The following is a 67,830-nucleotide window of genomic DNA, read 5'->3' as shown; positions in this document are numbered from 1 at the left end:
CAAATATGTGCTAGATGGTCCCAATAAATTCTTCGTTGGCTTATCAACAGCGGCAAACGCTGGCTTGCTGGCTTGTGTACGTACAGGAGGATGGAGTTGGCAGCGTCAAAGTCTGCCATGGGGCCACAAAGAGCATACGAAGTGATTGGCTGAATCCTGAATATCATCGCGGGAAATTGCGGCAATGACATGAAGAGCATGGAAATATTCTTTGTTGTGCACCATGCGACCGTCAAGGCCGCCTCTGTGTATTGGTACGTCAGGGTTTGTAGCAACTTCTCCATCATGGGCATTGATTCAGCCCGTAGCGAGGACTCAGCGTGCCCCAGGGAGTGCGGCAAGACAAACACAGCATGGATTGATGCTGAAATATTGCTGCGGCTGGTGGTTCGTAATGCCAGCATCTTACCACCAGGCGAACACGGGCAAGGTAGATTGACTGCCTGCTTGAACAGCGATCGGGCAACGGCAGCATTCACTAAAGGGGACGCAAAGGATCCGGCCTCTATGCCAATCTTCCTTCTTGAAGAAGATGCCACCTATCGCACTTCATGCTTTCTACAAACTACAAAGGTGCTCCCTTTAGCGATATGGGACACATGTTTTTTTATTGAGGTTTTGTTAGATGAGAGAGCAATCGACGTGGAAAAACAGCCACGTCAATCTCTGCTTGAAGAAGGTGTATACAGCAAAGACTTCTAGTGATCTCGTCAAATCGTGCTGGGGTTCGACTGAGCAAGTCGCACGTCCGGCATGGGGAGAGTAAGGGCACGGGCGCTCTGTCAGTACCGCAGATATGGCGCTTGATGCTATGCTCGGGGCTGGTGGGTGGCATGTAGCGGAGGTTATGATCCTTTGTGAAGTTGATGGGAGTCAACAGACAAGGAGAAAAAGAGACAATGCAAGAAGATCACCATTCGTCCGTGGCCGGGTCATTTGCTCTTCTTCTTCTGCTGCATCGTAATGGCAGCTGGCCCGTGCCTATCTGGGCCAAACATGCCTGAGAGGTATGCAATACGGGTAAAGGCAAGAAACAACTGTCCCGTCAGACGCGCCATTAGCTGTCATGCCAGCAAGATGCAGTAGTGCTGCCACTCGAGCTGCAGTAGAGGAATCTGCTGCTAACTTCCTTCTGCCTTGTCTTGGTCACGGCGTCTCTTCGTGAAGGGGGGAAAGGTGTGAATGGAGTAGGCCATAGAATGGAGTCAAAGAGGACAGGAGGGGAGAGTGGGAGTCGAGAAAAAACAGGTCGAGGCAAGGAAGAGGGGGGAGAGAGAGACGCTTACCGTAGCCCCCAGATTCCCCCAGGCCATGGCATTCCATCCGGAGACGTCCATGAACCTGTTTGTTCCCATTCCATACCACGTGAAGCCGACGTGGCCCGCATCAGCAAGCAAGAGGGCAACGAGATAGCTTCGAACGACTCTGGCCTCGGACGTCGTCCGGAACAGGGCCAAGCCGACAAAGCACATTGCGAGGTACATGTTCCCCAGTTGATGGGCCATGACAATGCTGTTCTCCGAGGCAGCCACGGGCTTGTCCTGAGGGATCTGCTGTGCGACGAACCATGCCGGGTCGTAGACAGCGCCGGCGAAGCCCGCTACACTGTGATTTGCTCAAGGTCACGGGTCAGCCGTGCAGATGTCGAGTGTGTTTTTGTCGAGCGACATGGAAAGTGGCAGCAGACGCATGCTGGTGTCTGCAGAGTGTGTCTCGCTTGAACCTCTTGCAGCGTCTTGCAGCGTCTTGCAGACTCGTGTGGTCTGCTTCGTAGGAGACGGATGGAGCTTGGGCAGGCCGGGATTGGGCTTGCTGCCACCCTCCCAGCTTGTCTACAACCCCATTTTTTTTTTCCTGCAGGAGAATAGACGAAGCTGAAAGGGGAAGAGAAAAGGCACGGAAATGAGGGAAAAGAGACGGGGAGCCCTTCTCAGCCACGGTGATTGGGCAGGTAGACGGCCATCATACAGCAACTGCGCTGGATTGGACGGGATCGGATCGGGGTCTGTGGGCTTACAGCGACAAGGGCTCGAGGACCGTAAAGACGAGGCGGGGGAATGGCGGTAGAGAGGCGGCCATCATGTGCCTGCACGCCGGGAGGGACGGGAGAGGAGAAGAAGAAGAAGAAGAAGAAGAAGTAGAAGAAGCTGGAGGGTAGGAGAACAAAGGCGATAAGAGAGGGGGATGAGGAGAGGAAGCAGCGGCGAGTGGTGTGAGGGTGAAGTCGACGCGCTGGAAACGGCAACTGTTGATCGAGCCACTGACGAGCCTTTGGACCAGGTGACCTTTTTTTGGCGAAGATGTGGCCGGTGATGGCGCTGGACAAGACGGGAGAGAAGATAAGACAGTTAAGGTACCTGGTGACGAGCTCTTTGACTAGGTTCAGTCGTCTTGGGTGTATCTTCGCTGCCACTGGTGAGGCGAGAGAACGGCGAGATTTGACCTGATGCTTTTCTGGTTTCGTGGTTCGCGGCAGTTCGGAATAATGTGGAAGAAAGAGCCTGGAGGAGACGCAACCAATGCTATTATTGGTCGTATTACTGAGTACCTAGTAGGTACCTACTGTGCTGTATGTACATGTAGGATCCCTGCAGCTGGACATGACATGGTACCTCTCAGTACTCTCCGAACCTGGGAGACAATTACGACAATTACGACAATTACGACTCGGGAGAGGTACAGTAGTAGTAGGTAGGTTATACTGACATGATCAGCCAGCGTTGGGCACAGCATTCAGCTGACCAGCACAGATCAATTCCAGTCCAATCCAGCGGTTGTCCTGGCGCCCCAGGTTGCCGACTTTTGCCCCTGGCAACCCAAACAGCACTTCAGAAAGATAATAATACCAAGGCAATCAATCAACATGGAATCAATGGTTCAGCTCCAGTGGGAGTCGGCGCAATTCGGGGCCGTTTCGGGCGTCCAGTCCACTGTGGTTGACACCAAGGCGTCCACAACTTGATACTAACAGGCAGCCCGCATGCAAACGGTGGCAGTTTGGCTGTCGCTGCGTCGAAAGTCTGCGGTATTATCTGCCTCGCCGTTCGACCTTGATGATGATGCTCACTGCCATTGGAAGCAAGAGTGCCATGGGGAATTCAGAACAGACTTTCCACTCGCGTCGAGGCTTCAGCTGTGCATCATCTTGGGCGGTACGGAGTCGGCGTGAGGGGGGGAGCAAGAGCCAGGTCATCTTCACACTTCCACGGTTCCATGGCAGCGGTACTTGTAACTGAAGAGGGCACAAGTACTCGTACGCGATGCTCGCACGAAGTCGCACCTGGCGACGCCAATCACGCCGGTACCTGTACCAGGTTGCAGGCCCTACGCGAATAACGGGCTCTCCCCGCCATCGTCCAGCTTCTCCCTTTCGGGCTTCCCTCTTCTCTCCCTCTCTCTTCCATGTTCCCTTTGCAGGGCTGCCTCTACTACTACCCCGAATCACCCCGACTCAACCACCAGCCTGTGTGTATCTACCTGATTATCTCGCAATGCACATACCTACCTACCTAGGTACCTCTGTGCTTTTGAATAGTAGGTACCTTGCCTACAACCCTAGATCGCAGCAATAAGGCGCCCAACTGCTACGAAATAATCCCTTTACAAGAACACGAGGCAGCAGCAAAAGTCACTCGACGTTGCTTTTTCCACGAGCTGTCATCTTCCCTCTTTTCCCTTCCTCTTTTCCCTTTCTTTTTCAACTTCCCCGTCTCTTTGCTTTCCTTCTTCTCCTCCGTCATCCTCCCTTGTCTGCTTGTACCCGTAGCGCTGTCTCGGCTTCGTTCCCCCGTGCCCACTAATTAAGCCGCGTCTTGCCAACTTCCCATGCCTCGTTTATCCTCATACAACTGCGGCTGCCAGAGAGACGTGAGGTCACATATCTGCTGGAGCACCGGTTCACGTGGCTGATACCATCAACTGAGGTCCCTCTCGGCGCTCTGCTGATTCGCACATACCTCCTAGTACCTTGGGTACTCTCGACTGCACCGCTTCTCAGCCAGCTCTCGCCATTTCCGTCCCTCCCTTCTGCCTGTGGCCTGCCTGACCTACTACTACTACTACCTTTATCGGTGTAAACTCAAATTCTAGAATCCCCTCCTCCTCCTCAACCTCTCCTCCTGCTCCTCCTCCCTCCCCCCCTCCAGTCAATCCCCTCTTCTCTCCTCCGAAAAAAAGGGGGGGCTTTCAGCCGCTGCAGCCTGCAGCAAGCACACACACACAAACAGAGAGAGCCAGAGTCAAAAAAAGAGGCACGAAAGAGGCTGGTGGGACGGCAGCCGGGATTCATGCGCCTCGCTCCCTCTCGCTTCACACCAAGCAGGACCAAACAGGACCAAACAGGACCGAGCAGGACGACCTAGCAAATAAGACACGGCCGAGGTCTGGCTGGAAATGTCGACGCCTCACGCTGCGGAAGTGCGGCAGAGCAGCATATCATAGGCCTGTTCCCTCTCTCCCTCGACCTCACCTTCACTCTCTCTTTCTCTTTTTTCTTTTTTTGGAAAAATAATTTTGGCATCAACTTGGCATCTCTTTCGTTTCTGAACCCATCGCTTCCTTCTTTTCCTGCTTCTTATTCTTCTTGTGCTTCCCCATCCTCCCATTTCTCCATCCGCCTTGTCACTCATTATTCCAACCTGGAATACCATCGCTCACGTGCGCTTGTGCGCCTCTTTGCCTGTTCCTGATCCTGCCTCTTCTGGCCATGGACGTGTTGCTGCCGCTGCGCCAATGCTGAGAACAGACTCGCTGCCACCGCTAATGATTCTCGAGTCATCATGGCCACCATCGAGCCGCGTCTAATCCATCTCTTGAATGAGCCGACAACTCCGGAGACCCCCAATACGGAAGTCGTCAATACGGAGGGCCTCAATACAGAGAGCATTACTACGGAGGGCCTTCATACAGAGGGCATCACCTCGGAGGGCATCAACCCGGAGGTCCTCCACACGGAAGCCCCCAACGCGGAAGTGCCGTTGCAGCCCTCACTGCCTTCACTACCTACGCTACAGTTGCTGCCCTTGTCGGGGAACCGAGACGGGCCTCTACCGCCGCTGCATCTCGAAGGCCTCCGAGCCGACAGGTTCTTTGGCAGTGCTGGCCGGAATGCCGCTCTGCCCGGCCCCAGCGGCGGAGCATCCGGAGCTCCGCCGGCGTCCCCCTTCATCGGTGACCAGACGACGTCCTTTGGCGACTTCAGGAGAGAGACCGACTACTCCAGAGAAGGCAAATATGCCGGGAGCGCGGCACTGTACCCGCTCAAGCTCCTGCTGAGTGAGGTCACCATGCCGCCGATGCCCACGCCGCCCGCCCCGTCCTTTACCAGCATTCTGAACGAGGGGCCGGATTTTCAAGACGACGCTCCTTCATCTTCCTTTTCGTCTTTATCAGCATCCACATCCATATCCGCAGCTATACCCGCATCTGCACCAACTGCTTCGTCGTCCGCGCCCTCGTCCTTCACCACGGCCGCGTCATCTTCCTCGGCACTGTCCTTCCCCTCCTCGTCTACAACCGCAGTTGCAGCTGCATCCAACGTTGCCTCCGGCTCCGGCGCTACTCCCAGCAACAAACGACCAGCCATCCATATAAAGGATGACTTTATGCAGCTACCGCAACCCAGCAAGAAGCCGAAGGCGCACCAGGCCCCCTTGATGCCACCAATCATCAACGGACTGCTGGAGCCACCGCCCAACGTCGCCCTCTTCCCTCCCATCGAATCTAGTGCCTTTGACGACACCGATGCTGGCCAGAGCAAGCTCCTTCACGAACTCAGCTACAGCCCGCCGGGGCCTCGTCTATCCCCGGAGCCTGGGCAGCCCGTGGCCAAGCCGCGGGCCACGAGGAAACGCTCGAGCAAGCCCAGGCGAAAGTGGACGGAAGAGGAAACAAATCACCTGCTCAGGGGTGTCGATCGCCACGGCGTGGGCAAATGGACTAGTATCCTAGATGATCCCGATTTTCACTTCAACTCGCGCTCGGCCGGTGATCTCAAGGACCGCTTCCGCACCTGCTGCCCCGAGGAGATGCGTGTGACCGATGCTGATCAACATCAGTCTCTTGCCCGACGCCGCCAGCTCCAGAACCAGTTCAGGCAGCTGACGTCGCCGCAGAAGACGCCGGAGACGGCCACCACAACAGAAGGCGGGATCTTGTCGGACAAGGATTCTGCCGCCTGCACTCCGTGTGGGACGGACGAGCCTCCCGCCAAGAAGAGCCGTGCCCATCGGATGAAGGTGTCGGACCTCGCAGGGCTCGGCATCAAGGGCCCGTTCAAAAGGGCCCGCAGGAGGGAGCGGACGGCCTTCTCCTCCCGGGACGACCAGGAGATCCTGCAAGGCCTCGAGGCATACGGCCCGTCGTGGTCCAAGATTCAGCGCGACAAGCGCTTTCATCTTGGGAACCGGCAGCCCACGGACCTGCGGGACCGGGTGCGCAACAAGTATCCCTACATCTACCAGCGCATCGAGAAGGGTGTCTTCCAGCCCAAAGACGTCAGCACCACGAACATTCTCGAGCCAACGGTCAACACCAACATTGGCCACTCGTTCAAAATCCGAACCGCTGCCGCAGCGCCACCACTTACACTGACGGCCAACAGCTCTACGAACCGAGCCGCGACGCAGGAAGAACTGCCCAAGTGGCTGTTTCAGTCATCTGGCCCGGCAGAGCAGCCGCAGCAAGCGCTCCGGGAGCCTGACGAGCCTACACCATCAGCTTCTGGCGGAGAGATGGACATTGCCAGGCTCCTGCTGGACGATGGTCAAGCCACGCCTTCTATTACTTGATCAACATTACGGCAACCCATCACCAAGATGATGTGAAGAGAAGCAACAAGAACAACACAAAACAGAAAACATAACAAAACAAAAGCGCACATAATTGGAGAATGAATAATGGCATGACACATCACCAGACCAGAGCGTCACTGCTCAGGTTTCTATTAGATCGAACCAGGATTAGGCACATACTACAGGTAGTATAGGTAGTTTAGAAGGGTCGCGATACGTTCATTGGATTGCTATTTGCTGCATCTTCGAGTCCTTTTAACTTTCCTTGTCTTTTTCTTCCCATCATCCCCGTGCTTAATGCGTGCCTCTGTGTGTGTATATATCTCACTTGAGGCACCGCCACTTGAGCTTGCGCATGAGGGATAACGTACCTACGTCTCAGTCAAGAGTACTTTATATAAGTAGGTATGGCCATGTACCTGCTCAGGTTGATACCGCACATAACAGGACAGAGTAGCTTATCAATAATATTAATGAAGTGAGCAATTCAAGAAGAGAAATCGCTATGACTCTAGCATCAAGCTTGACAGGTACAGGTACCTTATTGAAAGAGAGATTGCACACTGAAAGGCACATACATGCAGCTTGCTCACAACCGTCCACTTCCACTTGCCTTGGCTTGCTTGGGCGTGTTCCGTGGGGTCGGTCGAATTGAGTTAGTTCGTTTGAGAGGCGGAACCGGAAGAACCACGGCATTGGCTGGTCAATACATCAAGTTCGTTCCTTTCACGTGACTTCTCCAGCACTTCTCGCGGGTCTTGCCAAGCGGTAAGCCTTAGGGCAAGAAAGCCCCCACAATTGGCGCGATCGAAGCGAGGAGGGAAAAAAAAAAGGTGTGCCATCAATTTAACATTTCTGTGCCTTATTCCACGCTCAACCTCTTCGTCGTTTCCATCACCGTCGAGAAAACAGCCAGTCGTCACCATGGCCCGAGGAATGTGAGTAACATACGAACGCAACGCCCGTTGAGCAGTGCTATTCTCTACCGTCTGGCGAGGGAGGAAGAATGAGAGGGATCTTGATGATGTTGGCGTCGGCGAAGCGCTCTGCATCTCCAACCCGTCGTCTCTCTTCTTCCTCTTCTTCCCACCGAGACATGGTCGAGGATAGCCTCTCAATTGCACAACAACAAACTCATGACACTCCATGGGGAAAACCAGGCTGACCTTTGTCTCCCTCTCACAGCAAGAAGCACCAGAAGCGCCTTAGCGCCCCCTCCCACTGGCTGTTGGACAAGCTGTCCGGCCTCTACGCCCCCAAGCCTTCTCCCGGTCCTCACAAGCTCCGCGACTGCATGCCCCTGATCGTCTTCATCCGAAACCGCCTCAAGTATGCTCTCAACTACCGCGAGACCAAGGCCATCATGATGCAGCGCCTGGTCAAGGTCGACGCCAAGGTCCGCACCGACATCACCTACCCCGCCGGCTTCATGGACGTCATCACCATCGAGAAGACTGGCGAGAACTTCCGCCTCATCTACGACACCAAGGGCCGCTTCACCGTCCACCGAATCCAGGCCGAGGAGGCCGAGTACAAGCTGGGCAAGGTCAAGCGCGTTCAGCTCGGCCGTGGTGGAATCCCATTCTTGGTCACGCACGATGCGAGAACGTGAGTTCTGTCAGACATCATTCAGCCGTTGGATCAAGCTTTGGTCGATTCGGGGACAAAGGGAAAAGAGGGACAAAGAATTTCCATAATTCGCCTCCTCTCTTTTCCTGCTCTTCTTCTTTATCCATTGCTCTCTTTTCCTACCTTCTTGTGTGGGTGGGAAGGAGAGCAGATAAAAAAAGAGCAAGAGACGACGATGGAAGCTTCATTTGACGGCTGTATGTACCCCCTTCTCCCTGCTCGATTGCTGACGTTTTCTTCTTTTTCCTCGACAGCATCCGCTACCCTGACCCCCTGATCAAGGTCAACGACACCGTCAAGATTGACCTCGCCACCGGCAAGATCACCGACTTCATCAAGTTCGACACTGGCAACGTCGCCATGGTCACTGGTGGTCGTAACATGGGCCGTGTTGGTGTCATCACCCACCGTGAGCGTCACGACGGTGGCTTCAACATTGTCCACATCAAGGACGCCATTGACAACACCTTTGCCACCCGTGAGAGCAACGTCTTCGTCATTGGCCAGGAGAAGCCCTGGATCTCCCTGCCCAAGGGCAAGGGTGTCAAGCTCACCATCGCTGAGGAGCGTGACCGCCGCCGTGCTCTGGCTCACTAAACGGAGAAGAAGGAAAATGATCTAGTAGTACCCCCCCAATTTCCTCCTTTCTCTTTTTTTAGTGGACGATATCAATCAATGGTTAAAAGAAACAAAAATGGCATATATGTGGACTGGAGTCTCGGATTTGATGTTTGCTTTACTAGGGGGGAGCGGTTCTCCTTACGCGACCCTCCCCTTTTCCCTCTCCTCGCCTGGAGATGGCTGGCCCTGAGGCTAACGACGGAAAAAGACTTTTAAAACATATTGAGCCCAAGCTTGTCTCTGTCCACGGTGCTGCGTGTGCAATCATTTCTTTGGATGCTGGTGAAGTGTGACTGTTTCGAGATTCTATTGCACCTTGTGAGTTTGGGTCCTCAATTTCTTTTCTTCTCATTATCAAGCACGCAGGTGCAACTCGTCCATTTTATACACGCCATTTGACTACATAGATTCTCTCACTTCCATCTCAAGTCTTTGACCTTGGGTATATGACAGTCCTCGCCTCCCCCCCTTCCCCCCACCTTCCCCCCTTTATCGTCATCTTCATCCATCTCCCATTTGACCCCCCGTCAATCTCATTCTTCCTCTACTGCGAAAGTTCACATCTTCAACCGTACTCCTCGCTGCCTAGGTATTTCAAATCAGTCACCCGGCTCGAAATAATGCACCGCCTCGACATAGTGCGATGAGTTCCCATTCACGTTCCCGCCATACTCGAGATACCCCGTCACGTCCGGGTACTTGACGTCGAGAATGTCCTCGGCGTCGCCAAACACCCAGACGGTCTGCATGCCCATGACCATGTGCTGCAGCGTGTGGCAATGGATCATCCAGACGCCCGGAGTCCGCACCCGTAGCCGCCACGCCCGCCATCCCCACGGCTGGTCCGGCTGGACGTGGGCCGTGTACCGGAACAGCATCGTCGTGTCTCGGAGCACCGGCTGGGTGCCGCGGCGCAGCTGCCGGGCGACCTTTTCGCTGTACACGCCCGGCCCGCCACCAATGTCATAAAAGTGCTCGCCGTGGGCATGCCAAGGGTGCGTCTCGAGGCCTCCGTCCGGCGAGCCGTCGTACGAATGAGCGCCGACCTGCTGGAAGATGATGTCGATGACCTCGCCCAGTCTGGCAGGGTACGTCTTGGTGGCTGGGTCAAGCCCGTAGTTGGACACGGACGCCTGGAAGTCCGGCAAGAACTTGCTGGCGTTCTTGTACAGGGACACCAGGTAGGGCTCGTCCGGGCTGATGAAGGGTGACCTCTGGAAGTGGTCGTCGGTCCAGGAGACGCTGTTGTCCGTCCACAGAAAGTATCCGTCAATCCGCTGCTGGGAATTCACAAAGATGCGGCGGCTGACCTCGGAATCGGCCGGGAAGTCGTTGGGGTACAGCGGCTTCAGCTGGTAGTCGAGGAAGCCCTCGATGGTGGGCGGCAAGTCCAGGGGCCTGATCCTGGGCAGCGCCGTCGTCGACACCCGCAGGTCGTGGAGGTGGCGATGCTTCAAGTTGGCACATGTGTTGCGGTATCGCAGCACGGCGTAGCTGATGACGCTCGTGGGCCGGTCACGCGTCTCCAGCTGCAGGTAAAAGTCGAGCTTGCGGAGCGCCTCGAGCTCTGCGCACGACTTTGCGCGGAACAGCACGCTGAAGCGCTGGCCGGAGCCGACCTGCATCAACGTCGTCTCGTACGGCTTGGTGTAGTGGCCGTCGGCTTCGATGATGGACATGTCCGTGTGGTTTTGAAAGGCAAAGGCAGCGTACGAGAGTGCCGTGGCGCCAATGATACGGAACCGGTACAGCTTGCCAGGGTCGACCTCGATGACAGACAGCTTGGAGGAGGCGCGGTCGACGATGGGGTAGTCCGATATCGTGTTGCCGTTGACGAGGAACCCTCCCGTCTCGCCGGACCACACAAAGGGCGTCGCCCGCAGACCCTCGGCGATTGTATGGTCCGTCTGGTTAAACAGCTCGTGGATGTGGATGATGCGGTCTCCATCGACGGGATACGGCTCCGGCCCCGAGTCGTCGACAATCAGCGGCCCGTTTGCCGTGCCCGTTGCGAAGCCGACGTGCGAGTGGTAGAAGTAGGTCCCGGCCGTTCCCCGAGGCGTCTTGAGCTCGTAATCGAAGTAGTGCTGCGGCGGGATCGGCCACTGGCTGGCCATGGGGGAGCCATCAGAAAAGGGGGCTGCTGCTTGGGCAAGGCCATGCCAGTGCTTTGAACCTCGAAGAAGAAGGAATCGTCGTCAGCCAGTCTCGTTCTCACTTAAAGGGGGCGCTGCGCAAAGATTGGGCCTGGTATGTGGCATGCAATCATTCTCACCATGGTTAAGTTACCATCCTCCATGTCATTGTACACTCTGATCCACACTACCTTGTCCTCTGGGATGTGAATCTCAGGACCCGGCAGAGTTCCGTTGATGAGCGTCGAATACCTCCTGATGCCCCCAATGCCAATCTCTTCCGAGGTGACTCGAAGCACATGGTCGGGGACGAAGGTGTCATCGTGGACTTGAGGGCTGGTTGTCGCTACCGCACGGCCAACTATTTGTGAGAGAAGGACAAGGAGGAAGCCAGCAGATATCAATCGCCATGTGTTGGCTCGAGGGACAATTGCAGCGCGCATTTCGCGGAGCCAACGCGCTTTCCTGCCTTTTCCATCATCTTTCAGCTAGGGCTGCCAGGAGAAGATGTCGAGAGGAATGGCCCCTTTTTTGTGTTTCTACGGGATTCACGGCATCGATACACAAGGTCGTCACATTCTGCATTGTCACCATCATGCTTGAGTAACACATGCATCACATCTATACACCAGCACTACTAGATCTCACGGCATGCTGCCTGTGAAACGCGCTCATATTGGAGAAGAATTTACATTTGCTCGCTTATATTATAGTCTAGATTCCTGAGTTTACGACGAGAGCTGACGAGGACGATGAACTATCACCGGAGGTCCGGCTACGGAATCCGAAAACGGATGTCCAAAGAGGGGGAATTCATTGTTGACGCCATGGCTTCGACGTGGCCCGAGTCGACATAGATACAGACAGCGTTCTAGGTACTGACGGCGAAAAGCATAAAAAGAAGCTTGGTCAGATCTAGGAACGAGCGGCGAGAGAAGTAGAAAGGCGTCGCAGAAGGGCCGAAATCAGACAAGTCAAAACGAGAGAATCCGATAATTATCCAACTATTCAATCTATCGCCGGGAAAGTCGGAGAATGGTAATAGAGATAGAGTGAGAAAAGGTGAGAGGAAAGGTTTGAGAGATAGAGTAAGAAAGGGGGAGAGGAAAGGTGAGAGAGATAGAGGACGAATCTTTCAGAACAAGGCGTCAAAGGATAGGGGAATGCTTCTACACACATGGACGGCTCATAGCTGAGGAAAGGCATTGACGCCCCGCCTTCCCATGGTTAGAGAGAGCTCACTTGTCTCTCGCAACGATAGTCAAGACTAATCCGCCTCCCAGGTTTCCTCCTATACTTTTGAGAACAGCTTGACACCTATGTGCCACTCACGCAATGAACCAGCGGGTGCTCAGCCGCCCCTCAGACACATACACGTCGGGACCTAGAGGTCTTGGTGCCCTGTCTTCAAACTTTCCAGACACTGCCGGGACCCTCTCCGTTGACAGCCATTGGAGGGATGCCGATGATCGGAGTGTTGATGTCACTTGTTGAGCGTCTTGTCTCAACCTTGTCCTTTCCATGCTGCTCATTAGACACGCAAGGGAGGCATACGTGTATGATGATGCCTCCCGAATCACTTTGGTGGCGTTCTTGTGGCTGGCCCTTGTCTATCACATGCGATGGGGGCTGTCTATAGGACACGTAATGTATGTAGGGATGCTGCTATATGACCGAGACCTTTTTCCTCTGGGGGCCGTGCTACCCGCCGGGGAAGCAGACATATCGTTCCCGGGTGGGTGAACGTGTGTCAAAAGCATAGTGAGTCTTTCGGCGAATACAGCTTGTGAATGGAGGAAGACACGGGAGGTTGGTGTGTAGTAAGTGGAAAGGGGTGAGTCGGGATGACCTGCGGCTCTGCAAGGTCTCAGGTAAGGGAGACACACGGAGTATACTCGTATTACTAGGATGCTTGCATGAGAAGAAGAGGTCCATACGAGTACTACCTCATGTAGAGATGGGATAATGCAAGAGGAGAGAGACATTCACGAGACAGACGTTTAGGCAGCTGGACACGTAGATGTCTCGGTCGAGACGTGTCATGATAAGTACCTAAGTGTAAAGCATCATCCGCCAGGTACCGGGTAGAAAGCACACCAAGACAGTTGTCTTGCTCATCGTTCGGTCTGAGGTTATTGAGAGGGCTGATGTCTGTGCCGGGGGGCTGGAGTTTGTTTCTGAAGATTTGAATCCTGGCTACGTACCTAGGAAGTCTGTGTGTATGCACGGAAAGCTCATCCACCACTGATACAGATGACCTAATATAATGGCGGCACATTGGGCTTCCGGACTACTCTGGGCTGCTTTGTATCTGCATTGCTTGCTGGAGTGATTATTGCTCTTCTTTTGCTGCACTCGAAAGCAGGGGGTCATGACAGCTGAGTCAAGAAGCATCTCGGCCTTCAAGCCACCGCATCATGTCAGTCAGTTGTAGATACAAATCCGTGGTCAGAGATGCACGGCAAGGCAGGTTATCTGACGGAAAGGGCAGGATCGCTTGGCTCAAAGCACTCTACGCCTGTGGTCGAGTCCAGTATTGCCCCTGCAACATGCGTGATACGAAGCAGAGGATTGCAGTCGTAATACATGCAGCAATATAACAGCGCCATTGCTCACCCCCTTACAGTACCAAGCAGACTAGACTCCCTCTTCCTGGTCTCTGCTGCATTAGGTCGAAAGCCTAGAACCTTGGCCCACGGGGCTGAGCATCGTGAGCCGGAGAGATCTCTGGAGGTGTTCGAACTGGTTGGTGACTAGACTTTGGCGGCAACTCAGCCTGTTTGTTACCTTACATGAGACAAGTGATGGACAAGTACAAGTACGCATATATCTCAGGTAAGGTACTAGGTAGTATTTACCATATGCTCCTAGAAGATTAATGTGAGTTAGGTATGATGAAGTCTATGATCGGCGATTAAGCTGCGAACCTGATTGCAACACGGCACAGATGGTGTGTGAAGCCTGGGCTAATAAGACACGAGACGCAGCCTGCAGTGTCCTGGAAGGAAGATGCCCCGATGCAGGACGGGGAACAGGAGAGACACGACAAAACAAGGAACAGAAGCAAACATTGCAACATGATGAGCGAATTAAACAAGGAAGTAGAAAAAAAAAGAAGAGGCGTTGACGCCATGTCGCAGGTCGGACATTGGCAAGACTGGCTTGCTCGCGGAGACGCAAAGTCGACTCAAGGCAAGGGGTCAGGATTGTGGGCTGAGGATCGACGACGCCCGATGATTTTCGGTGCCGATATCTTTCGGGGTTTATTTTTGGTTTTTTTTTCATAGGTAGGTAGGTAGGTGCAGGTAAAGATTTGAGATGTCTTTCAGCTTGGATGACGAGGAGCCAAGAGATGGACATGTCTCGGATGAGCTTGGATCCGGGCTGATTGAGCAGCAAGCAACAAGCTGGAACATTGGATCCAGGTTTCGATCGGAACCCGGGTTGATTTGATGTCTTGATGTCTGATGTCTGATGTCTGGTGTCTGGGTGAGTGAGTGAGTGAGTGAGTGAGTGACTTGAGTAAATGAGCCGTATTACATGCAGTAACAATACTGATTATGATGACCTACTGTATCTGGTGACAAGATCCATGAATGGCCAGCCGGAGGCGGCTCGTCATTGCCGGCTGTAATGGGCAAACCGCGACACGGCCAATCGCTGTGATTTCTGCAATCTCCAGGCCTCGTCTGCCATCAATCAATCGCCAACAGCCCCCAGCGTGTCTGCTTGCACTGTACAGCGCATCCTGCATCCTGCATTGCATGGCCTCACGTCAATGACACCTGCAACCAGTCAAGTCCAGAGGAGGTATGCAAGGCAAGGCATGTCAAGGCATGTAGTGCCTGTAATGCTGAGACCATCTCCGAGGGCTGTCCTGTGAATGCCTTCAACAGTGCTCGTCAAGGCCTGCACTGTGCCCAATTGGTCACAATCGAGCGTCCAAAGATGCAGGCGCGCTCGTCCAATCATGGATCTCTTATCAGGAGCCCCACTTGTGCGATCACACGCCCCCCAATCGCTGCGCTGCGCTGCGCTGGACCAAGCCAACGAGGAAACAACACCTGGGCAAATGGCAGTCACAGGAAGGAGCGCGTTGCAGAGCGAAGGCCGAGCAACACACACCGCTTTTCCGCTGCCTCGCTCGTAATCAGACCATTTCGCTCCAAGCAACTCTGCCTAACATCACAAGCCAGATGCATCGAACAAGCTGAGCGAAGCAGCTCGAGCCGAAATCGACGACGACGACGACGACGACGACGATGACAACGACGAGGGTTCAGGCTGGACTTGAGAGTACTACCTAGCAGCATGCACACTCCCCTACCACTTACAGTATAGAGACAAGTACTAGTACCTATCTACTCAATGTAGTAGAGATACATACTGATAGCGCAAAACCCACCACGCAGCCAACCGGATCGACGAACCCGAGACTAAATTATGGAGATTCATATCAGAGACATACACACACATACACACACACACACACACACACACACACACACACACACGGCAGGGCACCAGGATGACGATGGAGCGAGCGAGTGCATCGAGCATCGGCATTGGCGAGAGTGACAAATGAGCTGCCACTCATCTCTGGCGACAGTACGCGTACGGTACTGCACATTGCTCGCCATGAGGCCGTACGAGGTATGTGCCTTATGACTCTTGTGCCAACTTGGGTATGTATGTACTGCACCATGGCCTGCACGAGCTGAAGCCGGGGTCGGGCACAAGGCCATTGATTGTATCTCACCGAGACCTCTGAGCAGCACCATCCACCATTACCTACCTATGCACCTAACTATAGGTACTTGCACACCAAGGGACCAAGCACCTGTCAGTCCTCACTGCATCAGACTCCCAAACCAGCCCAAAAGCGCTTGCCAGCAAGAGTCAGCAATCCTTCGCCTCCATGCTCCCCATGACTCCGCCAACTTGCACGATTGACGAACAAAGGGCTGGATCGTCGAATCCACGGACCGGGTTTTCCCCCCTCTCCGTGATGCCGTCAATCCGGGGGCGGCAAGGGAACGACAAGGGCCGCCCGCGGCGTGGACGAGTGTGGCAGAGACATCAGGTCATTTGCAACACATGATCCTTGCTAGCATGTCTTGGACCGCTGAAAAAAAGAAAGGATAGAGGAAGAGGAAGAAGCAAAAGAATAGATGATCCAGATGCAAGGGGACGGCGAGGGTGGCTATCTTTGCAGCTGGCCCCCCCTCCCAAGACTGCCATTAGCCAGCCGTCCTGCGTGGGCCGCTTGCATGCATGGGTGCTCTGCCGTCCGTCCAGAGCTTGAGACCATCAATTTCTGGAACGAAGCACCCGAGTCGCCGGTCCTCATGGGCCGTCATGCTCATCACCAACCAAGTGTGTACTTGCTTCAGACTTCCTCTGAGCAAGCATTATCGCCTCTCGCCAGCATATTCCTCTTCGTGCGGCGGATGCAGACATACATACCTTATGCAACTCCAATGGCGACGGCTAACGTACTATAAAGACGTGGCCATCGCTCCAGAAGCTCCGGCTCCAGTCTCAACCTCCCCCCATCATCCCTGTTCACGTCCTTCACTTACGATTGAATCGTCATCATTGCAACGCATCTCGGCAACAAACCCTTTTATCGACTCGCTGCCATGTCAGCAGCAGTAAGTGATGCCTCCTGACAGCCTCGTGTTACGCCCCTCAAGCTGACCTCCTACCTACCCAACAGGGGGAGCCCCTACGGCCTCGTGGGCTTCTCATCCCACGCCTCATTAGGGACCCAGATTCCTGCATTACTTGTCGCCGCCTGGGAAGGAGATGCAAGCTGGGCAAGCCCACTTGTGTTACCTGCCAGAAGTTCAACCTTGAGTGCATCCAACCAGTCAATAATCTCTTCGACGAAAACGGCGCCGAGTTCGCCTTGGACTCGGGCGATGGTAGGAAGAGGCAAAGGACGGGCTCCATCTCTCAGGAGGGGGTTGAGAGTGATGCCGTGCCTGCCAGCAAGCCTGAGCCTGAGGAGTCTGAGCCTGAACCTGAGTCTGAGTCTGAGTCTGAGTCCGAGCTGGAGCCGGACTCGGAGTTGGAGTTGGAGTCTGATGCGGAGTCTGACGCGGAGCCTGACATTGGCTCGCAGTTTAACATTGCGATACAGATGGAGCTTTGCAATATGACCAGTCACCTCGAGCGCCAGAATCAAGAAGACGATGATGATTCAGTTGACCTTGACCCCAACGAGGCTGCCATTCTCGAGAATCTGACACGACAGCTCAATCGGGCCCAGCAGACTCGTCTCCGACAGATCCCCGGCTACGTTCAGGGCCCTCTCGGCGACGTGCCTGGTCCTGACGGCGACCAAGATCACGACTATGCTTGCTATTATGACTACCGCTACGACATCGACTCTGACGATGCCAGCAGCACAGGCCGTGACAGAAAGCGAAGCCACACCCCTTATACCTTGGACGCGACTTCTCGCACCTCCACCGTGTACCAGGTCAAGTGCACTTGGGACGGGCAGGGCCCTCCCCCTCTGTCCTCTCGTCTCAACGATTTCATTGCGTACATGAAGGAATGTCACTTGACGCATGCGCCATCCGCCGCTCTACCTTTGTCTCTGCTGCCGCAAGACGATTACACTGCGGCCGAGATGCTCCAGTACTACTCGAAGCGCCCAGAGGACCGCCAGACGAAGCCTGTCCCTGATGTGAACCCCGTCAACCCCAAGCTCATTGACCTGGCGTATTCCAACTCCCTCGTCCTGCAGCTCATCATTGCCCAAAGGGTCAATCACCGCCAGGTGTCATCCGCCATGTTGCCGACCGGCGAAAGGGCTGAAGGCTTCTACGCTGCTGCCATTGCCGAGTTCGGGCCAATGATTGACAGCTACCTGGCGGGGAACGAGCAGGATATGCTTCCGCTCACTCTGGCAAGCCTGGTCATTTCTCTCACCGAGGTCAGTGTGTCTCCCAACATCCTAGCGTGCCCATGGTCTTAGCCCCCCACCCCCTCCCCCTCCCCCTTTCTTTTTCCCTCATACGCTCTTCTTGCAGGAACCAAGGACTGATCGGTTTATACGTATCTTCTCACAGAGGGCGCGGCTTGACAAACGTGGTCAAGCTCACAACCATCCCACCGCAGCCATGGGTATCTTGAAGACACTCTTGACCCTTCCCCACAAGCAGATGTGTAAACAGGTCCCGCCTATCTTGCTGGAGTATTACATGCATGCTGCTTGCTTTGCATGTGTTGCAGCCGATGTCACCAAGGCGGAGTCAATTCCATTTATGAGCGAGGCACTCCGAGACGCCGTCGACGACCTAGTCCAGGCGAAATATATAGGCAAGCTCTGCGGGAACTGGCTGTCGATCATGGTTGTCGTACAGAGCATCTTTGAGCTGGGCATGAAGATGCGGCCGTTTGCCGATGACGCATCGAACGCCCCGGCGGGCGGTCCATCCACCGGCTACTTACCCAACCACTTTGTTACCTTTGGGCAGATTCAAGAGCGGCTCACGCGCTTCGTACCTGACAAGGACCCCGACTGCGAAAGCCCTGAGGCGGCCATTCTCTTCAAGAACGCCGCCATACTATATCTCTGGAGTCTCTTGGAATGGCCAAACGTCTCGAAGCCCCCCGGATCGTATACCAACTTTATGAAGATCGCTTACAAGATCGCGCTCCTGCAACTGAGCCGCATCTCGGAATTCTCCAGCATCAACAAGGTCCTGTGCTGGCCATTGCTCATCGTTGGGTGCTTTGCCAAATCGGCAAAGGTCAAGGGCATCATCACGTCGCGGCTCCTCAGCATCGCGGGCCGCTTCAAGGTCGGCAACGCGCTCGAGACCCTTTTCCTGCTGCAGCACGTCTGGGGCCTGCCTTTTGAGAGGCGCAACCCCTGGATGGTCCACAAGTCTATCCGCGCGACGAGGTGCTGCGGATGCGTCTGTACCGACTGCATGAGTCGATTGTTTATCTGATTTCTGCGCGCTTAGCTTTTGTTGTTTTGTCTGTCATGGTTGACTATTGGCTCTCTTGTACTTGGCTCTTTTACTTGGCTCTTTTACTTGGCTCTTTGACTTGGCTGTCCTACTTGGCTGTCATACTCGGCTATTGTAGCTGTTTCATTTCGACTCTTTTCCTATAGTCTTGATTGCTCGATATTTCATTAGAACCATGAGCTGGAAATGCTTGGAGGACTTAACAACTAGAATGTCAAGAAATCACCTTGGAGTCCATAATGGTTTGATTGGGCAGTCGTGCTAATCCGGAAAGTTCAGAACCCCTGAACGCAGGGATTCACCGTAGCTTATTTGGAACCATTGACATTATCATACCACGTCCTTCCACTTCCCGCTACCAAGAAAGAATTCCATGACGCGACTCGCCATGAGGGGCCCGTCATGGGGACGGCTAACACGCTCGAGAGCGTCCCGAAACGTTTCGTCGTCAAATGCGTGCCCGTTCTCGTTGTCCGCCCGGATAATCTCCTCGTTGATGAGCTCGTCGAATTCCGGATGCCCCTGAAATGAGAGCAGCCGGCCCGGCTGGTAGAGGATCTGTACGGAACATTTTATGCTGGAGCCGAGGTTGGTGATGCCGGGAGGCACGCCCAGTACGGCATCGCGATGCATCTGATGCAAGTTCTAATGACATGGTCATGAACATGTCGTTGCTATGACATTGAGAATATGAGTGCTAATCGGGAGCTTACCAGTGATGGAACACCGAGTAACTCCTGGCCCTGCTCGTTCAGAACAAGATTCTCGACGGAGATTTCCCAGCCGTGCGGGTTGCGGTTGACGTCGGCTCCGAGGGCGCGGCCAATGACTTGGTGGCCGAAGCAGATGCCGAATACTTTCGTGTCTGTCGATTCGAGAGTGTGCTTGACGAAGTCGACTAGGGTCACGATCCATGGGTCGTTGTAGAAGGCTGTGCCGTCTGAGGATTGTTTTATCAACATGGGGAATTAAGTGGGTTGAGTTACGTGCCTCAAAGAAGAGTCAATGGCAACGGAAAAGGAGACGTACAGCTTCCCGTGAGAGCAAACACGTCGACATCCTCTATCTGAGGGTAATCGCCTGCCATGGTGTCCCACTTGCTCACGTCAAGGCGCACATCTGCCGCCGCCGCTTCGGGTCCGAGGCCCTGGAGGCCCTGGGCGAAGAAGTTGTGGAAGATGTCGCCGAATGAGCCGCGGGCGGCTTGGGCTTTGGGGAGGGGCTTTTCGCATTCTAGGATGGCTATGCGTAGGACTCGGGACATTTCTGGTGGTTTTCGATTCCTTTCTACTGAATGGTAGGTAGGTATTGGGCAATTGTCTAAGGGCGGGCATCGGAGGGGTGACCTTGTATAAATACCTACTTACTTAAAGCAAACGATATGTATGCCTCTTAAATACAATACCGACTGATAAGCCCTTAGCATCGAGACAAAATAAGTGGACTGACCCGATGAAAGCTTCGTTCATGTCGTCTTTCGTCTACCTACATGTGTGATGATACTACTACTGTCCAACGGTCATGTGCCGCCGTAGATCGTGGGTCGCTTTTAGCATCTCCAGCAGGAAGCCTAAACGTGCTGGAATTGGCACAGGCGGGATCCGCTGCTAAATCTCAACTTAATCTCAAAGCAGAAGTTTAAGTGTAAGCGCCGCATATTCGACATCGCAAAGGGCGTGTTGGTTGGCATCTTGGCTGATAAGACATATATAGGCATTGATTCGATTGAAAATAACGTCGATGTTTGTATGTCGCTTCTACCACTATATGTCTTGAGGCAGTACTTGTTCGAGGACACAATGGAGAGGACGATGAAAGGCAGCAACTTGATGTGCACAGCTCGATGGACTTGTTGAGCGCATGTCTCGTTCTATTTACAGTCAAGTGTTTCCCACACATTGAACATGAGCTCCTATTTACAAGACATATAAAGTGCACTCAGCTCAACGCCGACACATGGATTAGTTGATGGCGACAGCGCACTCGAAAGCGGCAAAGGCGCCGTTGACAATGGTGGCAGCGGTGTCGCGGTTGTAGGCGGCGTAGGGAACAGCGCAGTCAGGGGTGCTGAAAGGAGACCAGTGTCAGCAGTTGTAATGGATTCTTATCAAGACTACCATCACCTAAATTGATGAGCTTACTTGTAAAGAACACAGGCGTGGCCGGGAGCCACCTTGATGGATTGCACAACAGGGCTAGACGGCAGTGACTCTCGTTAGTAGCAACATCGTAAGAAGAGTCGGGAGAGAAGGGCAGGCTATCATAGCAAAGGCCTTACAAGTCGGCAACGGGTGTGCATCTGCCGATGACATCGTCAGGGCCGCTGATGGTGTAGGAGGCGCCCTCGAAGTTGGTGCCCGAGAAGAGAGTGGCCTTAGATGTGGTGATTGTGTGTCAAACACATGAACTTGGTCTGTTGAGCATAGGAAAGACACTCACGACATCCTGGGAGGCGACCATGGTGGCAACCGCCAGGGCGAGGACGCTGGAGAAATGCATGATTGCGGTAAAGGGGGGCTGTGAAGAGGCTTGTAAGGTGTTGATGGAGAAGTTTGCTTCTTGACACGTGGTTCTGGTGGTTATCTCACGATCTTTATATACTTGCAGTTCTCTCAAGGCCATTGACCGAGATGCCTACTCTTACACTGCAATTGATAAGATTAGTCGGCTTCGGCCCATCGCCTGATGCCCGTTACATTGACCTCGTATGGAAATAGCTTCTCGCCAGGCCGTGCTTGAACAACCACGACCACCTCCTTATTTCAACTTAGATCAAGAAGACATGCATGTCGGATATTCGAGAAGTCGAGTCGAAAAAGGAAGGCTAGAAGCATGTAAGAAATGCATAAGATGCGGTGTACATGAACCGCAGCCCGCCGGCCTATAGCAGACACCAGTGCAGTTACCGACCGACGCATTTGTCTGCATCCCTGAGATACATACATACATACATACATACGGCCGTCCGGTTACTCTATCCGAGACTCGAGATGTTGCCGCAAAGGGCATTCGGAGGCGGAGTGGGGATGGCAACTTGCTGACCTACCGGAATAAGCTTGATCTTGCCACGCCCAAAGGGTTGGTTGGATTAGATCATGCTTTAGTTTTGATCTTTATTTTTATTTCTGGTTCTATTCTTTGCGTTATGTTGTGAGCTTTCGGCAACAGCAATTCAGCAATTTCCTGTTCATTGACTGCAGGTATGGTCGGTTTATAGGACAATCTCGCAGCGCTGTGACGGCCTTTGGCACCAGCGGCTGGTGGTGAAGACTTCCAAATGAAAAGACCACTTTTGACAGTTGCGGTGCGGGGGTAACTTGAAGAAGAAAAGAAAAAGACGAAATTGAACGCATGTAGAGGATGAAGGAAGGTCTTCCACTCCGTCAATGAGCTTCAACAGGTCTTCCACGTCAATTTGTATGAAGCCTGCGCTTCTTCAGTCACAGCTTGTACGGCGCTCTAGTTGCCATTCCGCTGGCAGAGACGTGATAATACAGCATCCAATTCGCCACAACCATTAGAAGAGGGCAGCACATCCAGCCTCCAAGAGTCGGCCTGAATCCACAGAACAGTGAATTTCTCAATTATTACATGAAAGGTTCGAAATAACTGACTGATCTGCCGCCCCGCTGCCAGACCAAAGACTCGCAAGGATTTTCATCACATTTTTCGACATGCCGTCTTGCTGGGTGGGGACCACTCTATTTTTTTCTTTTCTGCCGCTCAAAAAGTAGGCGGTCAACAAAAGTTTTGGCTCACCGCCCACGCAGCTCTGCAGACCTGCTATAAATTTCCGTCCAGCTCGCCGTTCCTTTTTGGCTTTTTTTTCTTCTTTTCTTCTTCACGTCGACAATACTTCAGTATGTGCACCCCTAAGCTTGGCCTTTCTGGCTTCTCAGCAGCTGCTAACCATCTTGTTTCTACAGGAGAATCATTTCTATAGTATTCGTCTCTCGCTTTGGTTCCCAAAAGAGCCATCGAATCCACCCTGGTTGATGATTGCATATCCTCAGCACCCAAGAGTGAATACTTCCTGGTCCTCTCGCTCTGTCCGCAAGGATGGCGGCGGTTGCCTTGCGCAGCTGCTGTATAGAGAGTTGTCTCTTGATGATCTCGACCCTGTCTGTTGTTTGCCTTCGTAGCACGCGGGCAGGGTGGGTGTTGATGGACGTCTGACAGGCGTGTCCTTTTCCCTCTTTTTTTCATTGCAGACTGGGGCTTGCCCTGGTTGTGAAGAAGAAATACCCAGTACTAAAAGCTGTTGATCTTGATGTCGAAAATTCTCTTGTAGATGTTCAATCTCTGCTGGTTATAGCAGATTTTTCCCATCCCTTAGCCCAACATGACTTCTCATCCTGCTTGATACTTGCATAGGTACTGTCGCTGCTTCAGTAGTACGTTATTGTTCCTCGCCTCTGCGTGAGCAAACTTTCATCATCACACGAATACGAGAAGCACATGCTCAACAGAATTTGATTGCCTTCTGCGTTACGACAGCTATGACCTCTCTACAGCCCAAACCCCCTTGCCTCTACAGCAGAGCAAAAGCTCCAAGGGCAACTCCAGCCACGGCCAACAATGAGCCACCCACCGCATTTCCAGCGTTCGTAGTCGACGTCGTTGAAGCACTGCCGCTCGTTGTGTTTGAAGCTGCGTGGGTAGCTTGGCTCTTAGTGGAGAGAGTTGCCGGGCTCGTAATGGGAGTCTTGGTCGAAGCGGAAGCAGGCGAAGAGGCAGCAGTCGTGATCAAGGTCGACGGCTTACCGGAAGCGACAGACGAATCGACAGTGCTGGTCTCGCTCGCCGGCTCCTGGGTCGTTCTTCCAGCGTCAGAGGTCGAGATGGCGCTTGTGATTACAACATCGGCAGTTGTTCCAGCACTGCCAGCAGGAGTCGAAGTCGTCACTGGCACGGCATTCGACGGAGTGAAGCACGAGAGGTACGAGATCGGCTCGCTGAGGATCGTGCCCGAATACAGGGGGCAGCCCGGCACGTCGGTTCTGGGAGGAGCCCGGCCGCCTCCGCAGTCCTTGGGGTCGCAGATCTGGCCGTCCTTCAGATCGTACCAGTGGACAATGCCATCATCGCATGTCGTGAAGCTGTAGTTCTCGCACGCGGCAAGGACGAGGTTTGCTCCCCCGATGAGGTAAAGCAGCGAAGTACCGATGGACTGGCGCATCTTGGTCTTGACGGCGAGTGTGTCTTTTTATTTAATTATTTTTTTTTTCTTTATTTCGTGATAAACTTGGGGACAGAATATGAACGAATGGCTTGGCTGGAGCAAAAAGCTCTGAAGGAATGACTTGGTCGGAAACAAGGCAGCGAGCGGATGGGATGAAAGCAAAGACAAATGGCCAGCTTTGGCCGGCAACATCGACGCCTATATACATACTCACAGCAACATCCTTCCGCAGCCGAGGGTCCTTTGCTAGCCTCGTGTGGCGATGGAGTCACGTTCTCATTTCCGATCCCCCGTATCGTCCCATCCGGGTCTTAGGTGCAGCTCTATATCCTGCCGCTAGTCCTCTGAAGGGACTGGAGGATGCAGAACCTGGTCGTTGACGATGCGGCGCATTACCAACCAACATCTAGCGGCGCACGAACTCGAAAGAACCAATCGTGAGGATTCCGTTGCTGCTCGCTGACTGGGAGGCAGGGTACCATTTAGCCGTGAGTCATGTGCAGCTGTTCCAACGTCCAGTTTCAGGGGTGAACAAAGGCGACTGCATGTGCGACTGCATGTTACTAAATAGTCTCTCATCGTGCGGATCTCGCACAACCAGATCTTAAAAAGCAAAGGCGAGTAACATGCGATGATCATGACATGTCCGTAAAGAGGGCGTTTCAGGCAGAGCAACCAGCAGAGTAGAGTGCCAATGTACCTACAAGACCTTTGAGAGGCAACGTCCAGAAGACAGACTACATACCTACCTACCTAGGTAGTACTGCCTACCCAGGAAGCTTGCCTCACCATTCGTTTTCCAGCTCACCAAACAGATCGTGCATGGTTAATTCTACATGTACCTTGGCGAAATGTGCTCTCCTTGTTCCTATTTGATTCCAAGGGAATCCCATATGTAGGGTACTTCTTGAGAAGGCATCCAATGCTACGATCAGAGATTGCTGTTTGATCAAAAAAATGTCGGTTTGAGGTGTAGACAACCACCTGAGGTAAAGATGGATTTTTTGAATAGCTTTGTAAGGCGCCGATTGTCGCCGTACTGATGTTGTCTACCTAGTGGTAGTGAGATTTGAAGTTCATAATGTAGTAGAAGAAGCACAAAAAGATCAGTCATTTGTGGGATGCCCTGGGGGCAGAACAGCGTGCCCGCCTCCGACTCCGAGTTTCGACACCACAGATCCAGGATTCAAAAAGGTAAAAGTCAATAAGCCTCAGCAAAGGAAATGAAGTAAAGAGCAAGATCGAGAAAACTAAAAAAGATTGTAATTGATCGTAGGGTAGGGCAGGTCGAACCGTAAGAGCCGAACCCTGTTGATGGCATCACCAGCTCGATATAAGGCCAAATACACCCAACGTCTTTCAACAGACAACGGGCGTCTCGAGTGCCCGGTTAGCTCAATCGGTAGAGCGTGAGACTCTTATGAGGAACACGATCTGAATAATCTCAAGGTTGCGGGTTCGACCCCCGCATCGGGCTTTTCCTATATCAAATGATTGAGACAGTGAGCGTCCATCTTTTTGCAAAGTTTGACGACTTTGCACTTTAGCTCACAAGTTTTTTTTTTTTTTGGAGTGTTTTGGTGTACGTCGTGCTAGTATACGCTAAGGGTATTCCGGGGCCAATCAGGGCGCAGGTGCCCCTTGCGGCCCACTCTCACACCCGGGCTTTCTCAGCCAATCAATTCGCGCTGCCGTCGACGAAAACAGACATGGCGTCTTTGCGTGCAAAATCTGGTGCTTTGTGGAATTACCTAGTAGCTGGCGGGTTCTTTGTCTTTCGCACTTCTATGCTTGCTTGAGGCTGACTCGAAATAAGCTGAGCTGTGGCTCTGTTAACGAAGAATACTGTATCACTCGTACAATATCTGACCAACGTCCAGCTGGAAATTCTGCCCCCCACCTTTTCGGCCGGCTCATTAAATAGGAAGGAACCTCTTTGGTCTCGTAGCCGTAGAGGTAGGTAGGTAGTTTTCAATGATCAGTGCTTCCATTCTCCCAAACACCACGGCTGACATGCTTCATCGAAAGCAGACAGCGTCATTCACACGGTCTCACGACCAGCGTGCCCGGAAATGCTCCTTCCCGCCAGTGCTCAATCGCCACCGAAGATAATCGACTCGTATCCACCTTGGGTATCATTAACCGGGCTCTTTCCATGAGCGTACAACGACATGTCCCCGAAACTTCCTTCCCTGGTATCACGTGTAGTCACCTGACGCACAAACAGGATGCTCCTGCTGTGTCTTCGCTTTGTGCTCCCCTCAGAATCTCTCCTCATTTCAAGACCTGAGCCTCTCTTTATCGCCTCTCTTCACTGCCTGAACCAATTCCAAAAGATGCAATTCAGATGGCAAAGTGCTGCCGTCGTCGTGGTGCGTCATGCCGAGCCACGATCCTCCACCGCCAAGGGAAGAATCAACGTGACGCCCTCAAATTCCAATCCTACGAATGCAATCCTAGCTCTAAGAACGCCGCAATTACGAATTTTGTCCGTTTAGAACAAGGCCAAAGACTGGGGAGTCAATCAGCGTTGTGAGTCTTGAGCCTTGGCGGTGTCTCTGTCATATGCAAATGTTCATGGCTGACCTTTCAAGACAGCCGGTCCTGGGCAGTCTCTACCAGTGCTGAGAGACATTGATGGGGAGCTACCAGCCATTCCTCAGCCTTGCCAGCCGTCCCTCGACACGTGAACTGATGACAAGGCTGAAAATTGGCCCCAAACAAACGATGATGGAGAGCCTCTCATATCGAAAGGAGCATTTTGAGCACAAATATTACTGCTGCCCTCCTCACAACCAGTTGCTCGAGAAAGAGTCACTTCACTTAGAACGGGTCACTCTTCAGTTGGCATTGGGAATCAGAATGTCGCAATCTTGCAAAAGAGAGCCTCTAGTAAGAAAAATTACAATTTGTTTTGTCTAATAGGAACCCTCCCTCGAGCCTTCAACACGGTCAATGCTTCCATTTACCCTCTCCTTTCAAGATCCCAAGTCCTTGCCGCTCAGCATGCCAGACGTACGAAGCACATACAATATCGTCCAGCCAAAGAAATCAATGCTAATGAAATACTTACCCCAGCAAACTTCTTACGCAGCATATGTTATGCCTACGCATCCCTCCAACCGAGATTGCCGGTATCCCAACTCATCGCGCCCTCGCCCTTCTATCCACCAAGCACGTCGAGTCTATTGAAGTGGGATAAGATGCTGATGAATCTCTCAGCGACGCCCCAATTCTCAAGGCGGTTGAGCACTTGGAAGGCATCTTGCATGATGAGGTCGGTTGAGCATCCGACTTGGATGCGATGGCAAGACCCGATCCGCGCAGGGCCACCAATTTGAAGCCACCTTTCGACATCTGTCTCACAGACAGGCCACGCGTCTGCCTGGAATGGCTCGACTAAATCCACATCTCTCAGCGATGAGGGTCCATATTTCGCAAACGCAATTATGGCGAGATATGCTGAGAAAATGCGCACATTGTCACATGGCGCCATGGCAGCATGAACCCTTGCTATCCTGACCATCTGGCCCGCGTGCCAGATATACTGCCGAGATTTGGGCGCATCCATTGCGAACTGGTCAATGAGCTTTTGCTGTGCCCATCGCAAGGATGTGCGAGAGTTGGGCGACGAGCGCGAAGCGGCTTCGCGGGCGATATATGTTATCAAATCCATGACATCAGTATACAGAGACAACTGAGAGTAATGGCGTATCATCTGCGTTGAGCTGCGGAGCATGTCAGCAAATCGCTCTACGAGATTGCACGTTTGAGGGCAGCCGGGGGACTTACCAGAAGTTGACGAGGTCCGACGTTGAAAGCGGCGCTGTGGCTTCATCACCAGGGATCGACTTGGCCAGGAAGCTGATGGCCCAAATCACCGTTGCCGTGTTTTGCATGCAAACAGAGGCGAAGTCGAGGCCAACGTGTCGACAGGCTGCGACAATACTGTCTCGCTGATCTCGCTTCCCGAATCCTCTGAGAATCCTCTCAAAGATCAGGGTACACAAACGCCTGGTCCAAGGAGAGACATCCCTGGACAACGGCGACGCACTTCCTGTCGCCGCAGCCACGACATCGGACACCAACGGCCCCTGAGCACGATTGGGTAGTCGTGATCGGAGCTCACCCCAAGATTGGGCATCGGGCGCTTCATACAACTCGTCGGCACATGGGAACCTCAAAGGCAGATCCCCCAGCTCAATGACACCAGGGCGATTGGTGAGCAGGGAGACGCTGCAGTCGTATTCGAACACGGCCCACGTCGTTCGGACTGCCTGCTCATATGTGATCCATGTGGTCCATTCAGCCTGCACTGGCTGACTGACAGTTTCAAACCCCACATCAGACCTGCTCTCGTCACCACTCCCGGAGCCCAGCAACTCCAGGCGTCGCAGGCTGCCAATCAGGAATGCGCGGACACGATCAACATGGTGGTAAATGTTATCGTCACCAGATCCAAGCAAGTACGTTTGGTGAAGACACACGGCAGCAAGGAACCTGACATCTGGACCTCTGTCAGGAGGAATGAGGGCCTAAGCAGAGTCAGCAATGTCATCTCCTAGAGGACTAGTCGAGCGGCCTGCACTCACCATGACGTTGAGAACAGCAACACATCGTGAGCTTATAATGTGCGCTTGGTGGACCGTTTCATCGTCCTCGTCCAGAAGAGCGCCGATGCAAGCCATTGCTCCTAGCAGCGCCAATGGGCACTTGGCAAACTTCCATGTGGCGACGTGGAAGATTGGCTGGACCTTTTGCCACTTGAGGAAGAAGTTATTGACAAGCCGTCGCAGCAATTCGAGCCCTGGTAGCAGCTTGACCTGAGCCCCCGACAAGCCTGCTATCAGGGGGATGCAAGGTGCTCTGAACAGAAGGTCCATGCTGTCAAGCGCCATCACCAGTGAACGACACGTCGGACTGCGAGAGCCAAAGCTTTCCTGGGCACCGGGAGGTGAGCCAGAGGCCGAGTTGTTGTCGGCGTCGTGTGATCCGACAGAGGACAGTTTGAAGTCCAACCAGCCAAGGCTACCCGCCTGGATGTCGATCTCTCCAGGATCAGGTAGCGCGGGGGCGAGGTTGAGAGTACTGCCTGTCGGGCCAGCTGCGCCTGTCGCGCGCCCATCAGCAGACGGGTGGCCGGGCGCTGAAGGTTGGGGGGTGCAACCATGCTGGACCAATGCAGCGTCTGGCGAGGCTGGCCTAGCTGATGATGCTCGTTGAGTCTGCTGCGGAGACGCAGCAGCGGCGTGTGCATCTGTTAGTGCAGCAGTGGGCAACGCAGATTCCGACGCAGGGCGCGGAGCCGAGGCCGGGCGCGGACCCGGGATCGGAGCCGACATGATTTCGGGAGGCACAAACATACAGAACTCGGCTCTGTTATCGGCGTCGCACCACCCACAGGGAGAGGAGCCAGTGCATCTGAGCTTATAGCGCAGGCAGCGTTGACAAGAGTTCTGCGGGTTACCTTCAACGGCATGGTAGGCATCGATGTGCCTCTTGAGGATTCGAATGGTCGTGAACCTACCCTGACAGAATGGGCAGACGTTGCGGAACCGTCCAAAGTTGGCTCGCTCAGCATTTGCTCGCTCGGCATTGGCTCTCTCAATGGCTGCCTGTTCCGTCCGCCCTCTGTGCTCGGCTTGCTCAGCATGTATCAGGCGGTGACGCTCCAGTTGGCCCCGATCGCCGTATGCTACTGGACACTGGTCGCATGGGAACATGATGTTCCTCCGTGGAGCGGGCAATTGAGTACCGCTGGCCGACATCTTTGCGGGAGGGGGTTTTCAATCTATCTCTTTCCAGACATCAGCAGAGCTTCCTTTCGCCGAGTTAGGGAACACCTCCTGGAACGGATGATCAAAAGGTGAAGTCAGGAGGAGCTCATTACTTATTCACTGGACAAACGCAGAGAGGCCGAAGCTGGTGCAAGAGATGGAGGAGGCGAAGAGGCTTGAGCGTAAGATGCTTTCTGTTGACGAGCAACCCGATGGATTGTGATTTGAGAAGGCCGAATTGGAAGGACAAAGAATGGCACGCAAGAATTTGATCTCGAAAAGGAGAAGGCAGATGCTAAAGCCGGGTATCTCCCTACCGGATATTGTTGCTCTTTTATATCTTGTTCCTTCTTCCTGCTTTGTCAGACGAAGCAGAGCGCCAGCTTTGACAATGGCTCTCGAAGCTGTGCCTGTTCTGCGCTGCTGCGCTGGTCCACTCGAAAACCCTGGACTCCGCACCAGGCCTCGACCTTGACCTTGCCTGCCTCACTGGTCGCCACGTCCTGCGTCTCTGTTTGATTCGGGCCCCAGAGCCTGGCTGCAACCGCGCAGCAGCGTTTGTTTGCTACTACCTACATAAGCGAAAGGACGTGGCTGCTTGCACGTGCATTGCTCGAAGCCATAATCACCAACCTCTCCGATAGTACAGCTCTGGTGGGACAAGGTCAGGGCCTCATGCATCTTGACAGCTCCTAGGCCTTGCTCTTGGGCCTCAAGACGCCCGCGCTCGCATCTCACAACAGCATCCACCACACGACACCGACGCTGGCGTCGCATTCGGGCGACGTTGTGCACCCGGTTCCACTGGCACGCGTTGACCGGTCTGCGAGGCGCTGGAGCAGGGAGAAAAGATAAGTTGTCGTTTCAGACGAGAAGAGAGCAATTGCTTCCCAGTCACTCTAGGCCCGAGCATGTTTGGCTTGTTTCCTGGTCTAGACGACAGCCACAATCCCCCAGCCTTGCAAAACAACTTTCCTTTCTCTGTCGCTAGCCTGGGAAGCTGGGAAGCTGGGTATCAGAAGACGTGAACAAACCATCTCTCGTCAAAGCATCCGAGGAAGGTAGTGATACTTCATTCAGAGATTGCTCGGCCGCTCGGGAGGGTGACATGGAATCCAAATTGCTGCGCTCATCGCCTGGATCGCTGATCATGGAGGCGATGAGGATTAGGTTGCTCGCACTGGGAGCCCGACAGGGTTTTGCTGCCGAATGCCTGGTAAGCGAAGCGCATCATATGGGCTCTTTGAACCCAGAAAACGTTGGAAGCAGGTTGACTTGCCTTGCCGTTATTGCGTAAAGTACGCACTGGTACGTGGTCATCAAAGGCGCCAGTTGTTCACGCTTCGCCGTTCTGCTGCATATGATTCCACGCCTCGCTTGAATCACCGCCGTACCAAGCCCTTTAGCACCATTCTCACTTATTCGCAAGTCTCTCTCGCTACTACACCGGGACAACCAGGGCCTCGACACAGTACGAACGATGCATCATTCAAGCCATGAAAGGCAAACAATTACAGGTATGCGCTGGCAACTTGGTCGGCCCCATAATCCGGCGTCTATTTGGCCATGTACATCGGCCACATCCTGGTTCTATCGTTGAGCTGGTGCTCTCTGATCCACAGAGAAAATCCTCCAAGCCGACTGCTGCGGCTGATGTTCAAGCCAGGCCAGGCAGTTGCGAAAATGGGTGGGATTATCGCCGAGGAACAACAACATTACCTCTACGCCACGGCCTCTCCCTACGCGTCGTGGAGCGCACTCTGCTCGAATGCTGCGAGACAACGATGCTGATGCATTACCAGAACTGCACCAGTAGGAGAAAGCCCCTCTGTCGTCAGTCACAGTAACCCCCCTACCCCTCCCCGGTTCAAGCTGGTCTGATCTCATTGCTCGTGTAAAGAGCTATTCATGTTGGAGCGCCAGCAAATCAAGACCAGTCCTAGTCCTGGCTGCCCGACACTGGATACCTCAAACTGCTGTTACACAAGACAAGCAGAAACTTGCTTTTTCAGGTGGTCAGGATCCCAGTTGTCACCACAACTCTTGCGACGGCTGCAGCACTTTGGCATAGCATGCCGTTGATCGAAAACGGACCTGATGGATATGTCCTCCCCCTCGACGCCCGCCCCGGGAGCGGCGCGATGTGGTCTCGCCATGTCACAACAACTTAGCCTCAAGCCTCGCGATAACGCTGATTCATGCAATCTCCCGTTCTCGATCATGCCAGAGCCCTCTTCTGCCGAGACAAGCTCCACACGACCTGCTGCGTGGGCACAGGTTGCTTTCCAACGGACCAGGCTGGTAGAAGGATCCTTCATGTACTGGACACCTTGCTTGGAAATGCAAGCTGCGTTCATTCGACCCATCGATTATGATGCGTTCTCGTCTGCCGGAGAGTCCTGCACAACAACTCATGTCTTGGCCATCTTTTCGTCCATCTGAGCGGCTCGCCTCGAAAATGCCAAGGGCAGTTGTTATGAGAGACTTTGGGCAGTGATAGAGACGTCGAATGACGTTCCCTGTCTCCAGATGCTCTAGCAATTCTTATTTCTTCGACACTACACTCTGCTCGGCGAACCAGCCTTGATGTGATACAACCATACGAGTGATGATGTACATGGCACAGTCACCTACATATGCCAACCCTTTCCTCCAACCAGATGATGCCTTGCCCAACGTCATGGGGCCTCGTTCTGTGGCTGGTCTCGAACTGCAATTTCCCGGTGGCCGATCCGGAGCAACCTTTCTCATTCGTCATAGAACAGCAGCGACCATGTCCTGGTCCCGCTTCAGTCGAGCCAGAGTGGCCATGCAGGGGAATTTGTCAAGCAGGACTCTGCTCCGTGTGGAGTACTTTGGAAACAAACAATTACTATTCTTATAGCCATGGCCGAGGGGGCCAGAACGGCAGCAGCACTGGCCCCCTCAATCCTGGCGATACTCAAGGGGTAGATAGTGCGTCTCACACAGGATGAGAGTGGGAAAAGAACACGGCAGACACGGATTCGATGGCCGGTAACCATGCCGATATGGTATCGTGCCAGCCGTCCTTGGATCCCAGCTACCCGTTTTTGTGATGTCTCAAGTACCCAATAGCCCTGGATCATCACCACTGGATGAGCAACGACGGTTTCCTTCCACACCGACAGATGCAACTGGCGTTGAGTCCGGTCTCGGTTACTCGTATCTCGAACCTATCACTGCTCTTGATGAAAGCCTCCTGCAAGCCTCCATGCTCCTATGCAGCCAGGAGGCTGTGTATGGGGCCCATCAGAGGAGCGGGCGGCTAACAGCGAGCAAACAACATATTATCACCCGAGCCCCAGCCGTCCTCGATGCACTCCGGACATATGGTCTTTCAGCATTGGGGGCGGCGAGGTAGGATACGAAAGCCTGGATCTTGGAACTGGGCATCGGGGCTCCAGCGGCCTCTCTTCACTCGAGAGTCTTTTGTTTCCCCTCTTTCTGCCCGCCTTTCCTCTTCCTGGGAGCAAGGGTGTACGCCACAGCTGAAGGTCATGGTAGAGGTCAATGGCACGGGTGGGTATCAAGCTCCGAGAGCATGCACCCTCTGCTACAGCGTCTCGCCGTCTCGCCGTCTTCTCTGGGCAGATATTCAGAGAATGAGGAACTCAACATCGCCATATGAGATGAACGATATGCGTGGTTTCATCTCGGAGGAGAGGCACGATCACATCAGAAGCTGCCGGCGACCTTTGAGTCGCTTGAAACGGCTTTCATACCTACTGTACCAGGCTCAGCAAAGACTTCCCGCTCAACACGATGTCAATTGACAGGATTAGAAACACTCTGTCTCGGACTATCATGTGAGCAACTCTTACACGGATTAGCCTATCAAGCTTCACACCTACCTACTTACGCACACAATATGCAGTAGGAAGCGGCTGATTCGTGTATACCCCACAGCAAAGCAGGGCCGCTCCACGCTCGTACGATGCCAAAGGAGAGCATGAAACCGGTGAACGATGAGACGTGACCGTGCAAAGTACATCTAGGAGGGGTCGAGGGGTGACGAGACAAGAGACAGCGCGGCAAGCGTGATCCGGAGATCGAGTTGAGCCTGTACGAGGTACTTTGCAGAGGAACATGCTCTGTTCAGCCCCAGGGGATGCTAGTCAGGCAACAGAAGACTTCACATTCCATGTTTTCTATGGTTTCGACGATGTTGACCGGTGCTACGAGGGCCTTGTGAAAGTATCTGGTGTGCCTGACCAACAACCTACTGGCGAAGTCTACCGTGCAGCGAGTGTTGCTACGCTCGGGGAAGGCATGTCGATGGGAACTCGGAGCACGAGGACTGGCCCTCTGTCCCACCAGGCCAGCCATGTCCATTCTTCAATCAAGCATACACCAAAGCTTCCTGCATGCGGAGTCCTAACAGTGGAGTATCCATGTCTTCCTGGCACAAGAAGTACGCGAAGGCCTGTCGGCAGCCCTGGAAGGATGGATAATATAGAGAGGATGTCAGAGTGTCCAAAGGCCCCTCTCAAGTCTGCCGGCCGAGAGCACCGATCCTCACATCGGGCTCCACGCAGGGCCATCGAGACTCTACTGGTCATTGACATTGATCGACAATAATACTTGACGGCTGCCGATAGCATGTCACGACCATAATGAAGGAGAGATTGACAGACATTGGACGGCCATCAAACTCTCGGGCCTCTCTGGAAGACCCCAGGTCTCAGGCTCTCCGAGCTTCCACCCATGCGGAACTCAAGGGCTCATGGAAGTGAATACCGCTACGACGCTTTCGACCTGCGATCTGCGCCCTGTCGGCTTTCCTGGTCCTTGCGGCGGAAGCTAAGGCTAAGCGGTGCGCTGGCGTAGGTCGACTGTGCATGGTACGACATGGCTTGGGATTGCTCGCCTGCAAATGCAACACACACGCACCCACACGCATCCACACACACGGGGGAGGCGATGAAGGTCGAGACGGGCTCACAGATGTCTCATCAGGCGGCGCTGGCGGCAGAGATCCCAGGCTGCAGGCCAAGTTACATGCAGGCAAGCCACGGTTGCGGCTGAACTGACCAGTTGGCCACACAGGGGAGGGGGGGCCTAGCAATCCATATTGCTACAAGGCACATGATGGTACCGGTGGGTGCTTGAGATGAGTGAGAGGCAAGTGCTGGCATCTGATAGGCCGCAGCAGCCGAAGCATGGGCAGGAGGGAGGTGAGCAGCAGGCAACTGAAAACCTGGATGAGTGGATTCGGGTTTTGCTTCGAGCACTCTGCTTGGAGAAGCCTGCATGTCCCTCTTGCATGTAGTAGGTGTGCGAAGAGGCGTCCTGCGGCCCATGATCCTTCCTCTTCCGATGCTCAGCGCTATGCAGCTACTAATAGTATGTTTCTCGAGGCCTCTTTCTTGGTTGACGACACAAGTACCTATACTATGGACGGCACACGAGTCACTGTGAACTTCCTGGGTTGGGAAGGCAGGGAGGGAAAAATTGTGTGCTTTTGCATATACATTTGCTCTGACCCTTTGAGTTTGCACACCGCCGCGCCGTCCGTCCGTGTGCATAATGAACGCACAAAGAGCGAAGAGGATACCTAGATGGGGTGATGAGTCCAGTCCAGGAGCGGTGCCGTACAGATGTTCTCTCGATGATGACTTGGCCTGAGCCGTTACTGGGGCTTTTTCGTTATGACAATAAGCTGCGTTCATAACAGATGGATAATATACCCGGCTGGCTTGAGAGGAAGTCACACAACCAAAGAATGAAACGTGGAGGCCCATGGGGGAGGCCCATGGCGGAGGACGAGAGAGAAAGTCGAATTGGAGGTTGTGGTTGGCGGCTCGAGTCGGTGGTTCAGCTCCGTACCGTGCCTGTACCTGGATCTGGTGCTTGTGGGACCGCGCCAACAAATGGAACCTTTGGAGGAGGCTGAAGCCTTGAATTGTTGATGGGGCGCTTAGACGGCAGAGGGAAAAAGGGCAGAAAAAGGCGGCAGAAAAGAAAAAGGCAGCCAAAAAAAAAAAAAAAAAGGCAGCAAAAAAAAAAAAAGGGCAGAAAGGAGGGGCGCCTTGGAAGCAGAGACATTCTAGCAGAGGATGCTCTGGTCAACCAGTCAGTCATGACTGGAAACACGGCTTGCACAGCTCTTGCGATTGAAGTACAGACGGGCAAGATGAAGCTTTGCGCCCTGTGAAGCCAAGAAAAAGCCAAGAGAGCTTCTGGCGAGCTCATACATACGGGAAGCCTACCGATGGGCCTGTGTGGTTGGGCATGGCATCAAGTCAATGTCGCCTCTTTCTCTCGCTCTTCTCATTGTGTGCCGCTACTGGCGATCCCTTTGCTCACGATCAATTCGCCTCCAGCTTGTTTTTGCGCTGCACGCACTCACTGCGACTGTGGCTTGGACCTGACAAGATGGCAGTATTAAACTGTCTCACTATCGTCAAATTCTTTTTTTTCCTTGGTGATCCAGATTGACCACGGGCTGGGCAAGCCTCAGTGCTAGTCTAAACGAACTAGCAGATGCGGCCGCGTAAATCGTCCCGGGCCTCGCGCCTCGGGGGAAAAAAAATACAACCTGGAACCTTGGAAACTTGCTTTCAGATGAACAGAGCGGGACATGGAAAGAAAAAGAAACAAGACAAGAAAAAAAAGAGGGAATGAAATGGCCTCCCTGCATACGCTCTCATTAATGCCACCACCTGCCTACGTGTACAGTGTCGGCGCAGTACTGTAAGGTAAGGTAGGTATGTACAGTAGGCTTACGCTCTCTGCGCTGCCTGCACCCATGCTGCCCGGATGGCGCCGTCCAGCCTTGCCTTGTGCCGCATCCAGTGACAGCCCGCATCTTGTCACTGACGGACACTTCAAGATTACCTGTACCCGTACTTACCTAAGGCGGGCGGGTGTGGCGATATCGTGTGTCTCGGATCTCTGCGACGCCCAGCTGGCCAAGGTCCGGTCCAGCTACTACCTACCTCTACTCTCTACTACTAAGCCACCGGTCGTCGACGCTGCTTTTCCTTGTCCGAGTCCTCGCTGATCTCTGGCCTGCAAAAGACATCACCTCGTCACTCACTCTCTGTCACGCTCGGCTAGCATCTACATAACAAGAAAGCGCCCGGAGTCGATGCCAGCGGAAGATCCCAGGCCTTGTCGAGTCACGGCAGCTTCAGCATCTCCACGCCGCCTCTGTGTGTGTGTGTGTGCGTCACTTTTGCTCCACCAACAGGTACGAGAGGTACTTGCTCGGTAGCGGCAATTGGCCAACTCACTTTCAACTTCACTCTCATCTCGGCCTGGCTGCGCTTTTACTTTTCTCTGCCGCAAGCCCACAGCCTCTTTATTTTTTTTTGTTGAGCTCCTCAGACTCGGCGCTCGCCTTGTTCCTCCTTCACCCGAGCCGGACCATACCTTTTCCCATCTCGCTCTTGAACGGGGCTTCGCGCAGCCCAAAAAGCCTGTATACCTACCTACCTAGACAGACACCATAGCAGCAAACGGCCAGACGACGGGATCAAGACACCAGAGGGCTCGAAGTTGCATCGGCGCCGTGTTAGTGCTTTCGGCGTCCTCTTCAGCGTCTTCCATCTGCCTCGACTTACTCTGCGTTGCTGCTTTGTTTGTACCTGCGCTGTTTCTGCATTTCGGCCTGCGTCTTCTGCGTCACATCACATTATCCCGTCGCTGCTCTTCTGGTCCTGTCGACAATTCCGGTTACACCTCCATACTACCTGCTCTACGCACTTACACATGGGCTTGGACTGCTGTGCAGAACAAGTACCGAAATATTGAGATCCATCTCGCGCCACACACACACAAACACATCTGCCTGCCAACGGCTAGTACAGGAATCCTGCGATTACGGAGTTGAGAAAAAGACCTCATCGATATCAATTTACCGACATCACACACATAAACACACACACAGAGACGCAGACAGATACCTAGACAGACAGACAGACAGACAGACAGACAGACAGACAGACGGACAGACGAGAAGACAAACCTTGCACTGGGCCAAGATACTTTAGCCGTCATCAATCCCTTCGCAACACATCGCGACATTGAAGCATCAATCGCCGGGCTCCCAAAACAAAACAGGCGAGCATCGATACAACGCCACTACCACGGCATCGCTACCCTCTGGTCCCCTCCCCCCTGCATCTGGCAAAGCCTGGGGATCCTTATCGACCAACGAGGTGACTCGTCCAGCGCTTTATGATTTAAGCTTCCGCTTAAGACAGTTCCTTGGCTTGCCAGTTACGAACCACCATCCAGCCACACAGGATTGGCTGTGTTTAGCCTCAAAGTGTCTTGTCGCTGGAGGGTTCCTCGTCCTTGTTGCCTCTTGTTTGCCATTATTTATATACCGTCCACGCCCCATTTGACCTGACTCTCTCTCTCCATCTCTCTATCTCTTCTCTGTCTCGTCTCTTGCATCACATCCTCAGAACCCGACGCCTTCTGCCTGAAAGCTTGCTCTCTCTGCTTCATACCGGTATATCTACGTCAAACAACAAACGTCAGAATCACTACACATTCTTGATCCATTCATCATGTCTGGTCGACCTGGTCTCTGGGAATCGCACGTGAGGGCAGAGAGCTCCACCTCGCAGGTCCAGTCAGGAAGCCAAGGCCGCTCTTCTCTTTGGGGCCATACGGCTGCCTTTTCTACCTCCGACACTGCTCAGTACCGCCCGGCAGCCACTGTCAATGGCGACAACCACATGTCTGGTCAAAGTTACATGAGCGGCATTGGCAGCAGCACCAGGAACAGCGCCGCTCCCAGCCCTGTCCATGGCAACGGCGATGTAAAGGGAAAAGGCAGAGCATCTGACATCGGCCACGACATGCTTCTGCTGAATTCGGGCGGCTTGCCTCCATGGACGTCCACAATGGTGCCATCGCACTCTCAGTATCCGTACCCGAAACTTTCTCCCTCTCCAGGATACGACGGGGCATATGTTCGCTCCCTCAACCGCGGCGGCATGCCCAACCTACCGGTCCCCGGCTTGATGAGCCCCTTTGCACCTGGTCACCACTCATACCACCCTCAGCCCTCCGCTCCCTTTGACCCCAACGCACCTGGCCACCACTCATACTACCCTCAGCCCTCTGTTCCCTTTAGCCCCAACGCACCCCGCCGGGAATTCCCGTCATTCTTCGGACCACAAAATCCCGGCCATGACGGCTCAGCGTGCCGCTGCTCGGCCTGCTCCAGTAGTTCGCAAGCCGTGTGCTTCCAGCAGCAGTTGGCCAAACAGCAGGCTTCGATCAACGCAGTCTGGGATGACGAGCGCAGTCGTTTCGAAGCATGCCGGAGCCGGGTAGAATACCTGGTTCGACAGGAGGGCAGAATCATACTGGACCACTACCGCCAAGGGTGGGACGAGGAAAGGGACAGACTGCAGTCCGAGATCACCGCCCTGCGCAATACCATCAAGGGATTCGAAGACGAGCACCTGCAGCTCTGCGAGGATCACAGGAAGCTCTGGGTCGAAAACTTGAAGCTTCACGACGACAATTCAAGGCTTCAGGAGGACAATTCCAGGCTCAGGCAGACCGTCTCCAACTCAAGCGATGCCCCCCTCCAAGCTCAAGGTGCTGTCGGGGGAGCCACTGTCCATCACAGCAACGCCCCGTCCATGTCTACCAACCCCCCGGAGCCCGCCGCCAGCAGCCAAGGGGGCAGGCCCAGCGGATACAATGGCAGTCGGGGCCCTCGCAATCCCTGGTCCGCGTGGACCGACTCGTTGCCCAGGTCCACCACCTCCATGGTAGACTCAACCTGGACCGTCCAGGCACCAACACGCGCCACACCCCGCAGCCCGCCGCCGCCGGCGCCCGCTGGCATCTCGGCGTCTCAGGGCCCAGAGCTTTCTGAATTGCCATCCGAGCGATACGCACTCACGTCACCTCAACCCGAGTACGGCAGCAACATCAGCAGTCCCGTCCTTTCGCTCTTTCAAAGGTCCCCCGTCCCCTTGGGCCAAGCCTCGTCCACCTCAGCCCGTTTGGACTCACCCATTCCATTCTGTCCAGCCTCACCCAACCTGGTCCGTTCGGAGTCCGTCGCCTCATACCACCCGGCCTCGCCAGTCCCGTTCCGTTTGGACTCACCAATGCCGTTCTGTCCGGCCTCGCCCACTCTGGCCTGTCCGGCCTCGCCCATGCCCAAGAGAAGCCCCAAGCGGCCGCTCTCCGTCATCGACATCAACGAGGTTGATGCAGGACTCGAGGGCATCTCTCTTAGGGCGAACACCGTTCGAAGAACCACTTTCGCGGAAGGTGCCTCGGAGGGAGCCCCTCCGTCCAAGAGACAACGAAGCCTGTCCCAGGAGTACTGCATTGTCAACAACCTGCTCGATGACGATGCTGAAGCAGAGGTAGAATACGACGACGACGAGAGGGACAAAGAGGAGGTGCGACGGCTGAAGATGCACGCCGGACACACTCCTCCCCCCCAATCGCCCCCTGCGCGCCACAGCCAGGGTAGCCCAACTCCGCTTGCCCCTTCTACCCCGCCGGAGCGCAAGCCGGTCATTGTCGACGATATGGCCACGACCGAGTCTCTCCGTTCCGCGTCGGAGGATTCGGGCGACGTGCCGCTTGTGGGCCCCCTGATGATGCTGAACAACCCTGCCGAGGACGATAGTTTCCTGGCCGCTCTCAACGAGAAACTCGAGCCCATCAGCCAGGGAGTCGATGCCCTCCCCAGGGCGGTGCAGCCTTCGATCGGACTGCCAGCATCTGTGTCAGCCGAGGAACCCGAGGTCGGCGTCTTCAAGCGTGAGCAGCCCTCCTCATTGCCCATCAAGACGGAAGACATCAAGCCTGAGGAGCACTCTCATCCCATCATCAAGACGGAAGTCAAGACGGAAGACGTCAAGCCATACATCAAGGATGAAGATGACGATGATTACAGCGACGATGCTAAAGGAGCGGAGCCTGATGTGCCTATCAAGTTCAAGTTCACGCGCAACTTTGGGGCGCCCTTTGGGAGGATGTAGAGCACTATCCGGGGGAAAGCGGCAGAGCTGCGCAGACCAGCGGTGCTTGTTCAGCGTGATTTTGTTTGGAACTGAACTGTCATTACAGCGTCTTGTTCTTGTTTTTTTTTTTTTTTTTTTTTTTTTTTCTTCTTTTTTTCGGCCAGTGTGGGAGCTGTGCTCTTGATTCTTAGATCTGAGCCTTTTGTTTTCTTGAGTGGACATTGATTATCTGATTACTGTTTTCGTGGGCTTGGTTGTTGGGCTTGGATATCAGCGGGAAATGGCTAGGCGTGGAGGGAATATACGTTGTGTAATCGGTAGGACTTGGCGAAGACGGAATTCTCTCATTTGCAGTCTAATTTCCATAGCTTAATCACTTCTTATGTTATATCGATGCTGCACAACGCAAGGTGGTGTATGTACGAGGGTGGTGGTATGACAGAGTGCTCCGGGTGAAGATATTATGCAATGGCCGAAATGATGTGATTTCCTGGCGAGTGGCTAATGGGCTCTTGAGTCAGGGTCTTATCGAAGCCTGCTCAGATGTTCACGAGCCGTGTCTCGTCGCTCTTTGCCAGCTGTCTGGGATGGTCAGGCAGGGAGAAGACGCATGTCGCTGCGATGTCTCTGCGATGTCTCTGCGCGGGAGGGGAAAAAGTCTGGAGCGAGGACAAGGAGCGCCAAGGGACAGACAACAGTGATGCTCTTCCACATTTGCAGAGGTATTATTAGTACGATGAATGAAGCGGGATTAAACATACCTAGCTATGAATTACTCGATATCTACACGGGAGTCATACATGGCTAAGGTACTGTACCTTGTGATAAGTATACATGTATCTGTGACACGTCTCGTAGTACTGAATATGCTGATTTTCTTCTTCTTTTTCTCTCTTGACTTTTGTGAATGTAGGCATGTGATGTTATTCTCTCTCTCTCCCACCTCCGATGCCTTTCAGCAAAATGCATCCTGTCAGCACTTGGCCGTCTGCTAATGCACGCTGGGCCGAGCCGGTATTGTAGCCCGCAGTGACGGAATGGAGCAAATCACGTATTATCAACTCTACCTACCATTACTACCTAGGTACTAATGCAAGCAAGAAAGGAGGTAGGTTCCGTATAGAGGGCAATTTATGCTCTTTTTGCTCGCACAGATTGCCACCTTGTACAATCGACAGGGCATCACTGCGTCAGAATTACAAGTAATACGCGCAACATGATGGGAGCTCGGAGCATTTTGCGGTGGATGTGCTCCAGCTGCGATGAATATCCCGTCGATCCGGCTGGTGACGCTCCCGGATCTCAAAGCGTTCGGTACCTGACTGCCAGTACTTTCAGGTACCTGAGGCACCTTAGTCTTGAAATAGGTACCTACCCACATGCAGATACTGATCTGGCTGGGGCTGCTGCTCAAAACTGCCTAACCAGGGCGCAGTTACGGTTCCATAATACTTCAAATACACGTAAGGTAGGTAGGTATGTAGGTACAGTTGCAGCACAGTCTCAATGGATGGAGAGCGATCGGCTCTAGCGGATGCCCGGTCAAAGCGGCCCAGACGGCTGGTACCGGTACCCGTACCTGTACCTGACTGTACATCCCGGATGTACTAGGTAGACCTGACCTCTTGCCTCCATGGTCAGGTCCAGCTCAGGTCGGGATCGTTCTTTGCTTTTTTTCTGTCTGTCTCATGAGACAATGCGAGCAGCCTCTACTAGTACCTAGGTAAGGTAAGGTAGGCACGTCTGAATCGTTGGGTCACGTTTCTGGCGCCTTCCGTCTTTTCTTTTCTTTTTTCTTCTTCTTGTTTGCAGCTCTCGCCTCTTTTGTCTTTTGCCTCTTGTCACAATCTTCCCTCCCTCGCTCTCTGTCTCTTCTCTCACACCTACCTCCTTATGCATCTACGGACCAAGACCGACTCAGGGTACCTATTCTCTACTCGATACACTACATCATACGGCAGAGCAAGGTGGTGGAATCGCCTCTCATGAATATGGATATACAAGCAATATCTGCTCGGTCCTACGCGCCTGGCATCACCATGACCCCCTCAGTGACCTCTTCTTCTTCTCTTTCACCACCACCACCATCATCATCGTCATCGTCATCATCCCTCTCTTCATTGCCGTTTACTTCTCCTTTCATGAACTCGACTCCGGCATCTCAAACCCCTGGCTCACCTTCAACTCCTCCAGAGTCCGCTTCACCTCAGGCTGCTCTCTCCCTCTACGGAATTGCCCGCCGTTACTGCAGGGAAGAGATTCTCGTGACCCCCCTCCGATGGACAGGCCGCCACCTCGAGCTCCTGCAGTGCTCCTTTGGCAAGCCCCTTCCCGAGCCAACAACGGCAGCCACTCAATCGATGACGGAAGAAGACTACTCCGAAGAGCGTAGTGGCACTCTTCACTTGGAAGATTTCTTCCGCTATTACTACAAGGCGCAGTTCAGGGAACAGGGCATCCGGCTGCTTCTGACCAGGGACGGGTGCCCCTTGGTTGCATAGTAGGTAGTCGCCTCCCCTGCTTCTTCGCCGTTCACCATCTTGCTGACCGTTGGCACTCTTTGTGTGTCCTCATCAGTGATGCTGTCAGGCTTTACTTCAATGGCTGCGTGGCCAAGAGGATGGAGTGTGTCAGTCTCTGCCTTCGAGGTGATGATCAGGAGGGCCTTGAACATAGACGGCCCGTGGCCGGCTTCATTGACCGCAGCCACATTGAGCTCCTTAGAAAGGAGACGATAGGTTATCGATCCCGGCATTACAATCCCCCCATCTTGCGTCTCTACAACAAGAAGTGGAGGAAGATCAGTCCGCCTGAGCCATTGTATGACCCATACATTGTTGCACTCCTCATTGGCGTCGCACAGCAGAAGAGGAGGCACTTTCAGGAAGTCAACTCAAGCGAAGAGGCCGTCCATGGAATGGTATCTGTACGTTGCTCGACCCCTATTCTCCCGCCCTCCCTCAGGTGTCGTCAAGACTAACGCAGGCAAACTCGCAGTCTCAGGTATTGTCCACATTCTATTCCAAGGGCAAAAGCGAAGTCATCGGCGAGGAGGCCTACATGGGCTGGATGTACCTCTACCAGGCCAATATCCCCTCGTCGCTCCTCGACATGTTCGAAAACGCCAATGCTCCGCCTTCATCGCAGCCGTCAGTCACGGTCCAGGTCATCACCATATCTTACGCTCCACTGGCAACCTTGCGGGCTCGGCTGCTAGAGCTGTTGTTACCCGAGACCCTGGCATCAACAGTCCATTATGGTTCGTCCCCAGGACGAAAACGAAAGTATGACGGCCAAGGCACTGCCCAACCATCTTCACGGGAAGCTCCTTCGGGATGAAGTACCATCCCTTTTCAGCCGTCCTGAGTAACCAGCGGGATGCTCTCTTTGATCCAAAACAACCTTCAGTCCGGCACCACAGTGGCTTAGACAACTATCGAGACATTCTATTACTTTTCAGCCACCAAAAATTTGTACGACGAGGCTGGTCCCAAGCACACGCAGTTCCCTCGCATACAAGTCTGTCTTCTATTCCGTCTTTAGAGTCCTACATTCTGTACTCATGGTGGCCAGTCGAGGTAAAACAGTCCATAATCAAAGAACTAAAGCCCCAGGAAATTATTCGATGGTCTACGAGGCCTGCGTTCGTACCGCATTCGAGGGTCTTATCTTTTCCCCCCTAACGAACAGAGGCTCGGCCAAGATGGAGTCAAGCAGCTTGACGGGGCCGCAGCTGCGTCCGTCTCCGCCTCTTGACAAAGGCAGTTGTTCTCTCACCGGGATTGAAACCTTTACTCAGGTCGAAGAGCTAGTCCGGGGACACCTACGTATGCAGGGAGGCCACTTGTGACCTGGACCAACTGCCACCAGCTTGACATGGTATTGCACGCAAGGAGAGGGGGTGTGAAACAAGAAGAAGAAAAATTGGATAGCAAAAGAAAAAAAAAACAAGGGAAAAGGGAAAAAAAAAAAAAAAAGGAAGAACAACCTGTGAAAGCCGGGAAAGAGAAAAGGAAGAAGAGGCGAGAAAACGACAGAAGCCAAGAAAAAGCAATGACTACCTAGTACTCGCAAAATGTTACAAGGTACTACTCCGAGCCGTCTCCCAAGGTTATCACCTGGTCGCAGTGATTGGTGTCTCGCAGGCCGCTTAGTCGCATCTGACCCCCGACGTCCTCACTCCAAAGGGAATGGCGTTGTTGGATATCATTTTGCGACGGTCCAAGCTGTTGTCTCAGGCGCTCCCTGGACAAGTAGCCCTGCGAACCAATCACCTGGTTAAGCCTTGAGTTGGGGGAAGAAGCACGGCTTGGAGGTGGCCTATGACGGCACCCGGGGCGTCGTCTGCCGCAAGGCCAAGACAAGACGATAACGCGGGATGAGTACGCAATGGCACGGACTGTCAAGCAGCCCTGCCACACGGCGACTGCTAGCTGCATGGACCTGGGGGGGACATGCCCGCTCAAATTTTCCACAGGCGGAGATCGCAGGTCAAGCGCAAGATCTTAGGATCTCCTGCAATTCTTGCGCCTCTCTCCACGTCTTGACCGATTGGGGCAGTCCCAATATCAGAGCCAGAACGCCCATTTTGCTGTGATTCTTATCAAAGTACAGGATGCGATACCAAGGAGCCGAGCGTGCCTTGACCAATTTCGAAAATGCCGCCTCCACTTGCTGCCAGCAGGCCGTCATGTCTCAACTTCGAGGCTATGGATCTGATAGGACCTGGGGCGATGTTGTTGCATGTACAAGTACTCCGTACAGAGCACAAAGAGCCCAATGGTGCGGTGAATCTCGATGACCCCTTGCTGGGCTGAAGCCAAGAGGCGGGTGGGCAGCAAGGGTCTCGGGCACTTGAGCTGATCGGGCCATTTGATACCCCGAGCATATTACGTTGTCATGGATCGACTTATGCAAGACCAGCGGATGCGTTGATACAGCCCTACTTTCCTTTGAGCACCTAATGTTGCTGCTGGATTTGGAATTGTTTACATTAACGCCGATATCAGCCCAGAGTCTTGTCTTGTTGGCGGTCTGTGAAGGAGGTGCGTCCGGTGGTAGCCGAGTCGACCAGCAAAGACTGAAGATGGGGATGCAAGACCTGCATACTGATAAGCATCCCGTATCACTCGAGATACAGGGGAGGCCTACAGCTACGAGACAAGGCCATGGGCAGTAAATCGATCCTTGGGTAAGTGAGTGAGTGAGTGGGCTTGATACCTGTTTCTTCAAGTTCTCCAGTGTGTAACTGGAACATCTCCTGCACCAAGCATGTCAGATGTGCTTTCCCAGTACGTCTATTCTTCTTCTTCTTTACTACCCTGAATCAAACAGAACGACACCCCGACAAATACAAAACGGGCCATTTGACTCCCTTGGCAGTGATGCCCTCGACGCCTTACCGCGGACGCTTGAAAAGGAAAACGAGAGAAAGAAGCAATGCTACAGAACGGATGCGGTTGCCATGGAATACATACGTGTGGCGTGTCAATTGGGCCTGAAACATGGTGCAGTCGTGAAAGCCCATCACGGTCACTCTTTGACCTTTCCTCTAACTGATTCATCTGCTCATGTTGCCCCTTAGACGCCCATGGTGAAGTCGTGCTCGATGCCAGGCGTGACGCTGGCCATGAACTATGCAGGCAATCAGTAACCCAAGTCTTTTCTCTTTCTTGACCAAAGGAAAGAATGTTCATGAGAGATAATACGCACCTTGAGAAAGACGACCAGGTATTGGTCCACTCGGATGGCAACCTCTTGGTCGTCAACCTCGTTCTCCTGCACCTCCTCCCACTCGTCCTTGTCGGCGGCCTCGTGAGCGCCCTTGACGTCGAGATTCTCCAGCTCGTCCGCCAGGTTGTCGACGTCCTTGCCGTCCGCGGACTGCTTCTTGCTCGCCTTGAGCTTCTCCCGGCGGAGGCGCAGCGCGGCGTCGGCGCGGTCCAGCAGCGACTTCATGACGGGCGCGTGCTTGCACGGGTGCACGCTGGCCATGCGGACGCGGCTGGAGAAGAAGGGGAACTCCTCGAGCGTGACCGTCTTGTCCTTGTAGTCGCCGACAATGTCCTCCATCATCTTCATCGGGGGCAGGGGGTGGCCGTTGGCTTGGTAGCCGGAGAGGTAGAGGCGCGGTGTCCGGTAGTATGGTGTGTACATGATGTAGAGGTTGTACGTGCGTCGAGCTCTATCGTGATGAGTTTACGAGTTAGCGACAGGCCATGGGTGTGTTATATTGAGCCGTTGCACAATTACACGGCGAAGGAACCAAACACCTCTGGTCAGATGTACTTACGTGTTGCCAGGCTCGATGCGAAGCACAGCGTCGTCCTCCTCCTCGTCCTCCATGTCCGGGATGTCGTCGTCCAGGCCGTACAGGTCATCGTCGCCCACGTTGCCCGAGTCGTCCACCGTCCTGACCTCGCGCGCCTTGAGCGGCTGCGAGCTCGCCAGGCCGCCGGTGCGCAGCCACCCGTCGTCGTCGTCATCGGCGGCGGCGGCGCCTGCCTTGCCCTTGAAGTCGTCGCCCTCGTGGATGATGCTCTCCTCGTGGGCGGCGTCGCCGGCAAAGTCGTCGTTGAGGCGGCGGTGGCAGGGCACGTTGCGGGTGACGAGGAACTGCTTGCCGGGCGGCAGGTAGCTGGCGCGCAGGGCCTCGGAGTCGGCGTCGCTCCAGGACCAGGTCGGGAACTTGTAGACGAGGTAGTCTCCCGCGGCGACGAACTCCTCGGGGGTGATTTGGCCGGTGGTGCGGAAGGTGGACGTGTGCGTGACGGGGGTGTAGCGGTCCCGGAGGGTGTTGACGGTCGAGTAGAGGTAGTTCATGGTGGTGGTGGTGGCGGCGATGATGACGATGCTGATGTGTATTTGTTGAAAGATGGACTATCTCGAGACCTGTTGAGGGTTCCAGATGGGAGCGTGGGAAAGTATCAGAAGAAGATGATGGCGATGGTGCGATACGGCGAGGGAAGACGCAGTTCGAGATCGTATGAGAGTCGTCGGCGCGGCTCGATATTCGTAGGGTGTTTGGAAGATGGCGGAGGAAGAAGAAGGAGAGGAAGAAGAAGAAGAAGAAGAAGAAGAAGCACGAGCAAACGGGCGACGCAGGAGAGCTGCCCGAGTGCAAGTCGAATGCTATCGCCAGGCAGTCGCCAAAAGAGCGGGCATGTGACAACCGTCGGGAGTTTAGGGATTCCAGGGTCGGAGGAGCTGCGGAAGATGGATGACTGGGCCTTGGCCGTGATCTCCCCTTTTCTATGAGTTGAAACAAAGATGATGCTTCTTTTTTTTTTTCCTCGTGTGCGTGTGTCCAAGTGACTGCTACCGTTGGTACCTGTACAGCAACGAGGCAGCCAGAGGGGAACTGCAAGGCAAGGCAAAGGTAACAAACAATGCAAACGGTTGGACTGTTGAGGGGCTTTGAGTTGCGGCTTGGGGGATGCGATCACATGGCGGGGCTGGATGGACATTGAATGGCCACAGGGACCCCGTGCTTGGTTTAGCGGGTTCTACAGTACTGGTACGTAGGTAGGTACTTATCTCTGTAATCTTATCGGTGACAGCATCGAGAGCTTGATGACGTGAAGGCCCGCGGCTTTGTCACACAGTGTCGGGAGCTTTCCTGGGGAGAACAGGTATGTATGTACGAGTAAGGCTGAGTGTTCCATTTGCTGCTATTATTATTAATGTCGGGAACTAGGTACCTTGAGATGCCGAAAGGCTCATAGAGTAGGTAATAACCGTGTGTGCTAACGAACGAGACCATTGCTTGTGCAGTGAGCACCACAGAGGCATCCCTTTTGTGTGGCAGTGATTACTTCGTTGCAGTTATACAAGTGAGAATCCATGGCCGTATGCCGTGTATCTTCAGCAGAATATAGGTAGGCCATGTCTATATATGCAATTCCTCATATGCATCGTCATCTCGCCCCATCATCATCAGTCCTCCTCCTCCTCCTCCTCTTCATCACTGACTTCCTCGCCCCTCTCTATCGCCTCCTGTCTCCTCCTGGCCGCCCTCTCCCTCTTCTTCTCCAGCAGCTTCTTCAACCTCGTCGCCGAATTAAACACGCCATTCGTGCCCGAGCCACACGCCGCACACGTCGGATCCTTCTTGTACCGCTGCAGAGCGCACGGCAGGCAAAAGTAGTGCCCGCACCTCGTCACAATCGGCTCCTTGTACGATTCCCTGCAGATGATGCAGGCAAACGGAATGTTCTCGAGCATCGCCTCTTCGTCGTCGTCGTCGTCGCCCTCGTCCACCTTGGCCTTGTTCCGGTTCGCGCTGGCCACTACCGTTCCCCCCAGGTTCTTCTTGCCCTTGGTGACCTTTTCCCACTCTTGATCCAGCTGCCAGCCTGCCTTGAGGTCTTCTCTCGCGTGAAGATACTTGCAATTGTCGCCAAAACCACAGTAAAGGCTCCTAGAAATGTCAGTACGCGACTGGAATAATCATGGAAAAGGGGAGTACTTATATAGCCGGTTATGCGATAACTAGAAAGATTATGACGAGTCAGCATATGCTCAATGTACGGTATCGGGGGGGGGGATTCTGGCTATTGATGCAAACTCACTCTTTACACGTGTCCGGGGCATAATCTGTAATGGTGACGGTGCGGATGTTGGTAGGCGCCTTGACGGGCCCAACTGTCTTCCGGGGCGCATCCGGATTCTTTTGTATAAAGGACGTCTGGTTCGCCAGGCCCTTGTACGTGCCGTCTGGCTGCGCGTCCTTGGACGCTCTCGAAGATCCGAGGAGGTTCTTTGCCGAGAGCGCGTCCTTTGCGTCCTCGTCGTACCAGTTGCTGTGCTTGGTCGCGTCGTTGCTGTCAGCAATCGGGACGCTTCTGTTGGCCGTGAAGGCGGCTGTTGCGCCGCCGCCGTCGTCCCGGTTGCTGGGCGCGGCGCCCCTCGCGGCGGCGGTGACGACGGCCGTCCTCTTGCGCCTCTTGACTCTGTGCCCGGCTTCGTCTTCCGACGAGGAAAAGTCGCTGTCGCTGTCGCTGTCGCTCGCGGCGGGGGGAGGCGTCGCTGGTCGTTTGCGCAGGTTGGCTTTGCCCTTTGCGCCTCGCTTTTTGAAGACGGCGACGGGCGCGCTGCCGGCCTCGGTGTCTGCCATTGCTGCTTTGGCTCCTTTTTGTCTGTGTGTATGATTTGTGATGATACGTTGCCAAGCAGATTTCGACAGGGGATCGAGACAGGTTGCGTGATGTTTGCGAGTGGTTGGGTGAAGGGAAGCAAGTGCCGGCAGTTGGATTTATTGTAAGGTAAGTTATGGTAGCTCAAGGTTTATCACAGTCAGGAACCATTGACAAGCCTAGAATTGGACAGAGGACGGTCGAAAAGCGGGCCGGTTTGTCACCCGAGAGCTGACCAATTCGGTATTTATTGGGTACCTAGGTAGAGTGGCGACATTTACCCAGATGCAGATCAGATGGAATACTGCTATACTTGTGCTCGTACATGATTGCAGAAGTGACACCCACCAACTGCAACCATCGAAACAAAATGGTCAATTCCAGGTGAATGTTTGAAGCTTGAGCTCTGTCTTCAAATAGATTTCGACTGATTGCCATACATAACCTCACAAGAAGAGAAGATATCTTCAAGATACCAGTGCCAGCGATAGGTATACTCCAACTTTTCAATAATGTATTGACTAGAACTCTAGATACGTCTATGTCCTGCTCGCAAATCTTCCATTATGCAATCCTCTAATAGGCCAAACCCAGCCTCAATCCCCTCCAAATCCTCCCATTTGCGAGCCCCCATGATACATGCAAGTCGTCTTTTGTGAGCCCAGAGTTCTCAAAGACTGCCGGCAGTAAAGCAAGCCATTGCTTTAGAAGGTGCCGATGGCCTTCTGGCACAGGAGAGCCTGGTCGGCCTTGATATCAAGAGTTAGCGATCCCAGGCCCAAATGTCTTTTTACTTCTTTGCCATTGCGAGCACTACTTACCACGGGAGCAACGCAGCAAAGAGGCTTGGAGCCCTTGCTGGCACAGTGAGCCTGGAAGATGGCGCCAGTGTCGACGGCGATGGTAGCTGTAAAGCATCGTGTAAGTCAACTGTATCGTCCAATGTCAGGATGCCCAGAGATTGGAATTCAACATACGGGTCTTGCAGTCAACGCCAATGAGGTCGAGGACGTTGGTGGCACAGCACAGAGGGTTGGAGAAGAGGCCGGTAGGGCAGACAGCAGCCAGGGCGCTGGTGGCGAAGAGGGCGACGGCGAAGAACTGCATCTTGAAAGGTGGTGATGGTTGGTATTCAACAAAGAATGTTTGTGTTTGGAGAGTTGAGAAAGAGGAGTTGAGTGAATGTGGTGATGGTTGTAGATGAGTGTGCTGATGAGGATGGAAAAGATTGTTGGATGGCGGGAATCGAGGTCTTCTTTATACTTTTTTTTCTGGCCCTCTTCATCTTCCAGCTCTCGCAGGCTGTTCCTCATGTCCTTGTTTTCATCACGTTGGCTGGTGGTATACGGACATTGTCAGCCGTCTGTAGGTAGGGAGAGGGCTCATCGCAATCTCTCTGCCGCTGTACAATGGAAGGGATAGGTAGGGAGGCTTGATGCTGGGGCCTTGGTGTCTTGGCCACTGCTACATGTCAGGTAGGCAGAGACACGTATGTAGTAGTATGTGGCCATGATGAGATGATTATTCATAGAATGTCGGTCTACACAGATGTGATCTATGACGGCTCCAAGAGGCTGTAGGATCTATGACGGCTCTAAGAGGCCGTAGGAGTTACCTTTCGTTGGGCTACTCCCCAAAGTATAGGCCTTTTGTGTAGTTACCTAGACGTCTTCTATCCTCCAGATAATACTTCGAAAGCACCGCATCAACTCAAAAAGGGTATCGTAGGTATCCAGTCCTCAAGAAAGAGGACTATTCGCAAAACACGTATTACTCTGGACATTCTCACAGAGGCCCCAAGACTCGGATGTGACATTTCAGACGCATTGGCGGAGCACTACCAGGTTTGTGGCACTCATTGTCTCTCTCCCTCTCTCTCTCTCTCTCATTGTTGTCTTTCCAAAAGCAGGCTTCGTTTCCCATCCCTGGTTGTTAGTAATTTCAAGGCACAGCTCGATGTCTCTTGACATGCAAGCTGATTTGGCCAAAGGGAGTGGCTTGGTGGTGGGGGCCTGGCGTGCCCTGCCGTCCATCTCCCTTGGGCTGAATCTTGCTCCAGGGGCAGTTGGTCTGCTTGGGCCAATGAGAACGAGGGCGTATCGTGCCGCGATCGTCCTCGGTGGGTAGAGTTGAGTCGATAGTCCTGAGACTTGCATATACTCTAATAATACAAAGCGTCATTGGTGTGTTGCTTGTCCAGCTGGCCAAGGTCGGAAGAGAGACGTCGACGGCAGTGTGTGCAAAATGGATGCAGTCGCTCACAAAGGATGCATAGAATGCACCGGTTCTATCAACACCTTCACTCCAGCATGATTCTACGAAAATCGCACAGTTTTTTTTTTTTTTTAATCAGAATATGTACGATATCTTTGCTGATGGCCTGAGCGACATTGGATCAAAGAGCTGCACATGGATGGCAGATGCTCTATGCAAGCAATGTCGGGCTCTCGGGCAGGGCTCAAGGTGCAGACATGGCGGATGTAATGCTAGTCCACGTCGGCCGACGATCCGATCACGATCGGCCGTTGACGGCTCAGAGCACGGTCGGATAAGGTCCAATACCAGTAGTATCAAGACTTTGCCGATGCTGATGGTCATGATCCATACAGTTTAGACCCTCCATGGGTGTGGGTATCTCCTTCGCAACAGGGGAGCAGTCATGATATGGCTGATGATAGTCCATGGCTTTGGAACCGGTACATAGTATCTCGATACCGCCTCAAGAGTACAGGTAATTGTCCGTTCAGGTCGTACTGCATACACCGTGGATCCCTTAGAAGCTATCTCGACGAAGGTGGCTTGGAAAGAGACGCCATGTCATCTCGTGGCCCGACTTCCGGCCTCGTCAAATGTCACGATCCAATCTCCCAGCCAATCTGAGATGATGCTCCGCTGTCATCGTACTTAACCTGCATGCATGAGGACGAGCCGCTAGTAGATGCTGTACCCGTACCACATTCGAGTGCTCGACCTCACTGCGGTATCTTGGTACTAGGGGGGTCTCAAAAACGACCACAATCCCCGTGATAGCTCCACTATCACGGGGGGGTCATTGATTTGCAAAAGGGTCGTTGATTCGCAAAAAAAAGATACATAGATCTTGGTGAGCTGACCACACAGATTAAGGTACCGAAAAAACGAAGAACTACAGTCCTGATAATACAATAATGCAAATATGCTCTCCAGTGATTATATAATTATAATTAAAGCCATATTGGCTTGTCTGAATGAAAAAATAAAGCGATTGAAAAAAGGTACTTCTATTTATATGGGATACGCACGGTAGATAAAGTATTTTGCGAATCAACGACCCTTTTGCAAATCAATGACCCCCCCGTGATAGTGGAGCTATCACGGGGATTGTGGTCGTTTTTGAGACCCCCCTAGTAGTGTTATTGTATGAGCTGCCTTGCAACCCGTGCTATGCAATGGCTGTAGTGAGCGTCTCAAAGGCTGCAGCATCATCACCCTGCGCACAGACGGCATCTATACAAATCGCATGTGACGCGACATGAATGGCTGTTGCGGAAATTGCCAGCAATATCTATGTTCAACGCCCGTTACACGAAGTATCGCCATAGCTAACCATATCCGACATGCATAGACACGCCGTTTGAACGGAACTGGGGAAGCGTACAGTACACGAGAACTGTAAGTTGGCAGCTGACAATTTGGCGGTGTGCGGCGCCGGCCAGAGGGCGACATGCCAGCGGCGAGTAGCTAATGCAGGGGACCCAGCGCATGGGTGCGGCCGAAGCTGGGGGGGGATGGAGGCTGGCATTGTCTGGGGACGATGTCAGTTGAGGCTGTAAGATGGGATAGCAAACAGAGACGCGCGAGTAATACTGTATGAAGATCAGTAGTAAAGAGTGAAGGTGATGTCGAGGTTGCCCCAAGGTGAGTGAGGTAAGGTATGTGATAGTATCTCGAGAGAACCAAACTCTCAAGTTTTCTAGAAATCGCTCGGAAGACGGGACGAGACGCTGCTAGAGAGCAAAGAGTCTAGGGCGACGCTCCGTTTAATCAACCAATACTCATATGTACTGCCCGTAGCGCCAGAGTCTCGTCCATCCGACACTCAGTCTGACACGCCGGGCCAGGATGGCTGGGTCGGGTGCGGCGATGCCAGCCTCGGTCGGGATTAGCAGCCAAGGCCCGTTGGGCGAATAGGACGGGGCGGCTCGGGGAGGGAAACAAAGAGAGGCGCCATCAGGAGCCAGGAACAGGCCCAGTCGACCGTGGGAGGCATTCCATGCGTGATTACTAGCTGGCGGGGAAGAGGCCTGTTAGCTGGTGGATCGCCGGTCCGAGGCAGCTCGGAAGTGTGAAATTGGGGCTGGACTGGAAAGGGATGATGAGACTCCAGTTGAAAATCCTGCTGAAAACTACCTAGGTAGTAGTGGTGATGGTCAAAGGCGAAAAGAGACGATGGAGGAGAGCAGGAGAGAGGGATGCAGGAATATGAGAGAAGTCGACGTTCAGAACTGCGAGCAATAATACTCGGAGCAGATGGCAAGGTACAAGTACTCTGTAGCTAGTAGTTCTCGTACAGATACCTGACCCGGTGCCCAAGGCTCAAGAGCATGCGCGCGCATCTCGTGCCCCAGTTGCCAGTCCCTGCTGCCGTTGCTGATACGAGGTCCTAGGTACATGCATAGGGGACAGGCTCTGGTATGTGAGTGATGCGGCATCTCGACATCGTGCGATGCAGGTACGACGCACCAACTATAGTATTAGTTGTACAAGGTTCAATCGGGTCGGTCGACGTGCTCTGGAGTGCATGCAATAATATATGTACCGAGTCTGGTAGAATTTGGCGATGGTATCGGAGATGCGCATCGTGATGATGATGTTACCCGGCAGCAAGGTAATTGTACATGCAAGGTAATCTAGGTACCTGTTTCGGGGCACAAATGAAAAGGGTGATGCAGATGCTGAAACACGCACTTGGGCCGCTTTGGGGGGGAGCATCTGATCAGCTGCTGCCTCGTTGAGGGTGATTGGGAGGGCCATAGAGTTTGCGTCTGTAATATTCATGTGAGTGCGTGAGTGGGTGCGTGAAAGCGTGAGAGTCGGGTGTTTTGCCCTGTGCTTTTCGCAAGTATCGACTACATATAATACCTTACCGTAGGTACCAAGCTCCTGTTACCGGAATGACGCTCTGCTCTGACGCTGTGATAATGTCAGTACTAGTAGTACTACTACAACTCATAAGTATGGACAATCCCCATCCCTCTTTCGGCTCGTGGTTTCGCGCGCATTGGATGACATGAGCTATTCTCGGATGCATGACCGACGAGCGATCGGGAAGATGAGGCCCAATTTTGCAACTGGCATGCTTCCCGCATTGATTCATGCACCACCCATGCGCCGGCTCACAGGCAGGAACAAAGATGAGAAACGGAACAAACAAGCAAACAATCGAGCAGTCTGTCCGTGCAGATTGGCAGTGGTGCTGTAGTATGGGAATCGCTTTGATGGTTGAATGCCCATTATTGCAGGTAAGGTATAGTATTGTAGGGTAGCACTCATTGCATCGTCGCCGTTACTGCGCCTCCGTTGTAGCAGAGACTTGGGCCAGGCACAGCAGAGCACACCAACCACCGGTTCCCCTCCCCTCTCCATCTCGAGATGCTTCAGGCAAGAGGGAAAATCAACGATAAGCGACAACACTAACCCTCTCAACCTTTCAATAACGGTCCCGTCCTCTTCTTATGACAGCCCATCCAATTCAACACAAACAACAACTCCTCCAGCTTGATACCTTCAATTCCATTCCATCGCATAGGTACGAGTAGCACTGCCTTATTGCCTTACCTACCCTACCTTGCCTACCTAGTCCAGTGCCTATTGTCTGTCTGCACATCACCAGCACCGCGTCCACCAGAGTCCCCCCCTCCCTGGTCGGCTTCTCCACCAGATGGCAAGGCCCCCCTCTGCATCTTGTTGTGCCTTATTAGCCCTCCCGAAGTGGTCCTAGCTGTATTACGCAGTCGCAGCAGCGTTCTCGTTTCTCCTCCATTTTCGCGGCATCTGATAGTCTCGTTGTTTCTTCCTCCTCTTCCTCCTCCTCCTCCTCTTGCTCTTTTTACTCTCCAACCCTTCTTCCTTTCTTCTCCTCTTCCCCCCCCCTTAACCCTCACCACCAAAATCCGAGTCCTGGCAAGTCCTTGTCCTCCGCGCGGCTGGATCTCTGATTTTTTCCCATAGTTGTTTCTTTTCTTTTGCTCTTTTCCAATTTCTTTTATCCGTCTGCCACCCGACTCGATACACTCCTTACATCACCAATACCTACCGCTAGAATAATAATAGAACGCCTCGTGTTTTTTGGGGGGAGGATTCGCAGCAACCCTACGCGTCCGATTCACCCTATCCGCTCATTCATCGCAAGATACCTAAGGATCGAAACCGAAAAAAACAACAAAAATCGCCAAAAAAAGAAACTGCTCAGTTGGTCGACCAGAGAAGAGCTGCCAATTCAGCCTTGGCACTGGATCGTTGAATTTTGTTAAAGTGTTGGATTGCGCGCCTCGTTGTTCCCCCCTTTCTCCTCTTTGGCCGTCTTCGAATCGACGTTGCGCGCATTACTAGCAATTCGAGCTGCGCGCTGCTGAAGAAACAAGAGGAAAAAAGGCGTCGCACACTGGCCGTACTTCGTACATACAGTGCGCCGACCGACCCTGGCCAAACTGCAATCTGCTCAGCGACAACAGCGACAGTTGCGCGTCAAGCTCCATTCCATTGCGCTGGCAGAAGCCATTGCGTTGCGTTGCGCTGCGTTGCGCTGCGCTGTGTCGATTGACTTGAGCCAGAGTTGAGACCTGTCCCTCCACACGGCTTGAGCCACGTCTGACCCGGCCTGGACAACGAAAAAAGACAAGGCGCCAAAACAAGAACAACAACAACAACACAACAACAAATAATACGGCTCCCAATTCGCTGTCCTCTGCCTTGTGCTGTGTCCTGCGCGGCAAGGTACCTACTTTGGTAGTACTACCTATACCTACCTAGTAGGCATCAGGTACTTGTAAGGTATCTGCCTGGCCACACCTTCGCGCGACAGCACCGACGACGAGAAACAGCCCGCAGCCTCAACCAGCGAGCGCTTTCTTCCAATTTGTTTCTTTTTCCGTTTCCCTTCTTTGTTGTCCATTTGGCCCCCTTTAGCCTTCGCTTCTCGCCTTGGATCCCTTATTTTTTCCTTGCCTTATTATATTTTTCGCCTTCTCTTCGGCTTCCTTTGGGTCTTCCAAATTTCCCGCCCAATCTCGCCTACGCTCTGCGCTTTCTGTCCCGCCTGTGCGCAGCGCATCCACAGCGTCATTTCAGAAGCTCTCCTCGGTCCTTTACTCCAATCAACCATCTTTTCCGCTTACCTCGACCACCCCGGTTTGCTGCAGCAGGGCCTGCGACGACGCCTTTTTTATTTTTTTTTCTCTTCTTTTCTTAACTTCGTCCCTGGACTTGTATCCATTTTCCCCGTCCCGGGACCACTCACCAATCCAATCAGCCCGACTCGGCCCCCCCCTGCTGTTTTCTTCTGCCGCTGCACCTCAGCAACGCAAGGGGCTGCGCCGTGCCAGACGCCAGCTCAACTCGCCCAATCCTGCATCTCTTGCTGCAGTCCAGTCAGCGTCTTTCGTCACCACCACCAACAGCAGCAACGCACGCAATCAAACGGCTCAACCCCTCTCGAATTTTCCGCACCCCTCGCTGTCACCAGTCCGGCGCGAATCCGACAGCAGCGACAGCAGACGCGCAATCGAAAAAAAAAACCCACCGCCGGTGCAGCTGCGGCACGCCTCGAGCTGCCGCCTCCCGAACCTGCCAGGGGATTCAAGCACCGAGACGCTCCCCCCCATTGATGGTTCGTCGCTAGCCACCGACCGACGCTGCGCTTTCTGGCGGACTCGCCTTCATCAGAATGGCGTCGTCGTCAGTCAACTCGGACCGGCCCGATCTCTCGGCGCCCGTGGGAGACGCCGCCAACGATCCCTTCTTCTCCGCCTCCTCGACCACCCCGTCACACCTGCGATTCTCCGACTTTGACCAGGAGCTCTTCGCCGCCGGCCCCGGCTCCGACCCGCGACAGGCGAAGCGCGCCCTGGAAGCCCATCTGGCAGAGACGGACCGTCGCCTCGACGAGGCCGGCAAGATTGGAACGGCCCTCGTGTCCCAGCGCAAGGCCCTCGCCGAGCAGCTGCAGGAAATCGAAAAGCTCCAGGCCGAGGAGGAGCTGGCGCCCGAGCTGCGCAAGAAGCTGGTCAGCATCGAAAAGGAGTACAATGACTTGGCGCGAGAGTCCGCGAGGGTCTTCTTGCCCAAGCAGAGAGTCGCGAGCACCACCGACAACCAAGGCTCGCCCTTTATGCTGGACAGCCGATCAAGCAGGGTGAGCACAACGGGTTTCCTCTTTTTTTTTTTTTCCATGGTGGCCATTCTATCTGATCATTCTACAACCAATTTGCCCGTCTTTCCCACTCCTCCTTGAGCCAAACCTGCAACACTTCGGCGTCACAGGCCTTTTGCGCTGCACATTCAGTCATTCCCCGTGCCCTGCTCCCCTCCCTTGTCTTGAATGCTTTACCAAGAGCTGCCATTAATCAATGATTCTATAGCGATCCGCCAGTCCCTCAAAACTCGAGAATCAATCCACGGGCTCACCCACCAAGCTGAGCGCTCCCAACCGTAAGCTGCGCAACCAGCCGACAAACAGAGTCCAGGACATCGAGTTCGCCGCCGAGATCAGCACATCCCTCATCGCCCAGGTCCGCAATCTGCAGACTCTGCTCGGCGAGCGAGATGAACAGGTCAAAGACCTCCGCAACGATGTCGCCCGCCTCGAGGGCGACTCGGAGGCCCTGCAGCAGCGTCTAAGGGTTCTTGACGAGAGTGAACATCGCTTCAAGGAAGAGAACTGGAACCTTCAGACCCGGCTGCAGGAGATGACCGGCCAGCTAAAGGAGGCGTTTGACCGCGAGAAGAAGCTCGACCATGCCCTTCACGCCTCCAATGCCGCCAAGGCTGCCACTCAAAAGGAGCTGGACGACGTCAAGCTGTCCCTCTCCAAGCTGACCGAGGAGCACGCCTCCGCCACCAGGCACTACGACATCGAGCTCGGCACTGCCAAGCGCGCCATTGCCATGGCCGACGGCGAGCGCTCCGCCATGCAGCGCAAGATTGACGAGCTGACCAGCCAGAACCTGGAGCTCGCCAAGGCCATCGCTGCCCAGAGGGCCAAGGCCCAGGAGCGCGAGTCTTCTTCCGGCACTAGCGACGAGGATCTGGAGGCTTCCGCTGTCGACATCACGCCCGAGCATTCGCCGCCGCAGTCGCCCATGAAGGGCACCACCCCCAGGCACGCCATGCTCGAGACCGAAACGCTCAAGACCTCCCTGCAGCATGCCCAGCGAACCATTCAGAGCCAGCGAAGCCAGCTGCACCGTGAAAAGACCGAGAAGCTCGAGTTCAGACGCATCATCCAGGACCTCCGCGACGATTTGGAAAAGGCCAGGAACGAGCTCGAAAAGGGCCCTGCCCTGCCTCCCGTCCGCCGCGGCCGCAGGGTTGAATCCAAGGAGGTCAAGGTCAGGCCGCCCAGGCTGCTTGGCAGCTTCCGGTCCAGCCGCCAGGAGGTCGTCATCGAGGAGCCTGTCGTCACGGAAGATCCCGAGTGGGAAGACACTCACGACGTCTCACCTCGATCTTCCGGTCTTCGCGTTGGCACTCGCTCTCCTGAAAGGCGCCATCTGCAGCAGCAGCAGCAGCAGCTGGGGCAGCAGGGGCAGCGCCTTTTCCGACAGCAACAAGGACAGCAGTCAACTGACGATGAAGAAGAGCTTGTGCTCGAGTCTATCGAGACCAGTGATCAGTTTGAAAGTGCGGCCGAGGAAGTGACCGGCGACTCTGCCTTTGAAACTGCTCACGAGCCCTCTACCGAGACGGATGACTTCCAGACGGGACATGAGGACCTGTCCGATGAGAGTGATGCCCCTACTGAGGTTGCGCTCTCCGTACGCGGCTTCGGCAACATGAGGCGGCCCCCTAGCCTACAGCCTGGCGGTTCGCGACATGCCCAGCGGGAGTCCTTTGACAGTACCGCCTCCACCTCAACCGAAGATGACGAGTTCCTCGAGTACAATGAGTTCCGGACACCCACCGCCGCCGCCTCCTTGCGGAGAATGCGCATGAACAACCGCTTCTCGCAATCTAGGAGAAGCTCTCGGCAGGAGAGCGAAGAGCCTCAGTTCCAAAGCCCCGGCGCAAGCTTCAGCAGCGGCGGTGGTGATCCGGCAACGCCCGGCCAGAGTCTCTTTGCCGAGCTGCAGGACTTTGGCAGCGACGACGAATCTATCGCCTACACCCCCAGCCGCAGAAGCCTTCGCTCCATGACGCCGGCCTCTACGCGCCGCGCCATTACGCCCCCCCCTGCGGTTCCCCGGCTGCCCCGAGTCATCATGGTGGACAGCGGCGTCATGACCGACCCTGTCGAGTTCGCTGCGGGCATCGACCCCCTGGGCCACCGGGCGTCTCGCGGCTCGCTGCTCAGCGTGGGCGAGGTCGCCAGGCGACCGAGATCCATGGAGTCGGTCATCCCCAACACCGACTTCCGCGCGTCCACGGCATCCTGGCGGAGCGCCGAAGACGGGCTCGCGGGCTCGCGCCCCGCGTCCACAGTGGCCTACAGCGATGCCGGCGCGCAGTACGACATTGGCGAGAAACTGGCTCAGTTCCCTGTGCCGCCCTCGTCGCGGTCGCCCAGTGAGCCAGACGTGCTGCCGCCCCTCCCTGCCGCTGCGCCTGCGCCCCCTGCAGTCCTCAATCTCTCCGCCATCCAATCCGAGCACATCGAGCCTCTCGAGGAGGAGCAACACCAAGAGCCGGCACCGGCCCCTGTGCAACCTCCCACTCTCAGCTTGACACCAATAGCGATTGAGACTGTGGAGCCGTTAGCCGAGCCTGAGATCCCCGCTCCCGACCTGAAGCTGTCTGTTATCGTGGCCGAGCAGTTGGAACCCGAAGCTGAGCCTGACGTGCCGCCCCCGGAACTCACCCTGTCCAGCATTTTTGCTCATGCACTGGAGCCCCAGGCCGAACCAGAGGTGCCCCCCGCTGAGTTGACGCTGTCGACCATTGTAAGCGAGGGCCTGGAGCCAGTAGTCGAGCCTGAAGTCCCCCCTCCAGTGCTCTCACTATCGACAATTGTAGGCGAAGGCCTGGAGCCAGTGGCCGAGCCCGAAATCCCCCCTCCAGTCCTTTCTCTGTCTGCCATTGCAACCGAGGGCTCGGAGCCGGTGGCAGAGCCAGACGTGCCTGCGCCTGTGCTGAGCTTCTCCGGCATCGTTGCAGAGGGCTTGGAGCCCGAGGCGGAACCCGAAGCACCTGCGCCCGAGCTTACGCTGGCTTCCATCCTATCCGAGGAGATCGAGCCCGTCGTCGAGGAACCGGAGTTGCCTGAGCTGACCGCTGTCGAGGCCATCGCTCCAGAAGCCCCGGCTGCTGCCGCCTTGCCGGAGTTTAGCATCTCGCCAATCGTGGCGGAGCAAGTCGAACCCATCGCCGAGCCCGCCCCCGAGCCCGTGCAGATCATCATGGCGCCCCCACCGGCACCTCTCAGCTTCTCGTCGATCCAGGCACAGCAGCTGGAGCCTAGGGAGCTCTGGCTGCCGAAGCTGACTCTCTCCACCATTGCGGTGGAAAAGGTCGAGCCCGTTGCCGAGCCCGAGCCCGAGCCCCAGCCCGCTTCCGCGGCGCTGACATTCTCTTCTCTTTCCTTCCAAAACACCATTCCGTTCGATGAGCTGCCCATCGATGATGAGGAGCTGCTGCTGCCGCCTCAGCCCGAGCCTCAATCCGAGCCGCAGCCCCAGGAGCCCCAAGCCCCCGTGCTTGGCCTCTCCTCCATCGTCGCAGAGGATGTCGAACCCGTGTTCCCTCTCGCTCCCCAGTTCGCCTTTTCTCCCATCTCGTCCGTTGACACTCAGCCCATCAGCCCGACAAAGAGAGGGGGATTCATTCTCCCCAAGGATATCAAGTCGCCCTTCATTGATGATGGTGATGAGATATCTGACAAGAACCTCTTCGCGTCATATGTCACCCGCAGGAGGCCCGAGAGCGTCCCCTCATCACCCATCATTGCCGAGGATGAAACGAGTCAGTCACGGCCCGTGTCGCCGAACGTCGACGTTTCCGAGTCACAGCAGCCATTCAAGGAGATTTCGGCCAATGCAGGCCCCCGACCTGCTCAGCAGCTCACTCAGACCAGCGACCATGGCGCCCAAACTTCGTTGACGTCGGGAGCCATCGATCAGCTGCTCAAGGCTGGGGCCGAGACTCCTGCAAAGAACCATTCCGTCAGCGCTGTTAGCAGTCCCGACACCGTGGGTACCGTCAAGATCAACCGTGCGCCTCAAGAAACTTACGACAGCCCCGTCTCAGCTGTCTCCGGCAAGAGCAGGGCGCTCGAGCCAGCGGCTGTCATTGAGTCTACTACGCCGGCGCACCGACCTGGCAGTGCCACCAGTGCCAAGTCCTCGCTCGTGGGCGCGCCCCCTCTGCCGCCGAACCATCAACAGATGATTCAAGCAGCCCGTGCCGGTTCATCCCACGGGTCTCAGGGCGCTACCATGGGCCCCCCTCTGTGGCCCGCCTCGGCGACGAAGCCAGCGCCGCGAACGCCAAACTCGACCAGGCCCATGTCGCCTGCTTCCGGTCGCGGCACCCCTACTCCTCGCGCTCCTCCTCCCCGCGCCGGCTCGTCTCACGGCACTGCCGAGTACCCGCCGCCGCCGCCACCGCCGGCGGTCCGCCTCTCTGCCGCCATGTCTCGACAATCCTCGGTGTCCTCGTTCGCCTCGGAACTGGACAATCGGTTCGGGATGCGGGCCAGCGAGATGGGCATCGATCCTAGCGGCTTCGGCGCCAACACCGACCCCAGGATGATCCAGGCCATCACGCAGACCATGATTGGAGAGTATAACTGGAAGTACACGCGCAAGGCTGGCCGGGGCGAGCTCTCGGAGAAGCGGCATCGCCGCTACTTCTGGGTTCACCCATACACGAGGACCATCTACTGGAGCGATAGGGACCCGTCAACGGCCGGGCGTACTGAGATGAAGGCGAAGAGTCTCCCGATCGAGGGCGTCCGGGTTGTGACAGACGACAACCCCATGCCGCCTGGTCTCCACCGCAAGAGCCTGGTGATTATCTCGCCCGGCAGGACAATCAAGTTTACCTGCACCACTGGCCAGCGACACGAGACGTGGTTCAACGCGCTGTCGTATCTTTTGCTGAGAACCAGCAATGGCCACGATGGGCACTCTGACGCGGAGGAGATGGTGGCTGACCTCGCCCGAGAAGATGCTGATGAGTTTAACCCTCAGTTCGGCCGAAGGGCCGCCAACGGCACTTCAAAACCCTCGGCCCCGTCCCTGTCATCATACAACTCCCGCACCACCCGGGACGGGTCGCTGGCCGAAGCCATCTCCTTTGAGATCCCCACGCTGACGCCATCGGGGAAGCATGCCTCACATGCTTCAACGCCAATCAAGCCTTCTATTTCAGGCAGCATCAGCAGCAGGGTGGGCTCGTACTGGAAGGTGGGCGGATCCAAGCTGTCGGGAACGATGCGTAGCAGGACGGCTAGCGCCCAGAATGTGAGCATCTACCAGGCCAGCGAGGTCCATGATAGTGCTGAGGACCTTCGTGAGATGATTGAGCGTCAAGATATGGAAGCGGACCGGCTCGAGAATGTCAGAGCATGCTGCGATGGTAAGTCTCTTCTCAACGCGAGGCAACGATTGATGATTTATTCATCCGAAGCTGACAATTTTTCCCCCATAGGCAAACACGACGTCGGGACGCTTCCTCACACGACCAAGAGGGCGCGCAGTCACAATCATAGCCACAACCACCATCATGTCCAGTCCAGTGGGCAATCTACCATGAGCACTCCCCTGGCATCTACGCGCTCTCGAGCATAAAGTTTCCTGTTCATTCGACTTTGCATTATTAATCAACGTCTTTTGACACTCTATTCAACTCTCAAAAATCGGGAAAAGATACTTTCCTCCTCTGACTCTCTCTCTATCTCTCTCATTCTCTCTTTCGCTCTCTCTCTCCCTCTCTCTCTCTCTCTCTCTCGCGAACGTGACGACCATACATTTGACGGAAGGCCTCCTTATGACTCTGAACGAACTTTTCTTTTTGTCTTTGCTGTTCTTTCTTTGATAGTTACCTCGTTTATGCTCACAGACATTTTCAGCTTGTCATAGATGACTCCTCTGATTTAGATGGGACTGTCACTGGCATAGCGAGCAAACCCACCGGTCTCTGCATACCTTGAGCTTGGAAGAACCGTCGCTCTTAGACTGCAGTCCCCCCTCTCTTTAAACTTGTTTCCTTGCTGTCAACTTTCCTTGCCCACCAAAAAAGCAGCCTCTTGTTGTGCGAACAAGGCCCCCCCCCATCACGCAAAAGATTGCAAAGAGCTACACGCATTTTTTCCTATAGTGCTCCAAGGGGAAGAGTAAATTACAAGTTCAAAAACAACCAAAAAAAAAAAAAAGAAGGATCTTCTTTCAGCACAGTCTTTGTATTTCACCTAGGCACCTGTTATGATGAGCTCCCGGCCTTGGAACATAGTTATTCAGAGGGGTGGGAGCGTGTCTGTGGGTAGGGCATATCGGGATATTGCAAATTCAATTGGCGTATCAGTACATAATCGTGGTCTTGTTGCATATACCTACTTTTGAGAGTGATCGAGTCTTGTCACGATGGTTTAGTACTCGTGTAGGAGATGATAAGAGGCAAGCAAAGTGGCTATCCTATCTATGCATCTCAAAAGATCAGTTCTAAGATTGGGGAAAAGAGAAGAAAGCAGAGAAGAAAGAACAAGGAGCAAAAGAGCAAAAAGAGAGTCGCCGTCATATCTCAATGCGGTGGATTTGTTTTATAGGAAAAGCCCAACGCGGGGGTCGAACCCGCAACCTTGAGATTGCATTAGAACGTGTGTCTCAGCTAAGAGTCTCACGCTCTACCGATTGAGCTAGCCGGGCAAGTCACGTGACTTGGCTATTGACCAATCACTGACCACCGATTGAGCTCGGGCGCTTATTGAAGATTCTTGTAGAAAGTTATTTCAAGTACCTTTGGCCATAGTATTACCTACCTACAGGGCGGGGTGGTTTTTTAGTAAGAGGTGTGGTAATAACTATTAGTGTAGATAATAGTCATCTAGCATGCTTATAGCACTATACTTCTAGTATAGTGTTTTATACTCTCCTATATTATAAAGCTCTTATAGTTTAATAGCGCTTCTTAAATTTATATATATTTTAAGTATAATTACTATTTTATTTATAATCTATATTATATTAGTTACTATAACTATATTATAATACAGCTCTTTACTTATTATATAGCTACTATAAATAGTATTTTAAGTTTATAAATTATTTTATTTAAATATATAATTAAATTTATATACTTTAATAATAATAAATGCTATTTTTAAATTTAACTAATTTTAAAGTAAAAAAAGAGTTACTATATAAGAATATAGCATTTACTTATTTATATTATTATTATTAAGAATAATTTATAAATTACTAGTATTATTATTTTATAATAGCTATTAAATTAAAAATAGTCTTATTTTAAAAGTATTAGTTTTTAAAAATATATTTTTAAAAGCCTTATTAGTCTTTTTATAAAGATAGCTATATTAAGAATATATTATATATAGCTTTTTATAATTATAGTAATGCCTTATATAGTAAAGCATATAGTTTAATAATAGTATGCTATTATATAACTAAGTTAGCTAATAGGTTATTATATAAGTATTTTATAATATATATATTTTATAAATTAATAAAAGTTAAAGTCTTTATTTAAAAAACTATACTTATAGTAAAACTTAGTAAAACACTTTAATACTACTTATCCTAGGTCTTAATAATTACCCCCCCTCTTTTTAATAATATTTATATATATAGTATAATTAAGCCTTATTTATTAACTATAAATTAAATTCCTTTTCTTTACTAAAAGAAGACTTTTTACTTATTAAAGTTATATTTAATATAGTTTTATTTAAAGAAAAGTTTATAATATTATTATTATTTTTAATAGCTAGGCTATTAGTATTATTATTATTAAGGGCTTCTGTATTATTATTAATAAGTTAAGTAATAGCAGGCAGTTAATATATAAGCATATTATAAAAGTCTATAGTAATTATAAGTTAAATTACTATATCCTTTTAATTATTAAGTAAGATTAATCTCTAAGTATAGTATAATTTACTAGCTTAATTTAGTAAAACTTCTTTTATCTCTTATATAATATAAAAATAACCTAAAGTAAATAAATATTTTTAGTAAAAGTATAAATATTAATATAAATAGATAAATAAATATAAAAGATTAAAAAATATACTTTTATCTTTAATATTAATTTCTTTTAAGATTTTATTTATAATTATAACTAGTGCTATATAATTACACTTTTATTATATAGTTATTTTAATAATAAAGTATATAAAAATAGATATTATTTAAAATATATATATATAAAAAGATAATAATTTATCTTAATTTATTAAAAGAATAAGTAAAGGAGAGGAGAAAGATAAGCAGCTAGTAGAAAAAAAAAATACTAATTATTTATAAAAGTAGCAAACTACTTAATAAAACTATTTACTTTTAAATTATATAATATAATAATGCCTTATAGTTACTATAAATAAAGTAAGATATTTATAATAAGTAAAAGAATTAATTAAATTAATATTATATTAAAACTTTTACTTAATTTACTTTAATGCCCTCCTTATTATAAATAATTATATATTCTTAAGCAGAATAACACTTTACTACTATCTAAATCCTATATTATACCCTTTACTATCTCTCTTATTTATTAATACTACTCCCTTTTATATACTTAAGACCTTAATACTTTAATTATTAAAGTTATATATTTAAAAAGACAGAGCTTAAAGACTATAATATTAATAAGCTATTATTATATATAAATACTAGCTAAAATAGTATATTTTTTACTTTTAGTAGCTTTAATAGCACTATTATTATTATCTTTTAAAATAGCGCTCTGCTTATATTTCTTAAGTGTTTACTTTATTTTTTTAATTATATAAAAGCTATTGCCTTTAAGTAGTTTACTACTTATATATATAGGATTATATATATAAAGTAAAACTTTTAGTTTTTTATATCCTTAAGGCATAAAAAGACTAAACTATTTATCTCCTTTTATATAAAAACCCTAATAGTCTGCTTTAAAATTATTTATAATATTTAAATAGGTGTTTATAAATACTATTTATAACTTAAAAAGCCTTGCCTTTAAATATTTAAGGCAGTATATAAAAGCTCTTAAAAACTTATAAATCCTTAGCCCTTTAATTAAATTAGTAATGCCTTTCTTATATAATTTACTAAATATATAATAAAGTATATCTTATTATATAATATAGTTAGTACTAGGTGCTATATTACTTTATTTAAAGGTTTAAAATTAGTAATTATAAAATAGTAAAGTTATAAAAACTAGATATTATATAAACCTTA

General features: G+C 52.9%; 14 protein-coding genes across 14 annotated transcripts; 6 read left to right on the top strand and 8 right to left on the bottom strand.

Annotated features, from left to right (window-relative positions):
- Positions 1-932: 932 nt before the first annotated feature.
- TRIREDRAFT_55041 (uncharacterized protein) lies at positions 933-2,082 on the bottom strand (the record flags this gene model as incomplete). The annotated part of the gene is made up of 3 exons (XM_006961992.1): positions 933-1,037; positions 1,287-1,605; positions 2,018-2,082. 3 exons carry the CDS (start codon positions 2,080-2,082, stop codon positions 933-935), a joined length of 489 nt encoding a protein of 162 aa, XP_006962054.1.
- A 1,940-nt stretch (positions 2,083-4,022) lies between these two features.
- On the top strand, positions 4,023-6,788 carry TRIREDRAFT_119999 (uncharacterized protein; the record flags this gene model as incomplete). Its single annotated transcript, XM_006962205.1, has 1 exon — positions 4,023-6,788. The coding sequence occupies exon 1, from the start codon at positions 4,779-4,781 to the stop codon at positions 6,786-6,788; it is 2,010 nt and encodes a 669-aa protein (XP_006962267.1). The 5' UTR covers positions 4,023-4,778.
- An 879-nt stretch (positions 6,789-7,667) lies between these two features.
- Positions 7,668-9,271, top strand: TRIREDRAFT_74568 (uncharacterized protein). Its single transcript, XM_006962204.1, has 3 exons — positions 7,668-7,729; positions 7,977-8,399; positions 8,675-9,271. Exons 1-3 carry the CDS (start codon positions 7,716-7,718, stop codon positions 9,015-9,017), a joined length of 780 nt encoding a protein of 259 aa, XP_006962266.1. The 5' UTR covers positions 7,668-7,715; the 3' UTR covers positions 9,018-9,271.
- Positions 9,272-9,640: 369 nt separating this feature from the next.
- TRIREDRAFT_55566 (multicopper oxidase) lies at positions 9,641-11,619 on the bottom strand (the record flags this gene model as incomplete). The annotated part of the gene is made up of 2 exons (XM_006961991.1): positions 9,641-11,209; positions 11,317-11,619. 2 exons carry the CDS (start codon positions 11,617-11,619, stop codon positions 9,641-9,643), a joined length of 1,872 nt encoding a protein of 623 aa, XP_006962053.1.
- Positions 11,620-17,549: 5,930 nt separating this feature from the next.
- Positions 17,550-19,146, top strand: TRIREDRAFT_55272 (uncharacterized protein; the record flags this gene model as incomplete). Its single annotated transcript, XM_006962203.1, has 2 exons — positions 17,550-18,122; positions 18,259-19,146. Coding segments are annotated over 2 exons (1,461 nt in total), but the record flags the coding sequence as incomplete, so codon positions are not given.
- A 351-nt stretch (positions 19,147-19,497) lies between these two features.
- On the bottom strand, positions 19,498-20,457 carry TRIREDRAFT_74563 (uncharacterized protein; the record flags this gene model as incomplete). The annotated part of the gene is made up of 3 exons (XM_006961990.1): positions 20,197-20,457; positions 19,881-20,107; positions 19,498-19,812 (listed from the first exon to the last, which is right to left on the bottom strand). The coding sequence occupies exons 1-3, from the start codon at positions 20,429-20,431 to the stop codon at positions 19,498-19,500; spliced, it is 777 nt and encodes a 258-aa protein (XP_006962052.1). The 5' UTR covers positions 20,432-20,457.
- Positions 20,458-21,128: 671 nt separating this feature from the next.
- Positions 21,129-21,666, bottom strand: TRIREDRAFT_103423 (uncharacterized protein; the record flags this gene model as incomplete). The annotated part of the gene is made up of 4 exons (XM_006961989.1): positions 21,129-21,234; positions 21,309-21,362; positions 21,446-21,540; positions 21,607-21,666. The coding sequence occupies 4 exons, from the start codon at positions 21,664-21,666 to the stop codon at positions 21,129-21,131; spliced, it is 315 nt and encodes a 104-aa protein (XP_006962051.1).
- Positions 21,667-23,698: 2,032 nt separating this feature from the next.
- Positions 23,699-24,454, bottom strand: TRIREDRAFT_21412 (uncharacterized protein; the record flags this gene model as incomplete). The annotated part of the gene is made up of 1 exon (XM_006961902.1): positions 23,699-24,454. The coding sequence occupies exon 1, from the start codon at positions 24,344-24,346 to the stop codon at positions 23,699-23,701; it is 648 nt and encodes a 215-aa protein (XP_006961964.1). The 5' UTR covers positions 24,347-24,454.
- Positions 24,455-38,666: 14,212 nt separating this feature from the next.
- Positions 38,667-41,120, top strand: TRIREDRAFT_103421 (uncharacterized protein; the record flags this gene model as incomplete). The annotated part of the gene is made up of 1 exon (XM_006962202.1): positions 38,667-41,120. One exon carries the CDS (start codon positions 38,667-38,669, stop codon positions 41,118-41,120), a length of 2,454 nt encoding a protein of 817 aa, XP_006962264.1.
- A 2,021-nt stretch (positions 41,121-43,141) lies between these two features.
- Positions 43,142-44,441, top strand: TRIREDRAFT_72091 (uncharacterized protein; the record flags this gene model as incomplete). The annotated part of the gene is made up of 3 exons (XM_006962201.2): positions 43,142-43,602; positions 43,680-44,028; positions 44,106-44,441. The coding sequence occupies 3 exons, from the start codon at positions 43,142-43,144 to the stop codon at positions 44,439-44,441; spliced, it is 1,146 nt and encodes a 381-aa protein (XP_006962263.1).
- Positions 44,442-46,682: 2,241 nt separating this feature from the next.
- Positions 46,683-48,425, bottom strand: TRIREDRAFT_74559 (uncharacterized protein; the record flags this gene model as incomplete). Its single annotated transcript, XM_006961988.1, has 3 exons — positions 47,395-48,425; positions 46,815-47,286; positions 46,683-46,736 (listed from the first exon to the last, which is right to left on the bottom strand). Exons 1-3 carry the CDS (start codon positions 47,922-47,924, stop codon positions 46,683-46,685), a joined length of 1,056 nt encoding a protein of 351 aa, XP_006962050.1. The 5' UTR covers positions 47,925-48,425.
- Positions 48,426-49,037: 612 nt separating this feature from the next.
- Positions 49,038-50,272, bottom strand: TRIREDRAFT_119991 (transcription factor; the record flags this gene model as incomplete). The annotated part of the gene is made up of 2 exons (XM_006961987.1): positions 49,673-50,272; positions 49,038-49,521 (listed from the first exon to the last, which is right to left on the bottom strand). Exons 1-2 carry the CDS (start codon positions 50,215-50,217, stop codon positions 49,038-49,040), a joined length of 1,029 nt encoding a protein of 342 aa, XP_006962049.1. The 5' UTR covers positions 50,218-50,272.
- Positions 50,273-50,729: 457 nt separating this feature from the next.
- Positions 50,730-51,440, bottom strand: hfb2 (hydrophobin). Its single transcript, XM_006961986.1, has 3 exons — positions 51,214-51,440; positions 51,058-51,143; positions 50,730-50,985 (listed from the first exon to the last, which is right to left on the bottom strand). The coding sequence occupies exons 1-3, from the start codon at positions 51,341-51,343 to the stop codon at positions 50,941-50,943; spliced, it is 261 nt and encodes an 86-aa protein (XP_006962048.1). The 5' UTR covers positions 51,344-51,440; the 3' UTR covers positions 50,730-50,940.
- Positions 51,441-58,160: 6,720 nt separating this feature from the next.
- TRIREDRAFT_56149 (PH-domain-containing protein) lies at positions 58,161-64,218 on the top strand (the record flags this gene model as incomplete). Its single annotated transcript, XM_006962200.1, has 4 exons — positions 58,161-58,628; positions 58,855-59,955; positions 60,040-64,006; positions 64,079-64,218. The coding sequence occupies 4 exons, from the start codon at positions 58,161-58,163 to the stop codon at positions 64,216-64,218; spliced, it is 5,676 nt and encodes a 1,891-aa protein (XP_006962262.1).
- Positions 64,219-67,830: the final 3,612 nt, after the last annotated feature.

This window comes from Trichoderma reesei (genome assembly GCF_000167675.1).
Source record: "Trichoderma reesei QM6a unplaced genomic scaffold TRIREscaffold_2, whole genome shotgun sequence".
NCBI lineage: Eukaryota > Fungi > Ascomycota > Sordariomycetes > Hypocreales > Hypocreaceae > Trichoderma > Trichoderma reesei.
The sequence above is the reverse complement of the archived record's forward strand: the minus strand, read 5'-3'. Positions and strand labels throughout refer to the sequence as shown.

What these genes read in the sequence shown, in the direction of transcription:
- TRIREDRAFT_74568 (XM_006962204.1), top strand. An exon ending in GTCACGCACGATGCGAGAAC is followed by an intron (nt 8,400 to 8,674) that starts GTGAGTTCTGTC and finishes TTTCCTCGACAG; the next exon opens with CATCCGCTACCCTGACCCCC.
- hfb2 (XM_006961986.1), bottom strand. Translation starts at nt 51,343, where the DNA reads ATGCAGTTCTTCGCCGTCGCCCTCTTCGCCACCAGCGCCCTGGCTGCT. An exon ending in TGGCGTTGACTGCAAGACCC is followed by an intron (nt 51,144 to 51,213) that starts GTATGTTGAATT and finishes GATGCTTTACAG; the next exon opens with CTACCATCGCCGTCGACACT. An exon ending in TTTGCTGCGTTGCTCCCGTG is followed by an intron (nt 50,986 to 51,057) that starts GTAAGTAGTGCT and finishes CTTGATATCAAG; the next exon opens with GCCGACCAGGCTCTCCTGTG.